The following is a 72,089-nucleotide window of genomic DNA, read 5'->3' as shown; positions in this document are numbered from 1 at the left end:
GGAAACAAAGACAATTTATATTTTCCCATGACACACACACTGTACACATACCCACCAGTCCCCTCTGAACTGCATCATCTGCCCACACCAGACATTGGACTGTAGCCCAGAGGCTGCAACTGTATTAACATGGCCATGTGGGAGTGATGTTAGGGTAAGGAGAAAGCCTTCACCCTGGTCTGTTCAACCAGCTACTTTGTCTCTGTTCACTGTTGCCAACAAACACAGCAAGAGCTCATGTTCATTTTTCACAACAAAATGAAAAAAGACCACACAGAAACCAATTGCACATTGTTGACTGTATATTTTAAACACAATACCTCCCATAACCCATGAGCAGGACTAGAGACACTTGAACCTGGGTATCCACCTGGGTTCAGGAGTTCCTCAAAGTTGAGGGTGACTTTAACATATCTTTGACCACATTCCTCTTTCCTCATGAGCTATCCAGTTGTTTTCCAGAAGCCCTTTGAAGCCAACCAATAGTCACTCTTCAAATAATTTCTTCCATGCCAAAGATTTTGAGGGAGATGAAATGCTCCACTATGCTGCTTACTTTGCTCTCAGTTTGGCGGTGGTTAGGTTGTCCAAATTAGGCTTATTATCGGAGTTACTTTCTGTAATTAGAAAACCGGGTGGATGATGGTTATAAGAGTGAAGCAAACCGTGAAGCATCACAATCACACCATTACATATGTATACCTTCACTCTTACAGTTTCTTTTTGGCCAGCTTTGGCTTTAACTGCGGTATCAGTATTTTCCCCAAACGCAGTGTATTTTTTCTAGAGCTAACAGACCAATTAGGCAAAATCCTACACCAGCTCAATCCATTGATTAGACTCCATGCCTTGTTTGCATGGTGCTGATCTGTAAAATCAAGTTCTTTACGGCTCAGATGGAATAGAAGCCACAGGCCGCCTTGACTCTGTTGACAGAGGAGATTTCACATCTATTCATTCATTTTCACCTGTTTCCTTCAGCCAGTTTGTTTACTTTGACATTCTTGGACAAAAACTCTGCACCTGATGGTCTTATTCGCAACCATTAAGCCTCTCACCATCTGTCTTTCTGACTAACTCCATTTCTCTCCCTTTTCACACTGTTTGCGAATACTACAATGAAGCCGCAAGTCTTCGTCTAGACTGTCAATGAGAAATGTGCTTTTGGGGCTTTATATAACAAAAAAGTGAAGTGGCCTGACCTGCATATTGGTGTTCTCCACTGTCAACATCTGCAGAGCTCCCAGCGCTGCGTGAGCGCTGGGAGCTGCAACAGCATCCTGATTGGTGGATTTTGTATTGAATCCAAGCACTGTGGATAGAAGTCCACAAATGTCTACAGTGCAATCATTGCATTGTACCATAAGCCATCCATCTACTGCATTATTCATAGGTACAACACAGGGACTCGTTGCTGTAATAAGCCAGGGTGACACGAATCCTCACCTCTGCCAGCAAAAAACTGGAAATTTGACAGAAATTCAGATCAGTGAAGCTGAAGAATACAGCTTGCAACAGTCACGTTGAATGTAAACAGATGTGCATCTTCTTCAGAGCGGAGTATTTTCCCCTTGAGAAAACTTTAGAGCTTCATTTTTTACACTTTGACACTGTCAACATGATTAGATGTCCTTCATTTCCAACCACAACAGTGGTGTGGCTCAGGAGATTGCAGTACTAGTCTACTCGTTGATCCACTGCTTTGGACCTAAACGTATTTCAAAAACGGTTTGAGGTTTTGTACAAACATCCGTTCTGATCAGCAGTACGAGCTGCTACAAAACAAAGATGAGGTAGGGGAAGAAATAGATGCTGGCCCCGTGGGGGCATGATAATTAAAGGTCAGAGTTTGTAAATCATGTTTGACAAACATCACCACGACCACATGGCTTTATATGAATATTCCTTCACAAATCTAAAATGGACCTTCCTAATGAGGTCAAATTGAATAAAGTTCAAATTAAAAAACTCAACATAATAAAGACTCCAAAACAAGAGAGGAAAACAATCTCTTTGACTGTTGTGAAGCTGTATAAACGGTCAGGTTGAGTTTCTTGGAAGAGTGAATATTTAATGTAGGCTGATTTATAAGAGAGGAAATTACTGTTTGTTTGTGCTAATCTCTAGATTAACAGTGATGACATACTGTTTTATATTTTCACTGAACAAGTTCTGTTAAAGCAGCTCAGGTTTATGTGTGGGGCCATAAACTATGTCATAGAAAATAATAACATTATGATGGCACTAAAGGGAAATGACAAATTCCCAAGTTTCATAATCGGGCCAGCATGAATATTTTAAAGATGTGTTAAGATATTTTAGTTATCGGCTGTCCAAACAACTGTGCAGCTTGTGTAGAAAAAAGGCAAAAATGTGGAAAAAAGGCAATAATACAGCAATGAACAGTTTCTAACACGTTTGAATGAACCATGAGAGAATAATGAAAGTATTCTATGGCTACATAGTTGTTGCTGTGAGCCATCAACTCATCTATCTCTTAATCAACATCTCCTTTCTTCTGTTACTCTCGTTTTACATGCATCAGTGTGTTTTGGCAACCCGGCACCCGTCTCTGTGTCTCTCCTCTCTTTTTCCAATCCTCTTTCTGCTCCATGGTAAACTTTATTCCACTGCATGCTATTCAGAACACGCAGGCTGTCCCCTCTCAGCATCATATCGCTCTTCATGGAGCTCGATCCCTGGTGCTGCAGAGATACTGCCCACTCATTCAGCTGCCAGCCAGCACGGCACCTACATTCACCTCACAACAACACGACAAGGTTATTGTCACCTGTGTCATCCCCACGCAGGAAGGTTTCTCGGAGGACTGAGGCAATAGCATATACAACAACAACAACAACAACAACAGGCAATTTGGAGCTTTTCTAATTTCTAAATGTGTAGCTTTTACGAAATACCACAATTTTCAAAGCTGTCATGTCCTCTTTAAAACTCTGTCCTTTAGTAACACCAGAACAAATCTCCTGAGGATTTACTTGCTGAAATATGTACACAAAAGGAGATCCCCCAAGTGGCAACTTGACACCTTGCTGTGATCTGACCTCTGCTCTATTCCCTTGTTTCTCATGTTATGCACGGTTCACAGTAATAATATATAGCTTTGTCTAAGCCCCACGGCTATAACTAAAACAAGTTTGTCTTAATTAAGTGAAACTGACTGCTTTTGTTCCCTTAGGGAGTCAGTGTAAACACTAACTCACATATGCAATCGGTAAGCTTCACACAACTTGTGTGTATCCCAATGCATTAAGCATACACGAATGTGAATTCAAGAGCACATACACAGTTCATGACTCCTACACGTTTGTGAGTCATGGGACTGAGCTTAATGTCTATCCTCACACACATAAAGAAGACAGGCAAGTAATCACTCAGGGACCAATCATGCACATTGGGGAGTTTAACACGCTCACTAGCTTTATATAAGCACATGTGATGCATGCCGTACAAGCACACACACATAACATCTATAGCTAAGCATTCACACAAATAAGCCACATTTTCCTCTCAATTTCCCTCTATTTCAAATGATTATGAAGGTAAAATCAGGGGCACTGATATGTGTGAGTTTGTGTGATATTCGTGCGTGGCTTGGCGGGACATGAGAGGTCAAGAGACGCCTCCTCACTCGTTAACGAATAATCATAAACTCCCCGGGAGCCGAATGGGCTTATAGCACAATCACTGATATCCTCTTGCAAACAAGCCTTCGATATGATAGCTAATGTGCAATTTACCAGTATATCCAATACGGTTAACCTAGAATAACACTCATTGTCCCATTAGCAACCCAGTGCTAAGCAGCTTAAACACCTGATGACATTTTGTTGAATGCCAGACATCATTCAGTACAAATAATCTTTACCTAAAAGATTAGACTAATTTCCCACTGAAGTAATACTTTGAATTCAGAGTTTAAATATCTAAAGTACAATGCAGCATTGTAGTCCTACACTGGGTACTTGTAATTTGACATTGGTGCAAATGAAACACGGAGGAGTGAAAAATACTATTTTGTCTTGAACAAGTCTTGTGACCCCAGGCCAAGCACTGAAATTGTCACAGGTCAGAGTCCAAAAGGAAACTCCTCAGAAATAACATCTGGAAAAGACCATCTTATTTTCTGTAACTCAAAGACTGTCAGTGAGGGTAAATGGGAGAAGACAGAAAAAAAGAAAGGCTCAGTCAATGCTAAAAAGAGTGTATCGGGCTGGGCTTGCTTCCCATAGATGCCATTGGATTGGTATCTTGGGAGTTTGGAGGCACATGAGACTCTTTGTTGTGTTCTCTGAACCCTACCCGAGCAGTTTTTTTGTAGGGGGCCCATTGCTGTCCTGCTGGAGCAGCCTGATACAGTGGGGAAGCAATTCACTCCAGGGAGTTACTCACGTTTCTCACTTTACCTGGCAGTGGTTTCAATGTTGTAGCTGATAGGTTTGTATATACATCTGTGGATATACTGAATGACTTTTCTAGCTCATGTTAACCCAGGACCACTATTAGACCTGTTATACAATCTGACAAATAATGCACTGAAAGTAAGGAGATAATGAGGTGCAGCTGTGCAGTCAGGTGATCAGCAAGAGCAGAAAAACTTGATTATGACATCTAGTGGACAGGTAAGGCATAGCAGAATCTGATTAATCATAGTACTGTACTGCACAAGTGTCACTGTGTCCAATCTCGAATTTAATAGATTGGAGCCACTGAAGTGCACATTTCTAGACTGGTAGCAGTTTCACCAGGCCACCCAGTTTCACAAGGGGAGAAATGTAGCTTGCTTGTTACCAAATTTACAGGTAATATTTTGGATACTAAGTTGTGTTTTGAACTACTATGTGTTTAATGATATATCAGGACTACAAAGTCACCAGATCTCAAACCATTTGAGTTTGGACCAATGTGTTCACAACATTTTTCACTGTGATCAAAACAAGAAATGAGGCATTATCTTTTGGCAAAATGGTATTCCATCCCTCAAGTTAAGTTGATAAGATTCTCAAAATCAGTCACAACGGTTAGACGCAGGTTGAGATGAGCTATGGTTAGTGGATTTCTGGAGTTCAAGCAGGCTGTCGAACTGGACCATCATCCGTGTCCCAGTATTCATGCACGGGAGGGGAATCAAGTGATTGAGTGAAGTTTGTCTGACGCCATAACACTGTGGGCTGTTTGAGAAATCCTTCAAAATGTTCTGCCTCTTCTTGGGAGATCATCGCACAGAATTGTACAGACAAATCCACTGCACAGACACTGTTTTTTACTTTTTTTTTAGTTACTTCAATTTTGTCAGACAAAATGCTTTGAGCACTGTGAGTTCACACATAGTACAGGCTGCTTTTCAGTCGCAGTTTGTGACGCGTTTAGCTGTCTGACTAAAGAAAAGAGAACAATATGTGAAGGAGAGCTACTTTATTGGGAATTTGGCTGTATTGATATATGCTTGTACTTGACTGTTTTAACAAAATAGATGCAAAAAGACGGGACGAAGGAGAGATTTGATCCCTAATCACATGATCTAGATGTGCTAGTTTGGCTGAGAGAAGCTGGAATTGTACAATTTTGATGGAACTCAGCATTTCAAATGTCCAGTTTTGTTTGGATTAACAATACTTCTGTTTACTTGATGTATGCCAAGGTACATTGAAGCAGTTAACATCTCTTGAAACACTGTATAGTTGTATTTTCTATAATAAGTATGTTTTTTACAGACAAAGATCTACAATGTTTGAAATGAGCAATGAGCAACGTTTAAACAGTCATGGATTACTATTCTGTTCTAGTTGTTGTGACAAACTGAACATTTATATCTTTTATTTTTAGTGCATTTACAGAAATCTTCAAAAACCTGCTTTGCTTTGCTTTTGCTGAAGCCTGTGTGTTAACTGACCAAACCAAATGTGGGAAAACGGAAAGGGTGTGAGAACCTTGTGTCGGCACTGCAATTATTTAACCGCAAATGGTACATTAAAATTCAAAGTTCTGTTGTAGAGTCAGTTTTCATTAAAATAAGTCAAGCAGAACACTTTAATACCGAACGCACCATGCAATAAAAAGGAGAGAGCAAAGATTGTTTTTTTGCCCTTTTGCATTCAAGCGGCGTTAGCACAAGAAGATGAAAGATCGATACAAAGTACTCGGCTCTCCACGGTCTCTTCCTCCACCCAGCATTCCTTTTGAGTCTGAAAGACCGATGTTGTGCCTAAACCCAAAGAAAGATAAACCTGTCTGATACTTTCTCACAGGCAACACCTGAAAACCGCCCCTTCATATACTTGCAGTTTTCCTGAAGGCAGTTAAGGAGTTCTGTTCATGTTGGAATTCTCTGCATAACTCTTAAATACCAGATATCCATCATCTAAAGGTTTATCTCGGGGAACATAAGCGGCAGTTATTTCTGAATATGAATTTCCTCTCAGAGAGCTTGTAAAGTGCACAGTAATAAATCTTGTAATCTACGGCCTGATAAATGTGAAGTCTGGGTCAGAGTTTAAGTTCTTTTGTTACTCAGTACGTTATTAACCTTTCAACGGAGGTATTTTGATTGACAATAGAGTTTTGTTTTTGATAATAGAAGCTAGATCAAAACCCATTCTTTGAATAGCAAGGCTGTGACGTGAAAGATTTTCTTCTCGGAAAAATCAAGAGTGAGACGAAGCTTGAGATGACATAACTTTGAGCGTAAAATGCTTGTGTAACTAACTCTATCTTCCTCTTTTTTCACACATCGCACAAGTGGTTCCACACAATAAATTCCACATGTGACCCTGCCAATACAGTGAAGTGATCCTCAAATCTAAACGCTATTTTGTAAAGAAAGGAAAAAAGTCATAAGCAAGGAGAGATGATGGCAAATAGAGGCAGTTGAAGGGGGTCAAAAGTCATGAAAATAAACATTCTCCTTGTTTGTACTAGTTTGTGTTGTTCTCTCTGCGGGACTATTTCCTTAGGGTGCCATCAGCTAATGTTTCATTACTCCTGTATTTGTCCACTGCCTTTAGCTTGATGCCACAGTGGAATTGTGACTCTCCATTACGTACGAGGGGCCACTATCCCGCACAGCTGTTCTCTCTTCAGCAGTCGCCTTCAATCAGCTTCTTGCTTTGAGTTATTACTTCCTGTTGTCCTTAGGAGATTTCCTACTCTGTCTTTGAAACACCATCTCCACGGGTGATTGGAAGAGCTGACCGCGAGAGTTAGCAAAAAAAAAAAAAGTTTAGAGTCAAGGAATGAGATAAAAAGCAGGTCAGGGTGGAAAATAAACTGACTCCTTCCTGAGCTCAGCTGGTTGTGGACAGGTTGCAGGCCTGTGTGTGACCCAGGGGATTTTCTGCCCCTCAGGGGGGCGACAGGTGGCCACCACACTCAAGTAATCCTTCTGTGATTTTACTAGCATTAACCCCCCTATCAGACGTCCATAGGCATGATTAAAAACGTGTGTATGGAACAGACGCCTGACAACAAATTCTCTGCTGGGTGATTGTCCTGTGGAGTGTGAGTCAGGCGTCATTAAAGCTGCATTCAGCTCACTGTCGAAGCGGCTGAGGTCAGGACCATGACAGCTTTCCTCCGGCCTTTTCCCACATCTTCCTTCACTTCCTGTCAGCTCAGCTGGGCTTTCATCATCCTTTTCATTATTTCACAGTCTTTCTCAAAGATAAAAAAAAAATGCAAAAACAATTGAAAATGTTCTTTTGTCAGCCCGTTATTAGCTTTTTTAAAATTTAAAACAAAAACTTCACACTAATTTACAACTATGTCTAAAAAAATGTCTTCATTAGCTCTATAGAACCCAGTGTAATACAAAGACTATCATGCAAGAGATTGCTGGTTTGCTAGTGGGCACTTTCACTTGCAAATGGTGAGGTAGTGTTGATGCACCATGATTTAATGTCTACATGTTACAAAATACATAGTTTGACAGTTACAAAAATCTGCATACTTACATATTTGACTATACATAGGTTTGAGTTTCCATCATGTCATATGAATACTGCCCGTCAAAAAGAACATCTCTTAATTTACGATAAAGAAATGTGACGCTATTGCGCACTGGACATGTGGGCAAACATATCTACAACATATTTTCTAATGAGACTCTGCTTTTCTATAACATGTAATCAAAGACCGAATTAAATCTAAATCATATCTATTTGAAAATATACAATGAGACAAATGCAAGTAAAACAATATATCAGATTCAACTGAGAAACTATTCCTTTTGACTAAAGACTGGAGGAGAAGATGGCAACTTGTTCCCATGTTGTTATATATGAACAACAAGCCCTTTCAGGAGTATTTTGTTTGTCATTTGCATCCATTTTATGCTTCGTGCTTACATGTTATGTTGTTGAAATGACCTGCCATAAGGTTAGGGTAAAAGTACAGGGCAGTATTATCTTTTCACGGTACAATTCATGAGAAGACATTTGACTTGACTTGGTTTTTATCAATACTGTATTTCATGAGACCATGTTCAAGATGAAGACGATGTGGCCAACTAAGAAATGAGTGAATTTCAAAGATCCTCAGAGCCTCAGTCAGCACTGCATTAAAAACTGACATTATTCTGTGGTGGGAATCCCTGTGTAGATGTAATGTTATTTAAGAAGCAAGGCACCATCCATCTTGTTCTCAGATCAGAGTTAATTTGCTAATTTGACATGAGCCTATATTAAAAAACGATAATGATAAATAGAATTTCTTAGTTAGCATGTTGTATCTGTATTGTTTCGAGTTAATTATTGTCATGGCCTCACATAATATCATTTGTTTACACGTTTATTTCACTATGCAGTGCTCCTGAATGAATTTGACCAAATAGCAAATTCTGTAATCATTTATTTATTGGCTCCTGTAGGGCAACGCATAAACCGCAATGATAACAATGGCATATTATTATTCCATGGATTTGATTCAGTGTTGGAAAACAGTTTCTTATTTACACAGCAGTTATGAAGCAACATTATTTTTCTTTCGCAGTCGTGTTCCTGATCGTGTGATGAATCTAAAGACCAATATTTACTCGCCTACTTGCTCTGTTATTGTATTGTCTCCTTGGGGAAATATCTGACTCTTTAGCAGCTATGAGCACTCGTCTGTGTTCACCAGCGTGTCGCGCTTGTAATATTGTCTGCTGTTATAAATCTTAGAAAGCAAAATGAGTTAAGAAATGCTGACTTGAGTCACACGAATTCTCTGTGAGTTAATCCCTTGCTCATTATAGTAAAAAATATTGTTCAGAACAGATTTAAAACTGACAGATTTGCTCTTGTTTCTTTCATTTCTTTAATGTCCAAAAAAAGAAAAAAGCTTTTCTCAGCTGTGGCTTAAACAAACTAAAAAACATCTCCGGGATGAGCAGAGCTGTGGAGCTGCACAAGCATACTAATAGGTTCCAGTTGATTGCAACAAGACAGTTACACATTTCTTGGATTGCTGTATGCTAAATGCTTTTAGAACAAAGGAGAACTCTCATAACGCTTGGAAACTTGTGATAGAGCTTGTCATTGTTGTGGAGGAAAATATTTCTATTCCTAACATGAGCCTTCTTTGCAGTTGTATAGCACATAAATCTGGGCCCAGAGCAAATGTAGCATGTGGTCCCCTGTGCTGTTTTCATCCGTGCACTGACACGTGTATAAGTAACAGAAACAACAAGAAAACACACATAGCCTATAAAAAAATAAATAATAATTTTAGTTTCAGTCTCTGTGACTGTTCTTTGGGCTTAAGGTATAACTATTTAATATATAAATGAGTTACTATACGACTGAATTATTATGATGGCCAAACACATTATACACCGATATTAACAACCTGTTACTCCCAACACATTACACAGGCCTTAATGATGCTTGGTCGGAGACAAATGGGTCAGTTTTCGACGTGTCGGATGCCTAAGCATAATTTTTGGACATGTGGGGTTTTCCAGTCTAGTAATCGGACACCCTTTATCATAACATCGAATTACAGTTCTTTCTTGAGTGCAAACATTGCATGGTCATTCTGCTGCTTGGCACAGAACCAGAGCGAAGATAACGGCCGTTGATCATTTAAAAACAAAGCGTTTGCAGATGTGGAAAGATAAGGAATCTACGAGGAATAATCCTCCAAATGGCTGAAAAAGAAAAGGTTATTGTGACAGTAGACTAATTCTATAAACTTGGCTGTTGTTGGTATTTTTATTATTATTATATTAGGACTGGTATTATTCACATATTTTGTCTGCTAACGTGCACCATTTAACATAGAAACCCAGTTCAAATGACAAAAGATTTGCTCGTTCATGTGATGACAGCTATGACTTCAGTTGATAATTATGGAAACATTGTAATGTTATCAGAATAATCATCAAGTCATTGAAAAAAATAATTAGCATAGACATGAATGTGCGTTGGCATATAATCTAATAGTTGGTTGTTCTTTCTTTTCCATCTGAATGGCGATTTCATCCCTATCAATGCCTACTCGGTGCACTCAGTCAGGTAACAGTTATTTGGGCGAGATGTGTTAAATGTCCTTAACTGAAAATAAACCGAGAAACGAGCGAAGTTGAAAAATAAATGTACTAAAAAATTCCCAAAGCGCCCATTTATTCTATGGGCATCATTTTCCCTTCTCTTTCACAGTGTAACTCTCAAAGCCAGCAGACTTATAGTGAGTTTGGAGCAAACATGAAGTTAAGGGCAGTGTTATTAATTAAAGCAAATGAAACGATGCAAATTTTTCTTCACAGATTTTACACCCTTCAAAGCAAGCGGACCTGAACATCCGTCCACATGAGTTAAAATTGTCGTCAACTCCTATCAGTTTTGGGATTCTTCTGACGTCATCTGAATGAATGACTGTGATCTAAAAAATAATAGGTTGCATTCTAATAATCAACAGCTTTTCTCATCTCTGTGCCATTCACACACACTTTGATAGGTTTACCGTAAACTTTTTTAACAGTTAACAAGAGGCAAGGGACAGACAAAATTTGCATAGTTTAGTTTAAAAGGGGATCCTTGATCCTCTAACACAGAGTTCTTTGACTCTGGTCCTCGGACAACACAGCCCAGCATATTTAGATCTACCCTGCCTCATCATTAATGGGTCATCAACAGGCATGTGCAGAACTCGAGGACAAGCTGTTGAGGACAGCCATTTCATCTGAGTCACGTGTATTGGAGCAGGACAACATAAAGATTATACAGGCCAGTGGCCCCCGAGGACCGTAATCGAGGAATACTGCTTTAATAAAATCCGGTAATGTTATACTTGGTTCCCCTCCTGAGCAGTGGTGACGTAATTTAATGGCAAAATATGCCTATTTCCTGTTTTTAGATCAAAATTCTTATGGCTCGCATGTCATAGGTGTCCTTTAATGGTATATGCGACAGTGCTTGAAAACGGCAAACACATCAGAGAGCGCCAAAGGTGAGTGTGTTTGTATGTGTGTTAACACCTAAATATAGAAATAAATGAAAGGAGAAAAGCAGTATGGTCCAGCAGCACTTATCATCATCCCACTTATCTGTCTTACCACAGGAACATGGGAGATATTAGAGCGTACTCAGATTAAAATCTTCTGGCTGAGATGGTGAGAGACATCCAAAATAAATCAATTTTTCTGCTTTATGTGGTTTTATAGGCTTCAGTTAATGTGGACTCAGCTGCAAAATTTAATCCTTGAATCTTCTGATCTACATGTTGTGGTGAAAAAATATTTAAAAACAGACCAAAGCGGAAAGACATTTAAAAATTTCATAGTTACGCTAATGGCTCTGATTTACCTGCCATTGAAATGTGACAGCGTTGTTTCAGTGGAGCCGATGTGTCCCTCAGAAATAATAGCTCGGATGGCCTTGAAAATTTCCAATTCTGACTGGGACAATGCTGAAAATCAAAATCAGGATTTTTTGGGGCCCAGTGGTGCCTGTGGTGCTTCTGATTTAAACCTGGGTGACCTTAGACACTACGTGATATCAAATGTGAGAAAAAACACCTCCGGGTGATAATTGACACGTTTTAAATTGGAAAAACTGATAAACTCAGCGGTCAAAAATAGTTTCTTTAAACTGGGGGTGTTATCTACAATCAACCTTTTTCTTATCTTGAATTATTTTGATAGGCAACGTAATGCAATACTCTGTATGTTGGTGTTTTCCAGGCTTCTCTTCCAAGGCTGTAGTTGGTCCAGAAGGCTGCAGCTCCTCTGTAAACACAAACATGTAAGCTGCAGCATGAACACATCTCCCTGGTACTTGCTTCCCATCAGTATGTTTTAGGATTGATATTGATATTGTTTTATTGTTGACTTTTAAGGCACTAAATGGGCTAGCTCCTTTTTATCTTTCGGATTTCTTTCAACCATATGTGCCCACTAGATCATTCAGATATACTGATCAATTGCTTTTAGTTGTTCCGAGAACAAGACCGGCTTACAGAGGAGACCAGGACAATGGAACCAACTGCCCCTGCATGTTCAACAGGCCTCAACACTTAATGTTTTTAAATCTTAGCGTAAAACACACTTTCATTTCTTGGTTTTAATTCCATATTGGAGTTTAGTTCTCTTTATGTATTGCCACCTATTTTGTTGCTTTAATTTATTACTTCGAACTTTTGTGTTCTAAGTTTTTGCCTTCTATTTCCATTTGCTGTTTAACGTGCAGCCCTTTGGTCAATGGCCTGTTGTTTGTAAATGTGCTTTATGAATAAATTTTACTTTTTGACATTTTTACGCTGGGATTTGCAACAAAGTAATAAAAAAGAATAAATTAGATAAGAAACATAACTAAGCACCCCAGTCGGTGTCAGATCTTTTGTTGGCACTCTTCCTTACCCACACAGGAAACTTGCTAAGTTGTGAAAAAACATAGCAGTACATTGCTGATGTTGGAAAGGAAGGGGATCTTCTGCCTTCTGAATAGCCAAGGCTGAACATTCTAAGTACTTGTGCATACCTTATCGAAGTAAGTGTAATCTTAATCCTAATTATGCATGAATGTGTTTCCATTATTTCCTGGCAGCTTCTTGCTGGCACATACATTTCCATGACACATTAAATGCATTGAAATAGCATCTTCCTCTATACCATTACCAGTGCAATGTGACTTGAACTTGGGCCTGTAGATGCATTGTGTCGCTGCATCGAACAGATCAGTGTGTGGATGCAAAACAGTTTTCTCTAGCTAAACTCAGACAAAACTGAAATCATTGTCTGTGGCCCACAGAAACAAAGAGAAAGTGTTATCAGTCACCTTGAGACTCTCTCTCTAAAACCTAATAATCAAGTTAGAAATCTCGGGGTAATATTGGACTCAGACCTGAACTTTAACAGCCACATTAAATCTGTAACATCAGCAGCTTTTTACCATCTAAGAAACATTGCCAGAATCAAAGGAATAGTGTCTAAACCAGACTTAGAAAGACTGATCAATGCGTTTGTCTCCAGCAGGTTAGACTACTGTAACGGCCTGCTCACTGGGCTCTCTAAACGGGCTATAAGACAGCTGCAGTACATCCAGAATGTGGCTGCTCGAGTCCTGACTAGAACCAGGAAATACGACCATATTAGTCCAGTGCTCAGGTCTCTGCACTGGCTTCCTGTCGCTCAGAGAATAGACTTTAAAACAGCTCTGCTTGTGTACAAGTCTCTTCATGGTCAAGCGCCAAAGTACATCTCTGACATGTTAGAGCCATATGAACCAACTCGGGCTCTGAGAACCTCAGGGAGGGGTCTCCTGCTGGTGCCCAGAGTCAGGACTAAACAAGGTGAGGCTGCGTTTCAGTTTTATGCCCCTAAAATCTGGAACAGTCTTCCAGAAGATGTGAGACAGGCCTCAACTCTGACAATGTTCAAATCCAGACTGAAAACAGTTCTATTTAGCTGTGCATATGACACCTGAAAGTATTTTATCTGCACTCTTCACTTTTAATCGAATTAATTAATGATTTTTTTTTTTTTTTTGGAATGATTTTATTGCCCTCTGGTGATTTCATGTAGCTGTAAAGTACTTTGAATTGTCTTGTGTACGAATTGTGCTCTACAAATAAAATTGCCTTGCCTTCGATCAATATTGTCTCATTGTAAACCAACACCTAAACAGATTATAAAAACAGTTAAACAGTTCTCAGTGTTTTATGACATGCCGATGTTGTCACTGCGCTCCTTTTGGCTGAAAAGAGAACTCTATGTTGAAATCCTGGTTGCGGTTCATTGTATCACAAAGAAATATTTTTCAAGCAAATATACAGCTGCCATTGCCTGGGAGCCAGACGTATGTGAGAAGCCATGTTTTATTCTCTCTATAATAAGTCGCCCCCCCCCTGCTGTTCAAACAGATCTCCATCCTCTTGTGCCAGGACAGCTATTTATCTAACATTTGATGCACTGACTTTAGGACCTTCGTCAAGGAATTATGTTAATAAACATGCAAGATGCTCCTTTTACTTTAATGGGCAACCTTCCTTGGAGGGTTCTTTTGGGCCTTTATTAGAAAAACAATATGGTTTATTTTCTCTTGAAGAAGAATTCACTGTTTATGTTTGACCATTTCGTCAGTGTCATATCACAGGTTTGATGACTTTAAGTTTGCCCTGTGTTCTGAGGCATCCGAGTCTGTGGGTGTTGATAAAGAACTGCGAAAACTGAAAGATGAAGACCAACTCAAAATTTCACTTTAAAGAAGGATGATAAAAACAGAGAGAAAGAGTTTTGTCAGTTTCTCCTTGAAAAACGACCTTTTTTCTACTATTTTTGCAGCTCACATAATTCCATAGCTCAGGTGTCCTCGCTGCACCTTTAGGGATCACAAGTTCAGAGAGATGAAAGCTCTGTGTTTTATCTGTCTTTTCAGACTCAGATGTTTTACTCAAAGTGTTAAAGCTGAAAACATGTTGTCATTTATCAGTCCAAATGAGGCATTTTAATTCATTCATCTTGTTAGATTGAATTGTACACACTGTTTTTATTTGTTTTGATATTCCATTTTCTTCTGTTTTAAAGGAGACATAAGCCCTTTTTCACAAGTTGACACAATTTTGATAAAATGTGAGTGATGTACTTTAGTCAAAATACTTCAGAGATGGAGAAAGACATTCCATTTTAAACCCTCTGTTCAGAATAGCTTTTTTTTTAGGAGGTGGAGTGAGTCACTCCATTCTAACCCTGTCTTCATTTCATCACCAAATGAGAGAGCATGTAGTACCTAACCTGAGAGCTCACACTACTTTTACCAAACTGATGAAAAAATACTTCACTGGAAATTGCTCATGTCATGACCAGCTTCTCACTGACCTATGAGAGGTACTTGGACCGTCTAACCCCGCACACATCCAAGTTTATTACCATGATGCTAACGCCCATTAACCCCTAACTTATCCTTTGCCCTGCTCCCAAACCCTAACCCTCGCCCGATAAACTGGATGTGTGCAGAGTTGGAGGATCCAACTTTGAGTTGCAGACATCCTTGCGCATTTCCTTCATCCATTCGTCTTTTAAGTCAGTTGTTGAACCAGGTAGGCAAACACTGGAATGCTAAAGTAAAACGATGGCCAGCCCGCAGGTAAAAAACACTTGTCAAAATGTGTTGTACACTCTTCATCACATATTGACACGGGCTTCCCAGTTTTCAGTTTTATAGAGAGTAATACGAAGGAATTATATAAATGGGGGATGTTTCAACGTGTTTTACAACATTTTACATTGGTAATAGCAGGTTATGGTGTCTTATAGGCTATGCCTATTGACGCTGAATTCAATATCAAATAGGAACTTAAATTTCTAACTTCCAATGAGAGAAAACTTCAACAAGCAGTTGGATTTGCCAGTTAGGACCTCAGCTAAGGCTTATCGACTACATCTTCTTTCATTTAAAGTCAAGTAAAGAGTTGCTCACCAAGTAGGTATAGAAATCTTTCATTTTCTATTCTTATTCTGATCAAACATTTCTCAAAGCACTGATAAAGCATTATTGGCTTTTTTGGTTATTTATTTAACTGCTATTGAGAATTTGCTTTTAATAGCAACACAAAAAACTAAATCTGTACAACTAACTGAATGATCTAAACAGTTCGGACATCCACCTTATTCCTATCAAGCATACAAAATGACTATTTTTTCATAACCCATTCAAATAAGGTGAGAAATATTTCTTATTTTCATTCTTCAATCATAAGGCTTTATGTGGGGATTCTTTCAGCTGTGAATTTGATTTGTTAAAAAGTAGTTAAAGCAGCAGGGCTTGTGTTTAGAAATAAAGAAATATACAGAACACAACCTTATTTTGTAAGTTCTCTGTTGGAAAAAAAAACAAAAAAATGCAAATCTTCAGCACCAAAGCTCGCCCACTCAGTTCCAGCTTGTGTAACAGAGCACTGAAGCCTTGTTTGTTCGCAAACTTTTCACAAGTAGACAATGAAATGTCTGATTTGGTCAGCAGATTCTCTTCTTGCTCAGTCTGTCAACAGGTGTTGAAGACCTGCGTGAGCAAAGTAAGAGCCCAGTAATCCCACTGTCATCCCTAAATTGCTACTGCACTTTGTCTGATTTACCTTGACACTTCAAGTCACATGTTGCTTGTGTAACAAGGTGATATAGTGTATTACAAAAAAGCCTGGAGACGGCGAATGGCAGTCCCACCTCAAAGTGACACCAGCTGATTTACACTAATGACAAACAGGCTCTCGTTCTCCAGATACCCAAGTGGATAAACGAGAGTTTTGGCCTTGCTTGCCGTCAACCCTTATCTTGTTAGAGACAATTGGAAAAAGCAATTACCTGCACCACATGTTGCAGTGGGTGATAAAGTAATGGAGCAGACGACAAGTAGACACTGCTTCTTTCATCTCTCAGTCCGTCTCCTCTGTGCTTCACCCATCTTGAAACGTTTATAACTGTCTCCTTTCTGATAGTTCTGGCTACAAATAGGCTTGCTCCTGTTGCCAACCCTAAACGGCTCTAACTCTGGACTCCTCTTCAAACCCTTATATAAGAAGCTTGAAATAAAACTTTTTTTCTTCATCAACCTGCACTAAGGAATGGTTCAGCACTGTCAAGTTTGGTCTGCAGCTCTGATGGAGCCTTTAGATGAGAGTTTGGGAGGTTGAGGGCCACTTCATTTGATCTAGTCTTGAACTTTGTTTGCAGACAGGGATAAATGAACGCCTCAGAGTGGATGGAAGCAGAGGCTGCAAGGATTCAACTCAACAAAACACATTCATTGAAGAAACACTATCGGCACAAAAATGAAAGAAAAAAAAAAGTCCCTACCTGGATGTAGCTAGGGGAGAAGGTCTCTGTTTGAAAAAGTACAGAAGTGATTAGCATGTTTCAGCTTTAGTTTCAGTAAGTAGCTTCTCATTCCTGAAACATCTATGACGGAAAACACGTTCAGCCTTGTTATATTGCTGAACCTAGACCCGACCAGATAAATTAGGGCTGCTGACCACCTGAACATATTGAATGACCAGATTTATAATAGATTTTCTTAGTCCCTGATGGCACATGCGTGTTCCAAGATGACAATGTCAGGATGCATTGAAGTGGATCAGGGAGTCTGAGACATCATTTTCCCACATGGATTGGCCACCTCAGAGTCCAGACCATGACCCCTTTGAGTGTCTTTGGAGTGTGCTAGAAAAAACTGGCAGCGATATTACATTCTCATTATCATTACAATATTAACACAACACTGGATGGAAATGAACAATGCCACAGTAAGTACAGCTAAAGATTATCCAACAAAGTGTGTGACTGTGTGTGATTTATTTGTTTTTTTGGCCAGTGTATATATATGAGGGCGTTTGAATGCTGAACAGTGAGATCTACATTTTGTCTTGTGAGACGAATACCTTTCTGACACCAAATCTAAATGAAGACGACAAATTGTGACATGGCGAGGGCTCTGGATTTACACGTGTGTGTCTGAGGAAGTGCGTCTGAAGAGATTACACATTCCTGCTGCAACGGAGCAGCTGATTAGAAAGACAATTGAATCGGGGAGTGTGATTCAACAAGGGACGGAGTCACATCTCTTGTCAGATACTAATCAGCATCAGTATTGGTAAGAAAATTACAAATGAGTGTTCTTGTAGCATTCCCACCTTGGTTAATGAAACATGAATTGGTGACTGTGCCCTCCAGAGAAATCAGGTTAGTAAATGTGACAGATGACACTTCAGGAAGTTACAGACAGGTAAACATCACTTCTCTCCAGCTAAACATGAACTTGGAAACATTCATTTCTCTTTTCTCTTGTGAGTGCCGAGTGACTCGGCCCAGACTTTGTAATTTGTTGCAAGAGTTTGTGATACCCTTTGAGATTAAGTTTCCTGTCTCACATCAGTCCAGCGTCTCTTTGACTTTCTCTCTCTGCTCACATGTAAAAAAGTGGTGCACATCAAGACGCGAGGAAACATGCGACCACCTTTGGATCTGTTTTCTTTGACCAAACTTTAACAATGACCTCATGAATTTGTGTATTTTTCACAAAAAGTTTCCTTGCGGGCATGACACCTCTCGGATGGGGTGATTATCTTTGGCGTGGCGCCTGTGAGCTGTAGGAGTGCTTTGAAGACATTCCTACGAGGATATAAATAGTATATTTTTCTCCAGCACCCCCATGTAGACAATAGGCTGATATGGATGTGGTCAGCCCTCCTCTTACTTTCCAGCATTTTCCCAGAGAAGCACAAGCCTTTACATGTAGGCCTTATGATATATTTGGCAGTCTGTGTTCCTATGGAAAAAAAACAGTGCTGTCAAGTTTAAATATAGTCGTGCATTTTACTACAACACGCCCTTTCTGTGAACTTAGCAACATTCTCAACATAAATTGGCAAATATTTTTTCCAGCATAACATGAAGATTTGTCCTGACATGAATTATTTTGACAGCTTTTCAATTAGGGAGATAGGGAATTGTTCTCATAATAATTTATGAGACTTTTCCTGTGATAATACAGCTTTATAAAGCAGAGGATCACAGTCTGGGGCTTGGCTCCTTGATATTAGGTTCTCATTTTAAACCATGTAGAGCCTATCCTGGAATATGAGTCCAGCTTTACCTCCAACATCTGTTTCTGGAGATGTTATTGATGGCGAGGAGGAAACAATATGTCCTAAGTGTATGTCTTTGACCCAGTCAGAAACATTTAATCTGTCAAAGAAAAGAAAGAAAAACAGGACGACAATGAGAGAGATACGCTTGTTCCATGATGATGAAACAGGATTTTATGGGAGAGTTGTGACCTCACACCTTTTAAATATTTACTGACTAAATATTGAGCTGCTGTGAGGAAATGAAATGTGGAAATTTATCCATTTCATTTTGCACTTGCAAGGTCTGAGTCTAGCCATTGTTTTAATGTGAAGCAGAGTGAGGGTGTGAGATCAAACTCTTACATAAGTTTTACGGTTCACTAAGAAGGAATGGCTGAGAGGCTTGCAGCAAGCAAAGAGCCATGTACGTTTATGAAATACCTGCAATACTAGCATTATGTCAACCTGCAACATTCTGCACCTGGCAGTAAGCCTGCTGTTCTTTTTTCTCCATGAAACACATTCTCAGGCTTGCCTGCTTATCACGTGGCTCATATGTTAAAGATGGTGGAGTTTAATCTTTTATTTATCTCAACACAAAGCACTCACTGTGAACCGGCTGCCAGCACTGGAGTCCAGTTTTGTGCTACTTTAACTCTAAAACTGCTTTTTCTTCCTGCATGCTGTGGGATTGGTCCAAAGCAAGTTTTTTTTTTTTTTGTTTAGACATGCAGGTCTGCAAGATGTGCACCTAAAACGCCTCATATCTGAGGTGGCATAAATAGATTGGCCACATTTTAGGTTTCCAAATCAAATGGACTGAAAATATGTTCTGGTTTCGTTTTACTCCACTATATAGGTTTTATTCACAGACATTTAGATGTATACACAACACTGGGTTATTTTTCCACATTATAATCATTACATTAAAATGACGGGGAGGCACAACTCTGAGCCAGGGAAATACAATACATTTCCAATCCCCCACTGATGAATGAGTGAGGAAAAAAAAAAAAAACCTTTATGTTCGCTTTGAAGTTCCGCATATGATTTTCTTGAAGGCTTTCCTGAAATCCCTGTTGAAAATAGTGTAAATGATGGGGTTAACGGAACTGTTGCAGTAGCCAATCCAAAAAAAAAGGTTGAAAAGTGCACCAGGGATATAGCAGCTGTCTCTGCAGATTGCATGGAGGCTGTAAGTAAAGAAGAAGGGGAACCAGCAGAGCACAAACACCCCCATCACCACTGCCAGTACGAAGGTGAAACGTTTCTCTCGCATCTGTGCTACTTTAGTTTTGTTGGCCGCGGCCAGCTTTTGTCGCCCGGCTGGGTTCCTCTGCTCCGGGCAGGGCTGTAACGCCCGGGCTGAAGCCCAGGAGAGGCGGCAGTTCTGTGGCGGGCAGCAGTCAGATCCCTCCACTTTCCTGCGCTTGGTGAAGCGATGGTGGCGGGGTTTCGTATCCGAGGAATAGCAGCTCTCCTCCAGGTCAATGTCATCCAGCTCACCCTGCCTTTGCTGCTGGCTGCCGGTGCTTTGGCTGCTCGGGCTCTCCGCCTCGAACCGGTCCTTCCTGACAAAACACGTCTCTGACTGAGACGGCTGCCTCTCCAAGCCGTTCTTGGCCACGAACACGGTGGAGGAGCGCTGCTTGGCCACTTTATAGATTTTACAGTACACAAGAATCATGATGAGACCCGGGGCGAAGAATGATACCAGGCAGGATGACAGTATGTACCAGGTCTCATCGTTCAGCAGGCATTCTCGTTCATCGTGTTTGGTCATGAGTAGAGGAGGAAAGGAGATGATAGCAGATATTATCCACACCACAGCAATCATGGACTTGATGCGCTTTGGTGTTCGCTTCAGGTTGTAGCTCACCGCCTTTGTTACTGACCAGTAGCGGTCCAAACTGATAGCGCACAGGTGCACAATGGATGAGGTGCAAAACAACACATCCAGGGCCAGATAGAAGGCGCACCAAGTGCTTCCGAAGTACCAATAACCCATTACCTCATTCACGAGAGAGAAGGGGATGACCAGCGTGGCCACCAGAATGTCTGCCGATGCCAGAGAGACCAAGAAAAGGTTCTGGGGCGCACGAAGAGCCCGGCTTGTCAGCACAGCGACAATCACTAACACATTACCGACAATAGTTACAGAAATGATCACTATTACCACCAGGATGATGAGTACAGTGGCTGCCTCCGTGTGCGGCAATGCCAGTGGTGCGTCGGTGTTGTTTTCATCATTGGAAACGTTTTCCACCAGCAGATTTAATTGGGTTGAATCCATTCTGCCTTAAAATGGTCCTTTTGTATCATCTTTGGTATTTTGCACCCTCTTCCTTTCCAAAAGACAGCGCAGAGCTGTGGTGCTAAAGCATGGCGACAGGTTGTGCGTAACACTCCAGCTCAGAACAAACGAAGTGCAGCCTTCATGGCGCACCGAGGCAGCAAACAATGATCTCCTGAAATAGCAATTCCTTCGTAAAAAGTCCTTCAGAAAGTACTGGCACATACAAATATAGTCCCGAATGTACCACAAACGTAATAAGAGCCTGTCCACAGGGCTCCACAAACGAAGTCGCTCCTGCGATGTCACATTGCCATGCGTAATGCTGCTTTTGCCTTTTGGTAAACTGCTTCTCTTTGGAGACAAACAGGGAACGCAAGACGCGCGTGGTATGAATGTCCAAACGGGCGTGAGGTGATATCACTGCAAAGACCAACCCCTCTGTACACTCAGGGAGAGGGAGAGGGAGATGGTGGGTCCTTGTTTAGGCAGTTGGATTTCAGATTTCTTTAAAACTGGAGGTGTTTCTCTTCGAACCAAGCCTCTCTGATTTAATTCGTTTGATTTCGTTCTCTCATTTGTTTTTTTGAATGTTTGACTTTTCTCAACAGATTGTGCTTCGCGCAGAAAAACGCCTGCAGTCTGAATTGGAGAGCAAAATGTTCCATATTAACTTTATAATATCAAATATAAGATTTATTCCTGCCATTGTTATATCTGCCTTCTTGACATTGCAGTTTATCAGTCAATCAAACTACATTCTTAGATGACACGTTATGACAAGTTTATACTAGCATACATAGACTATATCGTTGATATCTAATTAAATAATTGTTTTTTGCACATTATGGAGTTATTAACACTTACACATCATAAATCAAATAATGTTAATTAGTTACTAAATAAACTGATGTGCAGTCAAACTGGCTGGATTTCACAAAACTTCAAGATTCAAAATCCAGAAGTAGTTTGTAAAAACCTAAGTACACTTTTACAGCCGTCATAGGAAGTAAGAGGGTAAGTTGCAGCCAGGTGCTGCTAACCAAATGCACTTCAAGTGTATGTACTGCACATATGCACGTGTTTGCTCTTGTTATATTTAACTGATTAAGTTTGGAAAGTGGAAGACAAGAGTGTTATTTAGACAGCTATGTTCTTTCTCTCATAAACAGTCGCCTGTAATACTTTGCATGGGGAAAAAAACTAAACAAAAAACAAACCATTTCACTAATGAGACAAATCATTTTGCTGTTGCGTTGGCTAGATTTTGCCAACATCTGTAAAGAGAAAATAAAGGAATTGTTGCATAATTTCTGTTTTTACCTCTGTTAAGATTAAGTGTGCTGAAATGTCCTGTTGTACAGTGCAAATCCACTGAAATCATACATTATTAGTATATAATGTATGCTAATAAAGGATTTAATTATCATCAGAACAGCTGCTAAGACATTTAGGCTTGGTGCATTTGTTCTATGCTTTGGAATAAAATTCTTGATATTACTGCTCTACTTTAATAATCAGAAAGAGCAATACAGAAATGTTCATGCATCTTCCGTCGGAGATGCATAACAATATACTCATTTGTAACAGTTATAATCACATGTAATATATTTAAACCCTCCAGGTTATAAAGTCATGTAAAACAAAGGCTGTTTTTCTGACCGTGCAGACTGTGTTTTGAGTCAGGGGGCACTTGTTTCCAGGGGCAGTGTTTGTCCCGCATTTATGCAGCAGGTAGATCCTTAAGGGAGTGTCTACATACCACTGATATGTAGTGACAGTAACCCTGCAGATGACCTTTACCGTCTTTTCATGGTAGTTCTATGAGTGAGAGCATAAAAAGAGAAAGGAGAGAGGAAACCTCAACACCATGTTTGAATCCTCCTCCACTTCTTCCGCCAAATCCACTGCATCTCCTTTTGTGGCTGTCAGTATTCTTCTTGAGCCTCCATCGAGGCCGGCTCTACACAGAGACAAGAGGGGGCATTGCCCCCTCAAATAAATGTCTTACCCCATCAAATAAAATAAAAAATTGGATGTTTTTAATACACATTAATACACAATACACATTTTAATATAACCACAAAATGAATCTATTACAAGTTGACAAAAGGGACTGCAGTTACAGAAAAAGGATGAGATGCAGCTCTCTCTCATCTCTGTCTCTCCCTCCCTCCTTTTAAGAAGTGTAGTGCTGCTCCTGCCTGCACTAATATTAGTAGCAATGATGCTGCTGCTAGTACATCAGAGACAGCAGCTAGCTTCACCTTTACCATCAGCAAGCACTGCTTCTGTACCTCCCCAACAAGTGCTGCCCCAAAGCAGCCTGCTCAGCTCCCCAGTGACTTCAGTGGCAATGCACCATGTCAGCCAATACTGGGTAGCTAAAAAAACAAGCAGAAAAAAAATAAAGAAAAAAAATATAAAATGTTCTCTATCTGTTATGTTTTATAAATTAGTGTGAGAAGGTTTTTTTTTAAATTATTATTTACACCCTTCAGTTTTGTAAATACTGACTATAGTGTGTGAAGTCTTATTCTTGGTTCAAATTTATTTGAGAACTAGGCCATCCAGTTAAGATAAAGGTTATGTTGTTGGTCGTTAAAATCTGGATGAAGGATATTTCATTTTATTTTTAATTTGTATTTTTAGTTCCCTGGCCTCCACACACTGTAACTCACTCTCAAGGATGAACACAAATGCAAAAATATCCACAATATAGTAGAGTAGTAGAGTGTAGTTTATTGTCCCCAGGGGGAAATTTGTCTTGGGCTTCCAACAATCACAATATGATAGTTACAGCTTCAGCCCAGTCCAACAGATTTCCAGCAGATGTTATAAGTATATATATGTATGTATATAGATTTTTTTATAATCTAGAATTACAGAAGCTGTTGGGCAGAGTCTGCTCCCTGCCCTTCTTTAATTAATCTAATTCCCCAACAGGGGAAGGAATGTGCATCTTTTTGTATCATTGGCATTTTGTATCCCAGTAAATATCCCCTGGCTATATGTCTGGCTTCCTGACCAAGCTTCATACATCTTATATAAATAAACTTCATGAGCAAAGAGATGCATGTTTCTCAGCAACAGGTAATACACTCACCTTCACAGTGATTAGAACAGAATAATTCCAGATTACAGTGTATGAATAATGCAAGAGCAAGTGTGCCAACAAACAAGGCCAGGGCTCCCTCAGGGGGGTAGACCATGACAAATGTGCATTGAAATTTCATTGAAAAAAAACTGAAGTGTAGACCACTCGATCACTGAACAGAAGCCTTCTTTGCTTTCAATACTGTGCCCTCCTAATTGGTAGCCCCACGGGGCTGACAAAGTTCAGAGAAACCTCCTGCCGTGCACTTTTAGATCCATATCCATCAGTGCCCCTCAATGAACACGGCACCTTAATGATTGTCAAGCTTTTTCGACAGGTTTAAAACATAGTACATACGTTCATGTGAAAAAGAAGGCGCAAATTCTTTCAATTCTAAGGTTTTACATCTCAGACCACAATAAAAAGTCATTTGGTCCTCACAAGGTTATAAAATTTGGTTAATACGACCTCCGAACAACAACAAAAGACATATTACACTATGCTATAATTTATCTGACAAAAAGACAAAATGTAGAAGCGATTTGCAAAGTGCAGCCTGCGATTCAACAGCTTATGAACCTCCTTCGGCAGCAATAACTTTAAGCAGTCGTTTTCTGCATGATATTTTCTGTCTCTCAAATTGTTGTGGAGGAACTCTTTTCAAGAAGTTCATTCAGGTTCACAGATTTATGTTCATGCACAGCTCTATTAAGGTCTTGCCACAGCATTTCAATCAGGCTAAAGTCTGGACTTTGGGTCATTCCAACACTTTGAGTCTTTTCTTTTTCATTCCTTCTGTTGTAGATTGACTGTTGCTCTTGGGCTCATTGTCCTCTTACATGATCCAATTTCAATGAAAACTTTAGCTGTCGGTCTTACGTTTGACTCTGGAATACTTCGGTATACGGAGGAGTTCATTGGCTTAATGACTGCAAGGCACCAAGGTCCTGTGGCTGCTAAACAAGCCCAAGTCATCAGCCCTCCACCACCGTGCTTGACAGTTGATCTGAAGTTTTTTTGCTTATATATGGTGTTTGGTTTGCAACAAATGTGGTGCATTATGTGTGGATTATGACCAGAGATCTTTATTTTGGTCTCACTCTGCAAAGGACATTGTTGCAGAAGTCTTGTGGTTTCTTCTGATTCAACTTTGAAAACCTGAGCTGTGCTGCTGTGTTTTTTTTCTTTGTGGAAAGAAAAGGCTTTCTTCTATCACGTTTCCAAACAAGCCATACTTATTCAGTCTTTTTCTAAATGCGCTGTCATGAACATTTGACATTCATCATGCCAACTGAGGCCTGTAGAGTCTGAGATGTTGCTTTTTCTTTATTTATCTTACTTTCAATTTCTCAGAGCTTTGGATGGTCTGACCTTGGGGTAAACTTGTTTCCATGGTGGAAAACAGACTGGCAACGGTTCTTAATGTTTTCCACTTGTGAATCATCTCTCTCACTGTAGAATGATGGACTCCAGATTGCTGGAGATAGAAATGATCTTATAACCTTTCCCAGATTGATGGGCAGCAACAAAATGCTTGTCTATAGCCACTGCTGACGTCTTTATTTTTGGCACTGTGTTAAAAGACACCATAAAACGTCACACCTGCAAACCGAGGCATTTGGGTAGCACCATCCGGCTGCTATTTACTCTCCAAAGTCCTATGTAGACAGTAAGAATTTACTTTTCACACATGGATTGTGCATTATGGTTTAGATTTTGCTCTATAAATAATAATATAGTGTAAGCTGCCGCTCGATGTTTTTCATGTCTGGCTGAAATTACTTAATTTTAGGTTCTGTAAGGACCAGATGATTTGTTCTAATGTCCTGTCAACTGAAATTTTAGAAAATGATTTAATAATAGAAAATGATCATTTCACATCACTGTGTATTGTGCACCCAATCTGAAAAAATAGAAACATTTTGAAAAAAAGCATGCAGGCAAAGACATACAAATTGAAATGTTTCACATGCAAGCATTCTCTTCAATATGAATTTCTCAACACAACAAGCTGCCCCCACCTTATTGATCTAACAACTGCAAACTCATATTATCATCTAAGGGGATCTATGAAAAATAATTATGAACGTGTCCCTTTTGTTCCATTCTTGGTAATACAATACCTAACATCCTGTCACTCCAGCTTCCTGTTATGTTGAAGTCATTATACTAAATGAAGGACACAAGTCAATGAGTTTAGCGAAAGGTTTTCTCACACATCAAGAAATCCCACAAATGAAATAACTTAACGACCAGTCGTCCCAACATTTCCTGACTGAGAGTAAAGCCATCTTCCAGCAGAAGAAGCTAATGAGCTATTTGGTATTCTACGTGTTGGATATCTTCATGGCACATGTGACCCCTGAGTGACGCAGATGCCAGATTCATTTACTATCACATTTCAGAATATTAGCAGCTCTCTGAAGCCACAGACGTGTTGGGAGCAACGCAAACATTCACAGAGTCGCTCAAATTGCTCCTAACACTTCAGTTCATAAATCATTATACATGCATTGCTATTTGACAGCATGTCCCACAGCCAGCAGGTAGTGCTTTGAGTGATGTGGGTTTAGGGGTAATCGCTGCCCCCAGAAATTATTCATTAGCTGGGCAATGATTATTAGCATGCACATTGAACACCATTTCACTGTCGGCAGCGCACACACTTCCTCTCACTTTCTGAGGTAATTGCTGAGGTACTTGTGTTGGTGTGTGAACAGTCTTGCAGGAAACTAACAAGAAAGGTTGCCACTTCTGATTAGCCTCCATGGGTGGAAGGGTTGTTAAAATATGTTATTTGGCTGCTGACATATGATTCTACAGATAACTCTGTTTACTGGCAATACAACGCTTTGTAGACAGTCTGAACTCCGTGCATACACTTTGAAGGTCCACTGGACCCCCTTACAGCATCCATCGTCACATAGGTATGAATAATTTAACAATTGTAGCATCTTTCATCTTGATAAAGAAGTGCTTGTTCAAATCCATTGAACACATGTTCACTGTGAGGTTTTGAAACAACAGTCACGAAGTCATCTTTCTTCTCCCTGGTGTCTCTTCCACATCATCACATAGAGGCACTTTGTTTTAAAAGGCTGTATCTTATGCCAAATCATGATCTTTCACAGCCCTAACCAAGATACTGAAAACATAAAGCCAGACGCATAAAGCTGTGCAAACTCATGAATAAAACAGAGTGCTGAAAATGCACATATTCCTTGAGCCGTGCATATGCTTGATTCTCCCAAAGAGTGGCAATCCCTCATGACTTCCATGCTTATCTTTAGCCTAAATGTTTCTCCGTTAATTAATCTTTTGTATGCAAACATGCTCTTTGCACCAGAAGTCATTTCACAAGGAAATGAAAACAAAAGCACATATTGGAGAAGTACACAAAATTAAATCTGTTTTATTTTGTGGTCTGGAATCGGGTTCAAAGCTAAAATCCCTGCATGGAAAAAGTGACGGATCCTCTCAACTCTACACACTCCCAGCAAACTAGCCTGGTAGAGGTTACAAAAAATTGTTGGACTACAAATGCATGAGAAAAGTGCTGTTCTTAAAAAAATTCTGTTCTTCAAAATAGTTTGAAGTATATAGGAAACAGATATCCTCACCAGATATTCTTCCTTTTTAAATACAAGTTCACGTGGGGGGGTATGGTTTTGTGCATCTACATTGTTCACATAATATGTGCTTTATGATGTCCAACACTTTAACATGGGTCCTCCAGATGAAGGACAACAAACTAATGTCTCCACAACAGTGAAATTAGACATAATATGAAACAACAACATATTACCGCGACAATACATACATAGATATGTATATCCTATTTAGATTACATTTCAAACCATAATACAGCAGCAAAAAGCTACTTTATGTATGAAAATATATTGGTGCACTGAATCACCAGAGTGGGCAAACTCTCTTGTTTTGTGTGTTTTTGTAGTTCCTATTTATAAGCTCTTACGGTTCAAAGCTGCTCTAGCCGCCTCTGTTGGAGTGAGCACATTTCTAGACTTACCTGACTTACTTGATTTTTGAGTAGCAACTAATTTCCAATTTAAGATTCAATTTAAGACATTTTTAATTGCAATGGAACTATTCAGTAGTCATTTATTTACATAGAATTTCTTGTAAGACTGCAGTAGTTGAAGTTATCGGCTCTGGCTTGGCATCGATGGAAACAAAACACCTGAGTGCACACTCTAATATCTAATGCAAAACCGGTGGTTGGGGCAACAAGAGTAGGTGCAGCCCAGTTTTTATTTAAAGAAACCCACATTCACTCTGACACCCTCAAAAACAATCGATTGATTTTTATCTTTTATAAGAGAGCTGGCATCTCACTCTCAGTCCCACAGTGTGAGGAGGACATACAGTACGTGGTCAAAAATAAAATATTAATGTGTCTTTTTAGCTCAGAGAGTCAAGCTTATCAAAATCTGTAGTTCAGTGCAGCCTGGAATACACAGTGGAATGTTGCTGTGTTTCCATGCTCTCCTCCTCGAAAGGTAGACGCAGCCAGTTCCGCATAAGTTGCTTGGTTTTAGCGGGTGTACCTGCGTTTAAGAATCCATTTAAACATTCTACTTTTTGTGCACACCCTACTTTACACAGCTTCCCGACATTTCAACACCAATGTTGGCTAAAACTGTAAATTTTTTTACTGGAATGTATTCAAAATGCAGTGTGTTTTGGGGCTTTTTTTTGTTTTGAGAGCTTTTTTTTTATAGCTTAGCTCCAAAACTCTGCTCGTGACAATGCACTCATCCGTAGATAAAACAGAGACGTCCTTCGAGGGCACCTTATAAAGAGGCGACTGATGGCCGTGTTTCTCCTAACTGCCTCAATCCTCTTACCCTCCTGTTTTCTTCTGAGAAGGCTGCTTGGCTGGATGTGAGCAAAACCCACTGCTGCGTTATGTAACATTCCAGGAATAAATGGTCTGTGGTAGTGTGTAAGAACCTCATCTCAGGTTTCAGGTGATTGGTTTTAGTAAACACTTTTCCTCAGGGAATTCAGCCTGCATATCAACAAAATTAATCCCATCCCTGTGTGGTTACATAAATACTTTGTGTGAGCCTGTATTTGCATGTGTGATTAAAGGCTTCTCGACTAAAATTGATGTGTAAACTTGTAAGAGAAAGTATAGAAGTCAGTGGGAAAGACTCTTTTTGTGTATGTGACAGCTTCATTGTGATTCACATGTTCTTTTCTTTTAGTGATCACACTTGCCCCACTTTTCTCAAGAATTGCTTCTTCTGTTTGTAGACTTGGCAGGTCAGAAGAAATACACGACTAACGACCTTTGTTGTGTCGCAAACAAACAAGACTTTCCACTGATTCTTTTTTCACAGCTTTGAACAAAACCTCACTGGAATGTTAAACTGTGACCAAATGACTAAAACCTGGAAGGTCACACACATGTATCTCGGCACATTCCTGACAGGGGTTTTACCTCAAATCAGGAGAGGTCTCGTGTTAGGATGCTGTTTTAATAAGAAAGTGGCTCAAGCTAAAAGGGCAATAGATATAACAGCATCTGTATAAAACAGGCCATCAAAAACAGCAGGTTCATCCTAATAAATGGAAATACATGTGCAACCATGACATCATCTCTGTGAACCATTACTCTAACAGCGAATATGTTCAAACCAGGAACTCAACAGCTTGTTTTATAAGCTGCTCTCTGAAAAACAGTGAGGTATAAAGGGCTTCGTCTTTGATAAATAATTGTAAGGGTTGTCGGTTAGGACCGTAGAAAAGAGGCTTTCCGCTAAAACACTTCAGTGAATTATCTACATTCTAGCCGACTCAAAGAGGCTCGTGTTCAAAGTGTTCGGTGCGATCTGGTTAACCGTATTGTGGGCCTTTGGTCTCAGTTTAAAAAGAAAGAGAACAGAGGGGGAATAAAGAGTACAAATAGAGTACTGGAACCCGAAGCAAATCAAGACTTATTTTGTCTTCAGTTGTAGGATCACGTCACCGTATAAAAAAGGAATGGCAAAGTCCTTACATCAAATATCTCAGAGAGCTTTCAAATCCACCCATTTGCTTAATTTTGAATATGCTACAAGAGAGAAGCAACGACACAGAACTCACAAGACGACTCACAGGATTTCTTTTTCATGGTTGTGAGTGGCAGTCGTTGCTTCAACATGCTCAGTAATTTTCTGATATTAAACGGATTAAGCCCTTACTCTGAGTGAAACACCAAAAAACAGCATCTTCTGATCACTTCAACCTGAATAAGGTTATATGCGGAGTAAGCAATAATGGAATTAAGCTATGCATTTACAAATACATTCTAACATTATGTATACATGTTAATAGCAGTGCAACACCCTCCCAGAGTTTCTGATTTATGATGTGGATACCTCTGGTATCTCCAGCTCCAGCAGCAGTCAGAACACAACAGGAAGGCTGCGGGTAAAAAGAAGAAGCATTTTTTTTCACTTGAGTGAAATTTTCTTTATGAAACTCATGTCAACACCATAATCAGACCATGGATTTTTTATAAAAACCTTATTTTGCTTGGTTGAAATTGTTCTTATCTCTAAGGAAAGATGTATGCCTCTAAGCCAGTAGTGAACTTTGGATGAGCATCATAAACAACGGAAGAGGAATTATCAATCAAAGGTGTGAGGAATGAATTACCAGAGAGAACACGGTGAGCCTGGTCGTGTTTTGTCAAGCCATTTCTCTTTCATATCAGGTGCAGTTTTGCCTTTCTGACCCACCTCTTCACCGTATGTTGCCTGGCTTCTGTCTCCTCTGCCTCACTCTCAATCTGTCTTCCAAAAGTTTTCTCTCTCTCTCTCTCTGTTGGTTCGTGGATATTTCTGACTAAACCCTCACATGTGCCAACATTACGTAAGAGGAAATCACAAGTAAGGAGTCGATATCTTTTTAATTTTTGTTATAAATGATGTTCATAGATGACTGAGCGCTCTGCATTGTCTGTGAATCGAACAGAAGGACACTGTCAGGGACAATCTTATCATCCTTTTTCCATGAATGAGGCTCCAGATGTGAAAGTATAGCCAACACGTGGGCAGTGAAACCAGGAGGTTTTGTGAAACTCGAGCATTTTCGCACTTGTAGGAAAAAGAGTGAGAAAGTTGTCCGATCTCCTCACATTAGGTGACTTTGAATTAGATCTTTGTGGCCCATGTCCTCCAGTGACAGCTGTGAAAATGAAGTCATTTCTCTCTAAACAATTATTTTTTAGTCTTAATCTTCTGCCTCTGCTCTGTACACGTCAGCTTTTTTAAAGTGTACTGTTACTATTCAAGCTTTTCCTCTAAATCCTGCTGTCAGCCCAAGTCCCCGTTAGATTCCTGATTTTGAATTTGACCTTGGCTTCTTTCCCTCTTAATTTAGTGTCCTCCAATGAAGTGCAACTACATTTTCTACAGAGAATACGTATCAGATGTGAATATTTACTGTACACAAAGCTTCCAACATATTTATTCCTTTTTTTATTTTCCACATTTGTTAATAAAGACTGACTTTTCTTTTCTTAAATCTAAATTGTACAACACAAGCGTCGTGCCCATTGAACTGTTATGTGAAAGAGGTTGCATTGCCGCATGCCTGGAGGTGTTTACAAAATGGTGGATGACACTGATAAAGCTCCCAGCAGTTCATAGCTGTCCGGTGCAGGATTCTGGTATGACACTCATCAGCCTCTGGCGCCACAGATTGCAGAGTGAGTCATTGGGCTCTAGTTCACGATCAGCCTCTTCTGTCTCTGGACCTGGCATGCTCTGCCATTCAAATCAGCCTTGTTAGGGATACTGCGCTCCTACATATACATAGGGGGAAAAAAACAGGTTACTGACACGCTCCTGTATTTGTGTGGCAGGCATGGCGTGAATAGTTTAAGAGCACCATGCAAGCAGCAACACAGAAATACGAGTAGTGAGCTCTCGGATACTTTTCAGACTGCATCATTGCCCTCTGACTGCATAAAACAGCTTTCTCATCCTTTCATGTACGGTGACAGCTGACACTTGTTGGACCTGAAGCTGCTGGTTTACTCCACCTCTTTTTCCTCTACCTGCAGATCTCTCTATCGATCACATGTTGCCATTCTGCCCTCTGGCAATGAACCCTGATCGACATGCTCACAAGACTCACTGCAAACCATAGGAATGCACAGTCCACCAGCATTCATGTGCAAAATTGACGCTGGAAATCAGAGTCGTTATGATTACTCAAAGTTCAAAGGAAAATGACAAAAAACTTTCTCTGACAAAAAATTATTCCTGACTCTTTTTAGGGGTCTAATTGATGTGCTACATAAAAACCAGACACACTGAACTAACATTCAGTTCATACTGCCTTTCTAAATCTGTGCACTGTTTAACCCTTACGTACAAAACACACAAAATCCCAAACTTAATATTTCATTAAATACATTTTCTGAGAAGTGATTTTTTTCTTTTTCTTAAAGTCACGTTGTTGTGTTTTGCCTCACCCCTGGGCCACCATCACACAGTTCATCATATTTGTAGAATAAGCAAAAGCTGTTAGAAAGTGTGTAGCACATGACTCAAATAACTGAGGCTGGAAGTAGTCAGATAAAAAAAAAAGCTACATTTTGATAGGGAAAACCAAAATGTGCTGCTGTGACCAAGACTAAGCAAGTGCAGCAAAAAAACAGCGTGAGCATATGTAAACCTGTGTTTTATGTGCCTGCGTCGTAATAAGCCGATTCAACGTGTTGAATTGTTGCCAGCGAGAGACATCCCTCATACTGCCTGTTAACATTGTAAATCATTTGTGTATATAATTAAAGATTATACTTTGAATTGAAATGAAAGAGCTGTGTTTCAGTCTTACGCAATTTACAGATCTCTACAAGCATTTCTAAAGCCAGCTGGCCTCATATTAAACATCAGTGCGTCCTAATGCGAGTACCTCCTAATGAGCACAGATGTGCTTTTGTTCACCCTTTAAAAAAGCAGACTGCATGCTCTGTTGCTGATGAAGTATTCCATCTTTAATTTGTGTCCATATATGGGCAGTATAATATTTGGAGGCTTTTCTTCAATTACCCATGTCTCCATAACTCTCAGGCTCTGTCTAACGTAGGTTGGACAACCATTTCCAACTGAGTTAGATTTAGATTTAATCAAAAAGGATTCGGCATGACCACTGCGGCATGTTACTTATACATTATTACGAAAAAAAAAACTTGTGTTTTACCGGAAAGGTGAAGTAAACAACCCCTGGCAAGAATATGGAATAAGCACTTTTGGAGGATGTTTGCTCAGCTGTTTTATTTTGTCAAAAGAAAACAAATCACAAACAGGATACAAACAGTTTTAATTCTGAAATGGTTGGCGAACATTCTGCCCCCCCCCCCGCATTTGAGAAGTGTGCAAAATTTCAGTGTACACCTTTGTATTCAGTGTAGAGATAATGACTGGTCCTTTAGCTGACATATGCCCCATATAGGTTTCATTGGACCTGCAGCAAACAAAAGTCCCCGCATCCTCTCCTTTCCAAATGCAGACCAGTGATTCATCGCTGAAAATCCCTTTCATCCAGTCACCCACAGCCCATGACTGCTTTTCTTTAGCCCACTGCAACTTTATTTTCTTCTGTTTAGTTGTTGCTAGTGTAAATTTGGCTTATCCGGAAACATATCTCGCTTCCTTCAACTACTTCCTTATAGTTCCGTCACAAACATTGACTCCCGTTTCTGTCAAATTGCTTTTCATTCTTTTCCTTTTGCCTGCCGCTACGACGTCTTCCTTTGTCGACCTGCATGTTTCCCTTTTTATTTGTACTCGTGCCAAATTATAGACACAGATGACTGAAATCTTTTTTTCCCACAATCTGCACTGAATTACCTACATGACACGAGTTATATAATCCTTTCTATAGCTCCAACTGACAGTTCTCCCGTTGGGCTCATGTTTTTTGTCAGCCAGGTGCAGCAGCTCTTTAAGGTCAAGAACTCTCTTTTATCATCCGATTAGCTTCCATATTTGGACTTGGGTGGGTATCTTTTAATAGTATTGCAAATTACAAAGGGAGTTCATCATCTCCCCACTCAATCCAATGAAAATAAATAGATAAATGAATAAAATTCCATTGATTGCAACAATATAATCTTATTTTTGTTGAGGCTTAATTTTCGAAAACAGAATATTCAGCTTGGCCCTTGTTGATGTTTTCTCCCCACAAAATAAAACAGCTGAATGAACATCCACCAGGAGTGGTGATATCATAGCTTTTTGCCAGGAGTCGTTTTCAAACTGGAAAATGTGTGCTTGCAGCATTGACATGGTTAAAAGGTAAGGACGATTTCCAAGAAGCCAACAAGGCACAGACATAAACATAGCTTTTACGTATTGAATACCCTAATAAAGTCCTTGTTGAACAGATGTCAGGAGGTTGTGTGTGTCTGCCTACGATGACTCATCCAGCATGATATTCCTCACTGCGTGTAATGGTTGGAGACATTTTAAGGTTAATAACCCTTTTCATCCAATTACATGACACTGCAGGATAAAAAAAATGGTGGTTTTTTTCACTTCTTTGAAAAATAAGCACCCACACCACCACCCAAAAAAATAGGAAAATTCATGGAAAACGTGTCGTAGCATAAGCACTGAAAAGAACCTGATTCAAGATGCCGGTTTGATAGGAATTATTAATGCAGATTTAAATGAAAAGCCTGAAAAAAAAAAAAAAAACAAGCTTGTAAGCTGACAACAATTGAGCAACACTGTGTTTTTACCGTTACAACATAGCTGTGTTGGAGGCATTGCTATGTTATTGGAGGCATTGCTTCCTCATGTTCAGTGGGCTCAGTGAGCGTTAGGGATGTGTAGGCGAAGTCTAAGTGAAGCTAGATAAGCTTAAGGGCGGCACCATTTGAGAATGTGGCTCATCTTAAAATGGGGAAACCCTTTGCACAGCAATGAAAAAGGAATGAAAAAGCATTTGTATACATGGGCTCAACTGGTTGATTAGAGAATCGAAGACCAAATAAAAACTAAACGAGCTGAGATCACGTTTTATTCTGAACTGGAGGCCTCTTCAGTGGATATTTCAACAACCAATACATGTGTTTGACTGGTGCAAATATTTAAATGTGGCCAATGCATTACATTACATTACAGTCATTTTGCAGACGCTTTTATCCAAAGCGACTTACAATAAGTGTGTTCAACATCGGTAGGCAAAAGATCAGGTCACAAGAAATCATAAGTGCACTTCCTTCCAAAACCAAACAGATAAGAGCATAACTAGTGCTAGAGTAAGTGCAATAAGTTAGATACCTAGACAAATGGGAAAAAAAAGACAATTTATAAAAATAATAAGTGCATAGGAAGCTGGAAGGCAAGTACGCACAGGCGCCTTTGTCAAATTTCAAATTCTTTTTCACAACATGAGCGCACTCCAGTGGTAATAAGCGAGACTACACATATCTTGAATATCTTGGACTAATTAATCTGACATCGAGTACTGCAGCACATATTTCCCATGCAAATTACTTATTGGACAACTCCAACCGTCTGTCCTGAGTGTGAAATAATTGGACTCGTTTCATTTTGTGCCCGCAAAAAGACAACTGGATTACCGTCCCTTTTTAAGACGACTTAGTGTTAAACTGCAGGCATCATTCAACTGTTAAATAACTGGACACAAAATGCGGCTAAATGTTCCTCGGTAAAGAAATATCCAGCAATTCTCCTTTTTCAGAGAGGACGGTCCCTTTGAAAAGAGGAAGAGATTGCTACTTTTATTGCTGAATGACCACCAACGTGTCTGTTGTGTCAGAACAAACTAATTCCTCTTTCAATCGTTTCAAACATATTGTGGTTGTTATCAGGTATCTTGCCTTATTATGATAAGAAAAGCAAGAGGTCACTAACAGTGACAATGACCAAAATGAACCAGTATGACCTCTATAGACTATCAACAAACCAAAGCAGTAACAACTAAGCCAAAAATGTTGTTATATACATCTTTTTTTTTTTCTACTGTGCTATGACCCGGTTTCCAAATGAGTTGGCCCCAATGTTCTTAATGGCTGACAGGTGTAGCCTTCAGGCAGGCCGGTCTAAACACTCAGGCTCTTTTGCTGGGGAGCTTTACTGTTGCAGTATGAGTAGAAATGTGGTTGATTACTGTCTTGTTGAAAAATGCCCCACATTAACAAAAAAAAAAGCTTCTAAATTGGAGCACTAAGAATCTGTAGATATCATACAGCATTACTGCACGCTTTGGTAAATGTGAGTTACTCATTCCATGTGCACTTATACACCCACAAACCATCGCACATGCTGGATCTCTAACTGCGCCCTGACAACACGTCGAGTGTCAAAACGGCCAAAGCACCTGGGATGTCAGACCAGACGCTTCCAGCTATGGCAGCGGATTTCAACTTATGGTAAATGAAGTTCTCTTATATTTATCTTTGCAAGACAGAGCGAAGACGAAGCAGAATTAGATGAGGTGATTCATTTTGCCTTACTCATGTCATGATTTTTTTATATTATGTTCTTCATGTTGTTTTTATGTTGTCGATTTTAATCCTGGTGACTTGACTCGGAAAAGATGAAAAATGACCAGCAGCACACAACTGAATGTGATAGAGGTCATAGAAAGAAAAAAAAAAACATTAGAAGAGGGTATCTTTGCTCTAGTGGAACAGGTATACTCCACATATATATACATATACATATATATTAGGGCTGGGCAACGATTAAAATGTTTTATCTAATTAATCACATGATTTCCCAGACTAATCGCAATTAATCGCATTTGTACGCAATGTAGTTTTTATGTAGAAGCCTCGCTCCACTGTCTGTTTCCTTGAATGACTTGCTGCTATCAGTTGTTGTTTTTTGCCTTTAAAGGGGAACTCCGGGGCATTTGAAGCGCATTTCCATTGCTAGAGGTTGTCAAATACTGACAGTAGGACACATACCGGTGCAAATCGGCGCTCCCTGTGCGGCGATTGCGCTGTTTGCGCAGCCTGTCATGCTAACCAAATACGTGGTGGCTAAGGGGCAAGTGCTAAACCTTCCACGTAAATCAACAACTTGCACACTGCAGAAACGTCACACCACTTTATAAACCATCCGACAATAAAGTCACAAGCCTTACCATCAAAACCATATGCATGGTTCTCACATTACTGGCATGGGGACGTTACAAAACAACTTTATAAACAGCATGTAACTCACCGGTTGTTTGTATGCTCGCGCATGTGAAAGCCCAAAAGAGTCAATGGAGGATACTCCCATACAAAACAATTATCTTCTCTAGAAAAACTGCGTTCAAGTATTTAAAACATTACAACAATACATGCCCAGTAATATTGTTGTAATGTTTTAAATACTTGAACGCAGTTTTTCTAGAGAAGATAATTGTTTTGTATATGGGAGTATCGTCCATTGACTGTTTTGGGCTTTCACATGCCTACCGACAAGAGGTAAGTGACATGCTGTTTATAAAGTTGTTTTGTAACGTCCCCATGCCAGTAATGTGAGAACCATGCATATGGTTTTGATGGTAAGGCTTGTGACTTTATTGTCGGATGGTTTATAAAGTGGTGTGACGTTTCTGCAGTGTGCAAGTTGTTGTTTTACGTGGAAGGTTTAGCGCTTGCCCCTTAGCCACCACGTATTAGCCTCGCATGACAGGCTGCGCAAACAGCACTATCTCCACACAGGGAGCGCCAATTTGCACCGGTATGTGTCCTACCGTCAGTATTTGACAACCTCTAGCAATGGAAATGCGCTTCAAATGCCCCGGAGTTCCCCTTTAAGTGATATTTTAGACTGGAACTACTACGGTGATAAGACAATTCAACTTGGCAGTGTTTACAGATGACTTTGGTTTTGTCGACTCCGCCGTCTGGAAGAACTTTAAAATGAAAATGGCCGAGTAAAAGTTCCGTACCCTTCTCCATGTTTGGTAGATCCGCCAAAACTTTCTTTTGCGGTTCCGCAGCAGACGGCAACAGGCTTTTACAAAATAAAAGCCTGTGAGCAACAGACTTTTACAATAATAAAATAAATTTAAAAAAAATAATACAGCGCGATAAAATATTTTTTGGCGTTAAATAATTAACGAGTTAACGCGATCATAACGTGTTAACTCGCCCAGCCCTAATATATATATCTAACATATATATATATATATTCTCATGAACTCATGATCATGCATGAAAATAATGCGACAGTGGTTAGAGTGGGTCGTCCAAGAAGGTTGGCGGTTCGATTCCTACTCTCTCCGCTCAAAAAGATTGGGGGACTGACAGCTGGAGGGGTGGCAGTCCACCTCCTTGTCGCAGCCGATGTGCCCCTGAGCAAGGCACCGTGCTGTGTTTTGGCTGCCCACTACTCCAGTGTATGGCATGTGTCTCCATGAGTGTGTGACCCCGTTGTAAAAATTGGCATGTGCATGCATGTGTATGGCAATTTCGTGTGACTACATGATAATAAAATAATCTTAATCTTAAAAGCGTTCATTTGGTTGTAGGCTATGCGTGGAGATTAATGACATTCCCATCCAGCAGGTGGAGACAGTAGAGTTGTACGGTAGGTGTTGCGATCCGCCATACAACAGAAGAACAGATGGCAAGAAAAACCAGGAAGTTTCAACAGAAACCAACCTCTTCACACCACTGAAATGTTGTTGTTTTTATTTTGCGCCTGTTGCTCAGAGAGATTCCCTCTCTCCGTCGGCTTTTGAGTGGCGCGGACACGACCAGCTCCAGGATCACCCACCCGATCAGGAGGATGTAGCTTGGGATTTCAACGAGTAAATCCCACATGTGGAGTCGCTCAACAGAGAAGTTACCTGGTGTTTTTAAAGGACCATTATGGAGAGTTTCCCATTCTCGGCAGGTCGTCTTTACTCAGGACTGTGGCGACTGTCGCGGCTTAAGGTGATCCTGATGTGAGCGGCCCGACCTCCCGCAGAGGAAAAAGCAGCTGCAGGGGTTTCTGTCGTGTAGGGGCCGTCGAATGAGTGAGAAGACATGGATGGAATGATCACCCTCAGCTCAGACGACTCTGACGTGGAGTTCGTCGGCTCCTTCAGCGAGTTCACCACAAAGACTGACCCTTTGCCGCTGTCGGAAGTGCGGGTCGACATTGAGGCCGTGAACGTCAACATTCCCCCGGTAAGGCGACAGTGTGTCGGTGCTCGATTAGTCACCTGAGCGAAGGAACGCAAGTGGCACAAATGTGGCTTTGTTTCAGCACTTAAATTTTTTTTTTTTTAAAGCTTCACCAGTGTGTTAACGATGCTGTAAACTGAAGTATTTGGAATGTGGTACACTTTTGATCATTTCACTTCAGAGCACCAACAGCAGTTTTCTGAGAGGTACTTCAAAAATATATATGTGATTTATGTTACCATGGCTACTCTCTGTACCTTGTTCTGTGGCTCGTGCTTTTTTACAAGGTGGCAGTTACCATGTGAATCTGATTTTGACTGATGGGCGGAAGGAGAAGTAGTTCCTCTCAACTGACAATTATTTAAACCAGGTTCTGGTGGTATTTACTTTACGTACAGTTTTTCTTGATGATAATTTACACTTTTACCCACAGTACTGAGTTTAGAAATCGATATTTCAATTTCAGTGTCCACTCAAGAAGATAACAGTCTGTCCTGTTTGAGTAGATGATGCTGTGTGACCTGTCGGCTCAGACCGTTGACTCGTGCGGACGGTAACGCCGCCCTTTACAGACAATCCTTACGCTGTACCAAAGTGCTTATTAATTAATTCAATTAATGTGTTCACGTAAAGGTTTTGTTGTTACTTTCTTTGGGTAATGTTGACACAACCAGTTTGTTTTTGGACAAACTATCTTGTGTTATTATTTGAATTTTAAAAAGCTACGTTGTTTGCATCCCATTTCCTGGGTTAACAAATATTTTTTTACAATATCTTGGGAGTTACCAATGATACGGACACGAAGCCCAAGCAAGAAAACTTACCTTACTGGCCATTTAATCAAAGGTAAACAGGGTTTATTTATAATCAACCAACAATTAACTGTCAGAGAAGTATGTTGTGACTTTATGTGGCGTGTACTATTAGCAGTCGTAACAGTCCAACAAAGTCTAACACCGAGTGCTCGAACCAATAAACCACAAAGTACAATTGTCATTATTTGATGATGGAAACTGTAGATTAAGTGCAATCAGATTGTCTGTACACTGTGCTCACAGGGTCCCAGAAACAGCCCTTTTTAAACTGATAATACTGATCAGCTAACATTAAGCAATTAGATTCAGAGGGATCAGATCAGAGCAATGTATGAACACAAATACTGGAGGGTGGGTTTAATCAATAGCTGAGAAAAAACGATTTCCTTACTTTTATTGACTATTTTTCTGTGAGCAATCTTGACGTTTTTTTTTTTTCTGTCTCTTTTGCTCCTTTTTCCAGCGTTTCATTGATCTCACAGATCCAAGATGGGCTTTTCCGGAGCTCAAGCTGCGTAAAACGCCGGTAATAGACTTGACGGAAAACGGTTCAAAGGAGACAGAACTGGAGACAGAGAATTTGCCATCGGAGAGCAGCTTTCCTTCAGAAAAAGTCTGTAAGGATGCAGAAAAGGTCTGCGGTATACTAAATTCAAAGCAAAGCTGTTTGAATTCCCCCACGCAACACGTGGAGCAAAACCACACAGCACATCCCTGTCACGACACTCCGGCTGTGAAATTGACACGATTGCCTTTTCTTGAAACTCATGTCACTGAGCTGAAAACATCGGGGTTTTCTGTCCATTTAACCAAAGAGCCGTCAGAAATGTCACTGTATTTTAGACACCTTGATAATAAAAGGGAAGCCCAAGAATGTATAGGTAATTTAAGGACAACTACTGCACTAAATGTTTCTCACATGGGACCTTCGGTCGACGAAGGTCCCCCAGAGGTGGAGAAATCTGCAATTGACCAGCAAGAAAGCGATGAGGAACCTGCAAATGCACAGCTGCGGGAGAACGGATCTCAGCACCTTCAAGCTCCTGCAGACTTTCCTACCTCGGAGGAAGGAAGCTCTTCTGCAACCTCAAACAAGCACAGCACTTGTGAAAAGGAGCCAGATGGCTTTCACTCATCCAACCACCTTCTCTCTCCAACTTTCACGTCGTCATTTCCAGATAAAACCCAAAGGGAAGTCCCCTGCTCCAACCGGGAACAAATGGACCAAGCAGAATCGAGACGAAGCTGTCCCTCTGATCAGTCGTCCCTCCACTCTCCTACGACCAGACTGAGCTCTTCTGAACAGTACGAGCCTGTTAATATGCCCGAATGGGAGATGGAGACGGAGACTTACAGGGGGGACATGGGAATGGACAGTCCATCATCTTTGCTTTGGCAAGGAGAAAGTGATGGGGAAGAGAGCAGATTTGGCATGGACTTCAGAGCGGTCAGTAGAGAGGACCGGCAGTTTGTGTGCCCAGACGCACTTGGGAAAGTAATGTCTGGACCAGCTCAAGCCCTGGTGAGAGACTCCATAGTTACATATTCTTCTGCAATACTATGCCGGCCTGAATGCACTACGTTTCCTTTTCATTTTAAATGAACATGTATTTAATGTATTGTATGTAATGTAATGCATTTATTTCTTAGATTAGTGAAGGTATTGAAAGTTTTGGAGCTCCAGAGGTGCTCTGCCGCCAAAGCCTGAGCCTGGTTTACAGCACCATAGAAGAGAACTACCCAGAAGGCACTTTGCAGTTGTTGTCTGACCTGCTGCAGCCTGGTTACTATCCACCCAAAGATATCACCACTCACCTACTCTGTGGCATTCTGCTTGATCCGGTTTGTCCCCATCATCTCTGTTTGCAGGCTTTTAACCTGCTGATGAGGACTCAGAGGTAATGGGATCACAGGAACGAAAAGCATTGCCTTGTCATTCGCTGTCTGTCCTTTAACTTGTGTCTTTTATCTCCCCCTCTCCTTGTCAGTCTTTGAATTCAAACATCGAAGTTGCTTTCTCATTGCAGACACCACATAGCTAGTAAACGCACAGTTTCGTGGGATTGGGAGTTACTAACCTCAGTCATGTCAAATCAGGTAGTGCACATCATATACAATAAGTGTGTGTTATATAGCAGTATACACTCCAATGAATAATACCATAGATATTAGATTAGTGACTGCCTATGATTGTACAATAGGAGGTGAATAATGGTCTATTTTTTTCGTACCATCATTATTGAAAAATATCCATATCATATATAAACTGACATTTGCCTTTCTGTTGCCCTCCTGCATCATTAGGACCGCACAAAGAAGCATCGATGTGAGGCTGTGCGCATGTTCCTGGAATACATTGTGCAGACTTTAGAGGATGACTTCCAGGCAAAGTGTTCTTCATCCGGTGGCCATCACTCCATCGCGAAGGCAACATTGTCATGTGATCAGCAGTTTTCCCGGGTCAGGTGAGTTTGACAACCACAGGCCTGCATTATAAGGAAAGGTAACCTGAAGTGCCAAGTTTATGAAGAAACTAAAGTTGTAACCACGTAGCATCTCATATACTTGCAATTGCAAATGAAATTTTTAGAAAACCTGTCAACTAGACGTAAGGCTGCGTATGGACATCTGTTAACAAAAAAATGTGTTAACAAAAGAAATAGAAATATATTATTTCAATCATGATTTCAAAAACGTTTTTGGGGGAGTCTTGGAGGCTGTGTCCTCTTGGCTAAAGAGGATGGAACAGCTGACTGGTTATCCACAACATGGTCAAAGGTAAACCTCCTGCTAACTTGGAACATGTGTGAAGACTAAAAGAGCAAGAAAGTGGCCATGCAGGTGTCCGTACACTGAAAGCATCTCTGATGCATTATCAGACTGTAAGTACAAGCTGTAAAGTGATGAGCCGGGGAAATCGAATTTCAAGCAAGGCTGAAGAAACACACTCCTTTTCCAGCATTTTTTTTTTTTTTTTTAATAAAATGGGTTGTTGTCGTGAAGTTCAATCAGATATACCAAAAGGAAGGAAATCCTATTGCATATCATTGCAGTCTGTGTTTTTATCTTTAGGTTTTACAACAATCTAGCCCTCAAAGTGACTGCATCAGTGGCATCTTATGCAAAGTGCAATGGTCATTTGTTTTCTTGTAACATGTACTGGATGTTTGCAATGGACTGGATTTGGTTTTTTTTTCTCCCCAAAATAACTTGTAATGCTTTTTAAAAAGTGTCGCCACTTTCGTTTTTTACAGGGACGTCATCAAGTGGCTGTTTTCTGCCATCATGAAATCGACAGAGCATGGACAGAGTAAAGAAACCACCAGAGAGAAAGATGAACATATGAGGTGAATGATGAACAAATCATAAAATCCTGTGTCACACATGCACTAATTTCCCATTAACCTGGTGGCAACTGGATATGTCTGTGTCGTGCCTGTACTACCCTGCTTGTGCTTTTCCATAAGGTTCTGAGACAGCAATCAGACTTAGTCAGATCTAGTTATATGTATCACTTTCAAAAAGGCACAAGTGTGAACTGTGGCAGTCACATCAATGCGCAGGCACATGCAGCAACAGTGAAATGATAAGACGTATCATCTGCACACAAGAAACATATATCGCAGCATTAGATAAATAACCGTGGTGTTTGAACTTTGTCCTCCTTGGTTTCCATCTACAACAATTAGCTGCAGCACCAAGTGTTTTTGCTTTCAGCATCTGAGATAAACAAATGAAAGAACGGTTTCTGCTCTGTCTGACCGTATATCAACATTCCGGCTGCTCTCTACCAACGCCATTTTCTCTGTGTTGGCTGGATGAGACTTCTTTGTTATGATGAAACTAAAAGATCCTGCTGGATATTGTGTGTTCGTGTAGCCTCTCTTCAGACAACCTGTTGTGAAATTGGGAGTTTAATCAGAATCAGATCAGAATGCCTTTATTGTCATCATACGTGGTATAACGAAATTCAAAGCCACCAAAAACAGTGCAAAGAGTGCAAATATAAAAAATATAAAATATAAAAATATATAAGTAATGTAAAAAAAAGGGAGGATGTAAGGTGCACAGTTTTTTACGGTACTAAAATAAATAGAATCAAATATGGTGTTAGTGGTAACATATAAAATAAAATAAAATAAGGTGTTAGTAGGTTCAAGTATGTGGATGTGGATGTATTGCACACAACAGAGTCTGGTCATAATTTGAATATTGCACAAGAATTGGGATTGTCCAAGGGATGATCAGTGAGTGTCAGAGTTTAGACTGGTTATGGCTTTGGGGGAAAAGCTGTTTTTAAGTCTGCTTGTCCTAGTCCTGATGCACGTGTAGCGCCGCCCTGAGGGCAACAGGTCAAACAGGGCATGTAAGGCATGTAAGCATGTAGAAAAGGGGTATTTTCAGCTGCTTCCATCCACTGCTGCCGATTCCCACAATTGCTGCATGCTCATGTGTGTTATTCGGGCAACATGACGTGTTGTTGCTTAAAAACCGGCTCTGCAATGATTATGACATGCACCGTGTCTGTTACCATCACTTTTACAGGCTTATCTGAGTGAAGTGTGGGGAACCTGAACAGAAAAGTGACCAATGTGTGAATGGCATAGCCTGGCTTTAGCATATAGATGTTACATATCCTATGGGTGCACAGGGCTATATTTGCTAGCTTGAACGTAGGATAACAGATCCTATGATCCTACGAACAGATCGATATGTTAACCACTTTATTCAGGACAGTTTTATGCCTTTCTTCTGTCAATTTAAGTTTTTGTCCCCTGCAGAATTGTGACCAACTTCCAAAGGATGCTGTCTCTTGCCCTTAAGGTGGACCGTTCTCCGGCCCTAAACTCTGCCAAGCTGTCCCAGGAACTCTTCCATGCGCTTCTCAGCCACCTGCCGCTACGCGCACACAGGTGAAGAGGAGAGATAAGATGGCCGACTGAGTATATTTAACATATATTCACTGATATGATAAGACAATGACTTGCATTTGTTATTGCATTGTACATTTCAGTTGCAAATATCTGTAGAAAGGACTGTAAATGATTATTTTTTTTTATTCAGTTTGATAAGTAATCCTCCACTATATTGCAAAGAAATCCAATATCCTCCTTAAATTGACATAAACCTCTCAAAATATGTAATATTGGTAAATATTCATTAATGGGTTATATTGATATTACTTAGTTACATTTTTCCAGCTTTTAAAGAAATTGATCCATTTAAAAACTTCAGGATTTTGTTAGTATACTACCTTCAAGCATGCCAAAAATCCCAAATACCTTTAATTTCTTCAACAATCATACATTATGCTTTGATATTTTGGGAGAATGGGCTTGAAGTGGATTGTATCATCTGAAATAATGTAAATGCACATGATTAAAAATGGAACAGAAGGGCTAAACTTGTGCAATTACCCCAGTGCCGCAGTACTTCTTGTCCCCGTTTTCAGACTTCTTAATCTGTTCTTGATATGCAGGATGTTACTGCTGGAGAGCCTAGAGAGCAAGCTGCTTAGATGTAAGCTGTTGGAACATCTGCTGGACTACGCGTGCCCACAGAAAATCACTCTGCCCATGTCGCTCAGCCTGCTGCTGCACTTCCTGAAGAACTGCGCTCTGGCTCCAGACCCTACGGTGAATATCAGGCTTGAGCAATTTTGTCTGCGTTTTTTAATTCTTCGTCACACGTTGAAGAGTATTAAGATGTAAATGTCATTTTAGCTTTAAAGCGACACTATGCAACTTTCAGTAATACGGGGTTTGTTTACCATGCAATACACACCCCAAAGCTGTAGGGGGAGCTCCGTAGAAAATAAGGCGACAGTCTAGCCATATTATATATTACTACTCTAGAAGCTAACCACATTCAATTTAGCCGTCGACAGCTAATGGAGAGAGGTGTGTCTTATCAGGCTCCCTGGCTCGGCTCAGAGCCCTTTAGACCTGCCGTGAAGCAGTAGTTCTCGCTCTCGTGTGTCGCGAGACTTCCAGAGGTAAACAAAGCACGCGGCGCCACAGGCAAAGTTGCAAGCGCTGTTTCGGGCTAGGGCCACCAGATGGAGATGGAAATGTCACCATTTTCATCAGAACGGGTCAGCCAAGCTATCTGATGATTGCCAAGCAATTTTATGAGCATGAAAAAGTTGCATAGTGTCGCTTTAATGGAAGAGAATCTATTATCCTCTTTGAGCAGAATTAACGTTGTTTCGGGGGACATGTTACAAAATTAGAGAAAAACAGGCGCATGTCAGTTTACCTGATCCGTGGGCGTGTTCTCCAGGATGGCCCAGAAAGGTGGCAGAAGTGGGAGGAGTTGATCCATCTCCTCTGGATGTTGCTGCTCAGCTACAACAAAGCGATGAAAGGTGAGCCGGTCGTCAATACGTCTACACTGCCAAACAGTACTTGCAGCTATGATAGTGAAATGTTAAACAACCAAATGAACGCTTGTTTCAAAATTGTAATCGACTGTTTTGTTACTTAGAACATTTTTATAAGAAAAAAAAGAAAAGCTATCTGTACTGAGACGGATCACCGACGAACATTTTCGTATTGCTGTTATAATGTTTTGGATAATATTTACCAAATAGACAAGCTCACAGGTTCTCTTTGTCAGGAGGCTGGTTGCGCTTAAAGGGATAGTTCGCCTCTTTTGACATGAAGCCGTATGACATCCCATATTAGCAATATCATTTATTAAATTTGACTTACCCCCTGCTGCGTCCTGTGAGCAGAGTTCCAGCCTCGTTTTGGCATTGATGAAGGTAGTCCGGCTAGTTGGCTGGGCACACAAAAATGAAGTGTTTTGCTTCTCAAAATAATATGTGTTCAAAAGAGTAATACATTTGCATCACAAAATCGTCCATCCAGAAAAAGTCAGACCTCACAATCACTTGGCACCATTTTCTCTCTACCTTCGTATCACTGCGTGCTGTGTGGACCGTGCAGACCGAAGTGCAGACCGAGCAGTAAACACTGTAACAGGTGCGGCTGTGGGCAGGTGGCTGTACGCATTGATACGAAGGTAGAGAGAAAATGGTGCCAAGCGATTGTGAGGTCTGACTTTTTCTGGATGGACGATTTTGTGATGCAAATGTATTACTCTTTTGAACACATATTATTTTGAGAAGCAAAACACTTCATTTTTGTGTGCCCAGCCAACTAGCCGGACTACCTTCGTCAACACCAAAATGAGGCTGGAACTCTGCTCACATTACGCAGCAGGGGGTAAGTCAAATTTAATAAATGATATTGCTAATATGGGATGTCATACAGCTTCATGTCAAAAGAGGCGAACTATCCCTTTAAACCCTCAGACCAAAATGTGATGTAATTCCATATATTCTGGGGTCTGGAACTGTCTGATCTGAATCTTAATTGTGCCACAGGTGGATAAAACTGAGGTTTATTTACGTCAAAAAGATAAAGCAACAGATGGACTCTTTTGACGACTTGGTTATTTTCCTCTCCTCTGTGTTTATCGTTTTTCTCACGTTTTCTTGCCATTTTCCCCGAGTTCCTGTTTTTCCCTCGTTTTTGGTCACTCCTCTGCATTTATGCCTCTATTCCCTCCACCAAGCCGTCAATATTTATTCAATCACAGCCTGTTTCACTGTTAGCCAGGTTATGGAAAAATGAACAAGTTAATTCCTTGAATCCTGAAGGCGTAGCTCGTGAAAACCCTTTCAGTTTTGCTTTGATCCGATTTGCTTCATGTAAAGGAACAAACAGGAACAGGCATTGGCCGAGCATTTTTCGAAATAAAATAAAAACATACAAGATTTGGTACAATTTGAATTGTTCCAAACAAGATTGGTGCATTTTCAACACAGCTGTTAAAAAAATTACTTCATTTGACTGATCTAACTCCCAGTATATAATCTGTTATCCACAGGCTATCTGTGCAGCTCTAACAGTGAGCAAAGAAGCAGGACTGGCACATTAGTCTACAGACCAGATGACATGATATCAAAGCCTGCTGTTCGAGAAGCTGTGGAGGCCTTCCTGTCCAGATCCCGGGCAGACCTCGGCCAAGCCTTACCTCTTCATGTGGAAGAGTCCCTAACTTATTTGCAGGATCACCTCCTAGATGTCTGTCAATGTTGACAGTGTCTCTCCCTTTTATTTTTGATAAAGATTAACTTTGAGGTGATGTAATTTATATACATTTTTTTCTCTTTGATTTGTATTTTGACATGTATTTCTCATGTATTTTAATTAAAAACAAAGGCAGAGCCTATGAGTTAAATGTCTAATGACCTCAAATTATATGTGAGGTATTTTGAGACAATAAATTTCGATTTTCATTCGAGTGTGTTGTCTCTTTTGCCAGAAAAGACATATGTGTTTTCCATTCAGCCTGTTGTTCTTCCTCCACACGTTAAACCATGACATCATTGCCATGACACGATACGCACTTGTTTGATAAACAAGCATTCTGCTAGATGTGCATTTTTCACGGCAATCCTCAGTAAATCCAATATGGTATCCATCCATCTCAAAACGGTCCACTATTCATTTGTCGAGGGTTTTATTTACTGTGGTTCAACAGCTGGTCGGACCTTGTAGACGCTGACCAATAGGATTCGGCGGCGCTGTTATCGACAGAGAAAAAAAAATCCTTACAGTCGCCATGATACAGCAGCGGAAACGGGGAAGAAGAAGCTAGAAAACAAAAGAGAACACGCAGTCGTCCTCGCGATTTGGTATGCTCTTGCAGGTAAAATGAAATTATCTCTATTAAACCCAATGTATTTCAATTCATGTCATTATACCGCGTCTTACATGTAAAAAGCACTGCCGTCATTTCACCGAGTGTGACATATTTCAATAGGAAGTCGGTCAGCTTCAGATAATTGGGATCTTTTAGCTAGCAGGCTAACCCCAGCTAAGCTAAATAGCTCGGAATTGCTGGCGAGTCTAGCATCGTGGGGCTTTGTGTGTGCTCGGCTGCCCGCTGTTTATCTCCCTTATCGTGGTTCCTGCTTTAGAAAGCTAGCTAACGACAGCTAAGTAATGCGTTGTTTCGTGGCCTAGTGTTTATGCGCAATTCAGTGCTTTGCCATTATGTAAACAACAAGTGTACAGTGTCTTTTTGTTTTAATACAAATTAGCATTTTCGTATTGACCTGTTCGGGTAAGGCGTCAAAGCCAGTTAAACGACCAGCGTCACTAGCTTCATTTGTTTATCTTGCTTTTTTAGCAAACGAGCTAGTTAGTGATCCAGCTTTGTTAAGTGCACTTCGTTAGCTGCCAATTTAGGTTAAGCTAGGCTAATCAGTTAGCGGCATAGAGGAGGATGATCGACGAGCCTAGCTTTGTTTATTTCTGATTTTCAAGTGCCGGTTGCTATTTTTGCGCAAATTTAACGTGACAGTAGTTGCAGACGGCCCACTTCTCCAAGTTTGGCCTATAGATTCTCGTACCACAGGGATTTGTTTCTACGTTATTAACTTATGTAACAACAATGAAATCACGGTCTGTACAGTTAAATGTTCTGCTCTATTAACTGTCGCGGTTAAGGTATGGTCTGCACCACGTTTAGATTAAAACGTATCACCTCTGAGTGATAACGATTAGCTTTCTTTTTTCTTTTATCTAAAGATAATTTGGTGCTTTTGTTAGAATTTTTAGTGAAGTTAGCTGATGCACTAGATGCACCCCTGACAACATCAGCTTAAGACGTAGTTTCAGGCCACACTTACGAAACGGAATAACGGCAGGCCTTTTTGTAACGTGGTGCTACTTAAAGTTTTAATGAAAGTGATCTCTGCAGTGTTATAGGAATGCCCAAGGAAAAATATGACCCGCCGGATCCCAGGCGGATGTACACAATTATGTCCAGCGAGGAGGCAGCAAATGGGAAGAAGTCATACTGGGCTGAGCTGGAAATCAGTGGTGAGTTATGGTCAGGGAGCCTCTGCCGTGACAGGTAAAGCTGTTGTATTGAATTTGAACGGTTCACAAATGAATCACTTGTTGCTGGGGGGAAAAATCCCACAGGGCGGTATTTATTTTTTCACATTTTTAAAGAATATTTCTCAAAGCCCAAAATATATGTATTCATGAGACCCTTGGAGTTAGTTGTTATGTAGCTGGTTCCATTGCTCCAAACATAAAAGTAGGTAAGCATCTGGAACAGATGGTGAGAAATTAGGCAGCTTAACATGCTGGTTAAATCACCGTGATAACGGTGTAATCGTGTTGATATTCAATGTTTGATGGAGTAAATCTTTCGTTCTTCTTCTGATTTACAAATGATTCTAAACAATTCTTGTTTTAGTACAAAATAGTTTTAATTTCAGAATCTATTAATGTTCATTGTATGCAAAGGAGTAAGGTTGAAAGCAGAGTAGTATGTATGCTTTTCAACTTTTAAAATAATTGATATAGATAAATAGCTTTTTTTTTATTTATTTTTTTTTTAGCCTTTTTGTTTGGGCAAAATACAGCTTTTTTGTTTGAGTTTGGTATGGTGGGGAGTTAGTCGGCCGCTGGACTTTCATCTCGTTCATCTTCTTTAAGCTTTTGGAGATATAGGTCGATGTGAGGTTTCAAAATAATTGACTTTTATTGTTTTTTTTCAACTTTGCATAATAGATGATTCTGGTCTGGCTCGCTCTTCTCCGTGACGATGTGGAAGTGCGGTCAAAGCCTCTTTGAAGCCTAGATGTTTGTTTTTCAAAGTAATCAAACTGCTAACCCTGAGCTAGGTTTAGCAGCAAATAGCTTTCATGCTGCTGCCCTGACACTGTAAATGTACAGTGTAGTGCAGGAGAATTCAATTTTGGCGAACAGATTATCATAACATTATCATAATCAAGCAGTAGCAACAACCTGTGTCGTTTAAAAAATAAATAAAAATTGGTGTCAGAAGACCCTAAGTTTTAAGAAAGAATGTGAAAGTGGATAGATTAATCGTGTAGTTCAGCCATGGAAAACATGTGCCTCAGATGGTTTGCTTTTGCTTGACATTGCACTTTCTGATTGTGTTTTCTGTCTATTTGGTGTATTTGGCGTTTTTAATGCAACATTAACCGTGGGAAAGGGTTTTATTTCCACTGAGGTCGGACCGTGGAACTGATGCCCTCCGTGTCTCTTTCTCACTGTTTCTGCAGGTCGAGTAAAGAGTCTCAGCACCGCCCTGTGGTCTCTCACCCACCTCACTGCCCTGCACCTCGGTGACAACTCACTGTCACGCATCCCGCCAGACATTGCCAAACTACACAACCTGGTGTACCTGGATCTCTCATCCAATAAGATCAGGAGCCTGCCGTCAGAGCTCGGCAACATGGTGTCTCTCAGGTCAGTGACTTCAGGTTATACAACGTAATTAGAGCACAGCTGAAGTAAGTTTCTGCAACAGGTCACTTGAAAATATCCTAGATCAATGTAGATTGTCCTCCCTTTTCTTCTGTTTTAAAAACTTAATTTGTCCGACTCTTTCGACTTGATATTAAAGGGATCATTCTGAATTTGTCAGGTTTTGATTCCAGCAATGATTCGAAGAGTTTGGTGACATATGTTCTTGAAAGGAGATAAGATATGTTGGTTTCTCAGGGAGGCTGCTTTCTAATGATCCAATTCTCACTCGCTCTCCGCAGGGAATTGCTTTTAAATAACAACCAGTTGCGGGTTCTGCCATTTGAATTGGGAAAACTCTTTCAGTTACAAACACTGGGGTTAAAAGGTAAGCAGATTTTTTTTCATTCTAGCCTTAGAATAGTATTTTATTAGTGATGATTCAGGTTTCTGACCTTTTTTTTTTTTTTTTTTAAACCAGGAAACCCACTTGCACAAGAAATTATGAGCCTCTACCAGGAACCCGATGGCACACGGAGACTGCTTAGCTACTTGTTAGACAATCTGGCAGGGGCTATCAAGCGCAGTGAGTTCCTCTTCTGCAATTGTGAGGCTGGAACGGGAATCGTAAATTGCAGTGATACTGCTTTTATTTGATTTCTCTTATTTTTTTCCCAAAAATTTCAACTTTATACACTATTCTGAAGTCACTGTTATGTGCCATACCTGACATTTAACATTCATAACAAACAATTTTCCTTGTGCTTAGTACCAACAGAGCAGCCCCCGGCCCGGTCATGGATCGCACTCCAGGAACCGGAGCGAACGCATCCCTCAGGTGAGGATGAAAAACGCAAACCGTGAGGTTTAATGTGAGGCTTTTCCAATCTGAGGCGGCAAGTTGGTGCAGTGATGATCAGTTTTGTTAAACTGGCTCGACATGGGTCCCTGATAACAGCGCCTGAAACTAAGCTACTTTTTTCTTTCTTTCTTTCTTTCTGTGTTTCTCTTTCTTCTTTTGCTCTTTCTTTCTTTCTCTTTTCTTTTTCCATTCTTTCTTCACAGTGGTATCAATAACAGCAGGAAATGTTACATGAGCAGTAACCTAACACAGTTCCGATGCTGCTGGCATTGATTCACAAGCAGTAAAACAAGGCTAACATGTTAACATACGACCACAGGTGCATGAATGTGAAGTCATTAATATATTCAGTTTTGGGTATTTGATTGAAATGTAAAAGCCATAATAATTGAGACATTTGATCGTCACATTTAACAAAGCAGGGTTACTGCAGCTTTCTGCCTTTGGGCTGCTGTGCTGAATGCATTGCCAGATGGGCAGGATTCACGTGGCAGCACTTTAAACGATTGAAAGTGAGTTATAGGTCAACCAGGTCAAACCAGTTAGTAATTTGACAAAACTCACATGGTAGTGAGTAGGGATGTGCATTTCAAGTGAGATTATTATTTGAAATCACAAGGTAATTATACCACCTTTTAAAAAAAGATCTTCAGCATTTTTTCCAAGACGAACAGACGTGTTTGATGGCTGCAGACTTGTGCTTTGCATGTTTCCTCTTGTCAGAGCACCATTAGCATCCGAGCTCACTGTGCCAGATATGTGGTACCAGAGCCTGGCATTAGTGAAGCACTCTTCTGTTCTTGTTTACATGGCAGATGGCTGTGTGCATTACCGCCACCTCGTGGTGGTAGAGACACACTACCAAATTAGATTTGAAGCTTAAATGCCTCCCAGTTTAATCTTTTAAAACTATCTGCATTTTAATTGTCTCTTCTTGCTCCCCTTAGCATTGTTCTCTGTGATGTGCTACAATGTGCTGTGCGATAAGTATGCCACACGACAGCTATATGGCTACTGTCCATCATGGGCTCTAAACTGGGAGTACAGGAAGAAATCTATCATGCAGGAGATTATGGGCTGCAACGCAGACATCATCAGTTTGCAGGTGAGAAATACAAACGCAAGTATTTAGGTTTTGGTAGTTGTTTGTACGGATTCGAAGAAGGTAGATCCAACGAGATTGTAAAGGTTACCATTTGTGGACAGTTTGAATATTTTGGACATGCATTAAAACGTTGCACCAAACTCTCATTAACTGGGTGCGTAATCCAAAAACACTGCATCAAGTGCTCCCTTTGTGAAAGATTATGTCAAGATTTGAGGCGTTTCTCATTTTGAGGGATTGGTCAGAAATAGATTAGATTTCCTACTACGGAGCGATCAGCATTGCAGTTTGTTAATTATTGGCCTGAACAACCATCACTGCCTGTCCACAGCTTTATTAGATTAGTTAATTGCCACTAGTACATCAGCAGTAAAAAGTCTACATACTTCCTTATTCCCTACTTATGCGCAGATATAGCTTGAACAAAATTTGATGTGTTTTAGTTGAGAGATACGGCAGCTTTATTGCTTGTTGGTTGATTTGTACTTGATTTCATGATAGCTTTGCTCTGTTTTGACACAGCTGATGGCTTTCATATAGGTCCCAACCTAATTTCAAACATAAAGCACATTATTACAGCGAACTGTAACCATTGCTGCTCTAATTATGTTTATACAGGGCAGCTTTGAAAGATTTGTGCTGTTGTAGCAAGTGTTTAACACTGCCCGCCCATAGATCATGCCATTTGCATGTTGTAGCTTACAGTGGTAATTTTAATGGGAGCTACGGACGCCAGAAATGTTGAAAGGTTTCACCCATGTTGCAAGAGTTTGTTGATGTTTTTGCATATCTCCAAAGGGGCCAGTATGCAAGCCGCATGAATGTTTTCATTCAAATCGCTTCGAGCGACACCTTAAACATGTTCCACAAGTTTGTGCCGGTGTTTAGTGAAGGTTGGACGCGGGGAACATTATTCAGATCAACTATTCAGTCGTATTTTGTCTCAGCCAAAAGGAGTGGTTTGAAAACTAGTCGGATATGTGCTTTCTTGGGAAGAAAACTGGCGTAATTAGGAAAAAAACGCGTGCATTTTTTAGGAAATGTCAGTTCGTGAATTTGTTGATTACAGGAAGTGGAGACAGAGCAGTACTTCAATTTCTTCTTGCCTGAGCTGAAAGAGCAAGGATACGACGGGTTCTTCAGTCCAAAGTCACGAGCTCGAACCATGTCGGAGTCAGATCGTAAACACGTGGATGGGTGTGCAGTTTTCTACAAGACGGACAAGTAAGTGTTTGTGATCCGATTTCATCATGGCCTATAATGTGTTGCTTTTAAAAGACTCTCTTGTTATTTGATCATCTTAAAATAGTCTTGAACAGTCCACGTAATTAAACATAGGCTGTGAAAAATTCCATTTGATTCTTATATTGTGTAATGTGATGGTGTCCTGTGAGCATTGGAACTGCCAGAGCTGCCCCACCTCATTGGTTTTACAACCCCACAAGGGAGAAAGTGGTGGTTTTTAGTGTTGCCTTCCTAATAGAATTCATTGGAATCGCCATTATAAAGCATTTGTGACCTTTGGATTGTGTTGCAAAATTGCTCAAACTGGATAGTAACTGAGGGAAGGGAGACTGGCATGTAGAGAAAGAACAGGCCCAACTACCCAGTCCATAATGGACAAAGGGGCAACAGCGAGCAGATGTCGGCAGTAAAGCCGGCCACAAGTCCTTTTCCTACTATTAATTTATCAAATTAGTTTTTTTTTCTCGCGTGAATAAACAAGACGCCAAAATCATAGAATCGGCAGAATCAACTTTTATCATGCCCAGTTGTAGCTGAACTTAAGAACCATTAGAGCAGTTACAATTAGGGCTGTCGCGATAACCGCAAAATGCAATCACCGCGGTGCTGAGAGGACCTCCGCGGTGCGTGTCCAGGCCACCGCCACCACCGCACGCCCCCTTGCACGCGCAGAACAACTCGAGAAAGAGTTTTTAAGACTGCACAGTAGATACAAAGCGACTGAAAGAACTGATACTTTTTTTAAGCCAACACAGTAATAATGATACATTGTATATTCCCCGCAAGGCAGGAGAAACACATTAACACAGCTTGGTGCCGCGTTTCTGTCGTCATCTTTGCATATAGGCACCGCACACGCACACACGTCTGCATGCCACTCGTTGTGGTCTCATTCTCCCTCAGCAGCTGATATTACAAGAATATGCCTACTCAGTGGCGTAACAATAGAAGTTAAAATAAAATGGAGTGACCTACCTTTATCTCGGCTTTACTCCTCTGCCTAGTCCGGACACTTTATGGCTTTGAATCTTCCCTTAATATCCATGTTTAACGTTGTAAATGCGACCGTCTAATATCAACAATAAACTAGCTTCCACAGAACCACAGCTTGGTGTGCACATTTGCTGTTGGTCTGTAGGCCTATTTAAAAAAAAAACATTTAAAAAATGTGCCGTGCCAGAAATAAGCTCTAACAACTTCGCGGAAACAGTTAAAGTTCAGCTTGGGTTGGTTGGTCGGCGGGCAGTCTGTTTAAAAAAAAAACTGTATCCCGGACACGTGAGCTCAACTGCTGCACTGATCTGCTTCGTTTTTCTCCGTCATTACTAAACGAAACGTGCGCAGGTCTGCAACAATGTTGATATTTGCCATGTGGCACTGGCAACAATGTTGCAGAACTGGGGTATGCGCTGCTTGATCTCCGCTATGTTGGTCTGTGAGCGAGTAAATGACAGGCAAAGTGAAATGTCAGAATCGCTGGGAAAAAAAGCCGGATTATGCGCTCGATTTTCATCTAACATTGCGTGTCGTGGAAAGTAGCCTAATGAACAAAAATGCGAGGAGTCACCGCGGTGGGAATTCCCTCACCGCGACAGCCCTAGTTACAATCATTTTGAACCTGCACCAAAGTTAAGGTCAGGTCTTCCTAATTACCCTGCAGATATCCTGGTTGTGATCAAGCATGATATAAATCAAACACTCTTTTTTTTGTTTGTTTGTTTTTTCCCTGACATCACAGATGTGTTTTAAGTAGGGATGTCCCGATCGTTTTTTTTTGCTTCCGAGTCATTTGATTTTGAGTATCTACCGAGTCCCGATACGATACTTCTACAGTACCTTAAAACAATGAAGAACGGCGAAGAAAAAGATCCAGGACGTCCCTGATTTTTATTTATTTATTTATTTATTTTTTTTGTTTTGTTTTTCCCTAGTTTTAAGCCAAATTTTTGTCTTGTCATTCTCTCCAGGTTCAGCGCAGTGCAGAAACACACTGTGGAGTTCAACCAGCTGGCAATGGCTAACTCCGAGGGCTCAGAGGCTATGCTGAACAGGGTGATGACAAAGGACAACATTGGCGTAGCTGTACTGCTAGAGGTCCGCAAAGAAATGATGGAGATGTCCTGTAAGTCGACATATTCAATCTTTGGATTGGGCCTTTGAGTTGGGTGTTTGACATTTCTAGATTCCTTACATTTGTTTGTCTCTAAATTGGCTGGTGCTGCGAGTCCTAAATTGACTTTTGGAACGCCTGATGGGTATTTTATCTGGCTTGGATAGTCTTAATGCTGCTCCCTGATCCTTTTAATCCTCTCTTTTCAGCTGGTAAGTCGCTCCATGGCATGGAGAAGCAGCTTCTCCTTGTAGCCAATGCCCACATGCACTGGGACCCAGAATACTCTGATGTCAAGCTGGTCCAGACCATGATGTTCCTGTCCGAAGTGAAGAGCATTGTGGACAAGGCAACACGCAGCCTCAAGTTGTCGTCCGTCTCTGGTGAGACTAATGCCATTCCACTGGTGCTGTGCGCTGACCTCAACTCCTTGCCTGACTCTGGTAAGTAAGCAAGAGGTTGTTTGGTTTGTTTCCTCGTCTATTTCCCTGCATATCTTTGCATGTTAAGTTACCCTAGAATGAGCAAGAAGTTAATAGAAAGATAAGGGAAAACAACTAGCCGCAGTCGGAATTTTTGACAGGGGAATTAAGCCAGTCGTGGCATTTGCTGTGTTATAGATTGTGTTGAACATAGAAATCAATTTTAGTGTCCATGAATTAAACCATCCAGTTAGGAGGGAGAAAATGTTGAACCATTTCAAGAAATTGCTGTTTCATTGCTGTTATTATACAGGCTCCCCAAGGCCAGAAAACCAGATTAACAAATATTGATGAATAGTAAAAAAAAAAATTCTCTCTGGGGCAGTTGGGAAGAACAGTAAAAGGAGCCGTGTTGTGAGGATTCGGTCATTTCTGTTTAAAAAATGTGTTGCTTTTAAAGGTTTACAAAATGTAAATGTTCCAGTTATGAGAAAGCTGTGATATTAATGAAAGTAGGTTGTGCTCAATGAAACGGGTTGTCCCATATTAAATGAAGGGTAATTGATGATTAAGAGTTTTTTTTTTTTTTTTTTTTTTTCCTCTCTTAATAATTTAAAGATGTATAACCGGGCCAGAAAAAAGACTTTCCAAGAGAATGGAAACCATAGTTGCTCTTTAATCATAGTGTTTTTCATCAGAAGGTGTCATCCCCATTCCTGTCATTACTGGTATAGGGAAGCGTTTTTATCTTCTTAAAAACAGGGCTTAGCCTCCTGTCAATCATGTCTGATGAGCCGATAATACATTAAAAGAAAATTTGGAAAATCCTAACGGTGAGATGTTGCTGTCAGTTATAAAAGGGTCCGAAGAATGTATTAACATGTTGGAGAGAGAGAGAGAGAGAGATTGGAGCTAAAAAAAATACCAATAATTATACATTGAGCTCTAATAAAATGGGCCAGATACTGGACAAATTCATACCAGGGAAGTGAATGGCATGCAATGATTCCCAGTTTAGGAACACTACAAAATAGAGAGTGTTTGGTGTTCCTCTCATTTCATGTTCGATCACCAGAGATGTTTTTGAACGTGGCCCTCACAGTTTGACTGCGTCAGCTGCCAAGTACAAACGCCTGCTGTTGTTTAAAACCTTTCTTAACTAGAAGTTCAGACGTGTATTGGACGAGATATTTCTAATGACACTATGATGCACCTGCTGTGCAAAATCAACCCAGCTCTCAGCTGGACTGCAACTTAAAACTGGCTCTAGCACCAGCCCCGAACAAGCTTTGGAATGGCTTTGGTCAAAAAGCGGTGTTAATTACAGCGAAAATAGACTTTGGTTTGGTTTCATGGGGTCAAGGGTAACCTGACAATATTCGATCCTGAAAAATACGTCGTCTTGTGTGTCACTGTTGTTTAGGTGTAGTGGAGTACCTGAGTACAGGCGGAGTGGACTGCACCCACAAGGACTTCAAGGAGCTACGTTATAGTGACTGCCTGACCAAATTCAACTGCAACGGCAAGAACAGCACGTCCAATGGCAGGATCACCCACGGCTTCAAGCTGAAGACCGCCTATGAGAACGGCCTGATGCCTTACACCAATTACACCTTCGACTTCAAGGTAATGTCGCAAACTGTGACGTCACACGCGTGCAGTATTTCTATATGATTCTTTAAGATTTAGTCTTGGACAAAGGTCCGAACATGTTGAATAAATGTCCAAAGTAGTAATTGCGTTATATATTTGCAGTCTGTGAAAGATCGGCCCGTTCCTGCACAAAACTCTCCTCTTCTTTCTTTAGGGTGTCATCGACTATATTTTCTACTCCAAGCCTCACCTGAACGTGCTGGGTATCTTGGGCCCTCTGGATCCCCACTGGCTTGTGGAGAACAATGTCAGCGGCTGCCCACATCCCCACATCCCCTCTGACCACTTCTCCCTCTACGCTCAGCTGGAGTTGCTCCTGCCCAATGTGCCCTCCCAGGTCAACGGGCTTCACCTGCCTGCCCGCAGGTAGTGAGACCCTGCCATACCACCAGGGGGAGCTGCGACCACAGCTTTTCCCTGTCAAACCCTGCTCCCTCCCACTACCAGCTCTTCCCTCCGCAACACTGGAGGAGGGAGACACAGAAAGAAAAAAAACAACAACCCACAACCTGTAAAATATTCATACAGTGAGGTCTGGCTGACAGGGATTTTTCGTATAATGTTATAGATATTCTATATTTTTCTTTTTTCTTTCTGTTTTTCTTTTTACGTTCTTTTTTTAACTGCTTGATTCAGTCCTGTTTGTGTATCATATTTTGTGTTTTGGACTCCCTTTCCTCATCCGATTCAACACCCCCACCTACTTTGCTTCTGTCTTTAAAACTAAAGGGGATGGTAGCTCATTCAGATTGGTCTCATTGGGCACTGTTTGGTTTAAGAGCAATGGGGAAACTTAAAAGTGGCTGGGTGTGTGTGTGGGGGGGGCATTTACCTGAAAAGCCCCCGAGCTGATGGTCTGCTCGTCTGTCTGTCCTGTATAAATCTAAAACCAGCAAAGACGGCAGACTTGTCAGTCTCAGAACTCCATCATTGGCTTCTGCTCGTTATCCCCTGTACTTTTGGTCGAAGGCGAAACTTTCTCAGTCTTTCTAGGATATTACAGATCGCGGTAGGGTCGAAGCAGCTTTTTGCTGGTAGATAAGTCTCCCCGGAGGTGGATACAGCGCAGCTCGTTTGAGTTGAGATTTACTACTGTCATTCTGTGGTGCTGAGGCCTTTTTGTGTGGTCATGGCCTCCTGTGGTGCTACATGATAGTCTACACCTCTGACCCCTCCCCCCTGCTCTGGTGCATTAGCGACCAAAACCCACAGATGCCTAGAGAACCGGAACCGAACCTACATTTTGCCTAGTTCACATCGGCAGATTATGTAGTGTGAAAGATCTGAGAAACTGAGAGCGGCTACCATCCTATTTACAGACCGTTTCACCCCAGCTTGTATCGATGTTAGGCTAGTTTTGTGCTTGGGAGCTCATGTATCACCTTTTTTCAGCAAGGAGCAAGGGATTCAGGCTTATTGGCAAAGCAATGGGGGCCTATCACAAACCTTTTCTTAGCTGTGATTGCTATTAGACAGACAGACAGAGAGAGAGATGGAGAGTAATGGCTGACACACCGGGATAAAACCAGCATTTCTCTCACTGTCAGGAGTTGCCACCCAACTCCACACATGCAAGCTTACACACACACACACATAAACACGCGTTCAGAGGTAATTTGCAGGCAGATGTGTAGCACTGCCTCCTCGGCCAGTAGTGACTTTCCCCAGCCATAAGTTCCATACGCAAAAGCAGTGGTTTTTTTTCACAAGTGTTTGTACAGAAAAAGAAATCCAGACTCAGTCTTTACATGATTGTATATGAACCACAAAAGAACTGTTTTCTGGCGTTTTTTGTACGAAGAGTAAATTATGATCAGATTTGAAAATAAGATTGTATTGTAAACTATGGCTAAATTTTTATCCAGTTAATGTTGAGATGAATTGATATTACCAGCTTGTACAAAAGACGTAAGAAGAGGTTGTTCGAGGCGTTCGCTGTCACCACTCAGCACTCCCCGGAGATTGACTGTAATTAATGTATCAGTATCGTTTCTTTTCTTTTTGTTTTTTTGCTCTCGCCCTTCTCTCTGCGGTTGGTTTGATTTGCTGGCATATTGCTGCGATGTACATAGACATTGAGTAAACTGCCTGTTGCTTCTTGCCCATCAACAAAGCCATTGATCCACACTGCTGCCATCTGTTCTGACAAAAGGACATGCAAGGATGAGTCACATCTGTTCATCTGTGTAGCTCAATGAAAAAGTGGCGTGTGATTGACACAACTTACATAAATCCCACTCGTACATTGTGCTTCACTGTAGCAGTTGACGTCTTGCACTACTTCCACGCGGCGAACGCCCGAACAGCCTCTTCTCCTTTTATTTTTAAATACTGTTGAGACATTTGTGAAGATTTTATGTCCTTTTTTGGGGTTTTTGTTAATGTTGATTCTCCTTTTTTTTTTATTATTATTATTATTATGAGATGTGACAATGTTATGATGATGTGTATATTCTTCCTATTCATTGAGCTCTCCAGTAATCAGGTATGCTTTCTCCACTGACCCTGTCTTATCTTTATGAATTCACTTTCAGACTGTGTTCCTCCCTTGTCATCCTATAGCACAGCTCCATCCCCAGGGCCGCCCAGAAATGCCTAGCCCTAAGCCTCCTTCCTGGCCACGAATTTTAAATCTTCCTTCGCCTGTCCACACCCCCAGCCCTTCACCTCATAAACCGCCCAATCTCCGACTCTACCTAGCTGCTTAAGCTGTGTCTTTTTAAGCCCTTTTCCTTCCCCAACCACTTTGTATAGATTTTCTACCCATGTCACTGCAGTTATAGTGCCATTTGTGGAGCGCCCTACCTCTGCATTGAAAAGGGTGGAAGGCCCACTTTTCTTTGCTTTTGGATGAACAAGGGATGAGGGCCAGTGAGCTTAGCTGTTCCTTCCTGAAGACCAGGCCAGCTCATTGCTATGAATCGGATCGTTGACATCCCAAACGAGTGAGTTGACCCTGTCTGCAGTGACGTACTTATTTCGGCTGTCGAGCTTTTACACAGACGAATGAGCACCAAACCCTAAACCCCCCCCCCCCCACCCACCCACAAACATAAACACAAACACTCGGTCCAGTCGAATTAGAAGTAAAGGTTTAATTACTTTATATGTTAAAACAACATTTTTAAAACGAGAGGGAAGCAGGTAAATAGGAAGTATAAACTTAGTCCTCAGATCAAGAAATCATGTTTCCTCTCTCTTTTTTCGCCCCCCTCTAAAAATTTTTAATCCCCATCCAAAAACCAATGTGTCCAGTTTAATTTTTTTTCCCTTCCTGGATGGCATTAGTATTGTAGTAGATTTAAAGGGTAGCTTCTCTTTTTTTGTTTTTTTGTAAAGTGTGAATAAAAGATGTATCTCATGTTTCCTTTCTAAAAAGATGTTGAATTGTGTTGTTGATGTGTAAAATCATGAATTCTATGATGGTGTTACGTTTGCTGCATTGTTTTTACCCTTCCTCCACATTTCTCCTCCCGTTGACCCCCCCCCCCCCCATCACAAACCAAATCCTCTGTAGAAATCCTGATGATACGTGGTCCTGATGGGTTAAAGTCGGGTGCTTCACAGAATGAAGCTATGAATTCTTACCGGTGGGGAAACCGCAGGCTTCATTGGTATCTGTTGAAACTCAGCACAGGGATGTTCTGCTGTTGTTTTATTTTAAAAAAAATCTTTCAGCTTTATTTTGGTCGTTGCATGACACTGGCTGGAGAGTGCTAGTGCCCCGTAGGTTAGGGCAGCAGTGCTGTCTTACCAGTGGCTGCAGTTTCAGTACTAGAAAACTTTTGACTGGTGTAAAACGTGTTTGTACGACAAAGCTAACGATGGGCCGTTAGACTGGTCCTTTTTTTTTTTTTTTTGCATACTACTAGTCCCATCTCATTCTGTTCTCGTGTATTACGGTGGTTAAATCTGTTAAACTAGCCTGTTGATAGTAACTGCTATATGTTTTTACACTCCTCTCTTCCCCCTTTTCCTCTGCATATCCATCTAATCGGAGCTGAATTATGGCACACTCTGAGCCTCGGTGAATGATTTCGTTGTAGGTTTTTTTTTTTTCTTTGTTGCTCAACTGCATTGTTGTTGTTTAGTTTTGTTTTTTTTGGCTGGCTCGTTAGGCATCGTGACCCCCACCCCACCCAGGCTGCATCTCTTTGTAATGGTGCACACCAAAGCTGCTTGTAGTTCAATTCTCTGTTGTACACCAACCAGTCACACCCTTTGTAAAAAAAAAAAAAAAAAAAAAAAACCCTCGTCTTCATGAAAAGTAGGGCTGTAAGGAAAGCAAAGGTACTTTTGTCCTTTTCCTTGAACCGCATTGACACCCATCGTCATACTTTTTCACCGTGGTTAAGTTGGTTTCTCGACCCATCAGCTAAACTTGGCAATAATGACCAGAAACATTCACTTTCAAATTTTCATTATTTTTTGTAGTTTATCTGAAAAGATGTAGCCGTTTCATCCCCTCCCTCCTCTCCTCTCCTCTCCTCTCCTCTCTCTGGCGGTTGTTTATTGTATTTAATTCATTTTCGTCTCCATCCCTCGCTCTTCTGTTTTGTTGCCCAGAACGTAGTTTTACATTTCCCACTTTCTTTTTATCATCCATTTTGTATAATTGCCCATCCTCTTCTCCCTGCCGAATTTAGTGGTAGTTGTTCGATGATCAGGATTGTCTATCTGTAGTCAGCTGAGTACATATATTGATCTGTGTCACTGTGTTTATGCACTGGACCAACTATTGTTTACCATTCATGAAATACCAGCAAAAAAAAAAAAAGAAAAAGGAAAAAAAAAAAAACAAGAATAATGACGTAACACTTGCACAACGTTGTAGAATGTCCATTAACCCAGATGAGAAATCAAGGCAGCTGTTTTCAAATCAACACATACTGTTTTAAAATGAAACTGAATGGTAAACAATGCTTTCTGTTGTACCCCTTAGCCGTCCTCTTGATTCTCTTTGGAATAGTTTTATTCTTTTATTTTTCTTTTTGACTACAGGTTCTGCTTGTTTCCTTTACACCTACCTATGTATTTTCCTACTTCTGGTTGAAAATAAATTCTGTATTATCTGTTTCAAGCTGTGTCACCTCTTTATTCTTTTCAATGGATATTGAAAATAAATTCTATATCTGTTCTCCTTGTCATGCCTGCTTTTTCCACCCTTGTTTTGTTAACTCCTTGCGTCCCCGGGGCTTCTCTCTTCATCAGTAGACGCATTATGTTTAGATTGCAGGAGTATTTTTGTGTATTTTCCTGTTCTTAATTCTCACTGAAGTGAATTTATCGGATAACGTGGACGTAGCAAGCGATGCTTAGAAAGACCAATCTTGTGAGGCTTGTGCGTCTGCCATGTGAAACGAAAGCGTGGAATTTTTAAGGCTGGTCGGGAGCGTTGTGCAGCAGTTGTTGGAGCTGCAAGTGTGTCAAACAGCTGCTGGAGGCTGGATTCTGAGGCCCAAGAGTATGCAGGTTTTTGTTTCAACCAAACCTTGAATCGGCTTCATTAAAATGTGTGAATATTGGTAGCTGTTGGCTTGAAATTAAAAGCCGCACATTCCTAGTTCTCTATGACACAGTTTTCTAAACAGCAGGGTTTAAAAGATTATCTAGGCTGAAGCCAGTGTACTTTACAAGTACACCCGTCCTCTGAAGTAAGACCCAGAACATTATCCATACCGAGGGCGCTGCTCTGTAGCAGAGCCCAGTCTTTGATTTATTTATTTTGTTTCCCCCCTTTTAGAATGACAAACAAGAACACATTGTCCCATCGGAGGTGGCTTCAGTTTAACGTTAACATTAAATGGCTTTAACCGACTGGGGATGACAGCTTGTGTATTATCCTGGATGAACACATGGTGGAGCCACAGGATCACTGTTGGACAATCGCAGAGCTCTGGTCTGAGCGGGCTTTCCAGAGCCTGGAAGGGTCTGAGACAGCTTCAACTCTTTACCGATTACTCACCAGTTCAAATGAACAAACTGCAAAATGGTGGATCCTGAAAGTTTTGCATTTAAATGACAACATTCTCGTATAAACTGTGGTCATAAACTGAATGATATGACAGTTTAGGATGATTTATTCTGTAAAAACAAGCCTAAATTAACCCCAGAAGTGAGTGTGCAGGGTTGTTCGTCTTGTTTGTCTCTGGGATGGCCTGCTGACACTGTCCAGGGTGCACTACACCTTTCAACCAGTTGTCGCTGGGATAGGCTGCTGCCCCCCCCCCCCCCGTAGTTAAGATTACTTGAGGTTTAATTACTCATAATAGCTTTGAGGTTTATGTTATTGGTTACATGCACTGCCTCACTATAGTTCCTTTTTAGTCTTATTGACCACTCAAGGTGGTGTTTTTCCATTCATTCAACATTTATCTGAGTCTTTAATCTTATTTTCAGCCTATGCAGTACTTTTGTTTACTGTGTGTTTTTTTTTATTCCCCCTTTATCATATACTCACTTACTAAGCAATTAACTCATCTGAGGCTAGGTGGGTTTGCTAAAGGACACTTTGACAAGGATCAAACCACCAACCTTCCGATCAGCGGATGACTCCTCCTCCTCCTCCTGAGCCATGGCCACCACTAAAGTATACAGTATGCTGTATACAACATTGTTTTCCCCAGTCTTATTGATTCAATTCTTCAGAGTTTGCAACTTTTAGAGCTTCAACTCTCATTTGCTCACGTTGTGGTCTTATATGAAGGCTGACGAAGGCTTGGATTACATACTGAGTAATTACTTTTTATCAATCAAGATGTAGGATGAAAATAAATACAAACTCACTGGATAAAGCTTCCGAGATGAGAGGGGGTTCTATTCCTCTCTGTTTCATATCATTGGAAAAAAAAAATAGCTGCAAATTCTCGTCTAATGTTCAGACAAAACAAACTGTTAAAATGTCACAGTGAGCTCTAAGAAACTCTGCAGCTCTGCAGCTCTGGAGACAAATAAACCTCCTGATCTCGATCTGTATGCGACACTCCCCTGCTGATTTTTTTTTCTTTATTTATTTATTTTTCTTCATTCCCTCCGATCCATATCAGCACTTGGTGTCCCGGTCTAGTCCTCTTAAAATGCGCTGTTGGTCCTGCGCAGATGTTATAGAAAAGTGATGGAACTCTGCTCTCATTGGTTGTTACTAATTGAGCACAGCTGCAGCTCATCTGCCTCGTTGCAGTACTGTTGATGAAGCTGTGTGGGTTTTGGTTACTTATCGCGTTCAAACTATGGATGCGTCCAACTGGAATCATGCTCCTTACTGCTCCCACATTCTTGCACAGAATTCCTGGCAGCCCTGAACTATAAGGCAAATTTAAAAACAAAAACAAATTAATACACCAAAAATGTACTCTAAATGCAAATATTTGTCGCCTTGATGGCTTATAAATGTTTGGCGTAAGCCTCAAGAAGACTGCAACCTTAGGAGTCTTTTCTGCATTTAGCTGATTTCAGTTCTCTCCGGTGGTTTTCGGGGGATTCAGGTCAGCACTCCTTACAGGTCCTTTAACTCAAATCTAGCTTCCTGACACCAAAGCATTTTACTTTAAAATGCATCAGTAATCTTCACATTCCATCATTACTTTACACCGAGTGCCTCCAATTTGAGAGGCAGCAAAGTAGCCCCACAGCATTACAGGATCTCTGCCATGTAAATAAATTGATGAAGTGCATTCCCAGAGAGCTTTACTTTGTTTTCTGTGTTAATAGAGAGTTATTTTAGGTTTATCTATGAAAGCGTTGCAAACATTAGTTATGCTCTGTTGTGCCTTACTTTTAAAGTGGTTCATTGAACGATCGCATATATTTTTCTTTGTAATCATTTTGAACTTTTTTTTTTCTTTCAGTAAATACTGTCGGTGCTTACAATTCAGGGCTGCCAAGATTTCTGACAACCACTGTATACACATCAGCCAAGATAGCTGTGTTAAGCTTTGCAGGATTCCAGCCTGACAGATGTATTTGTGATACACATCACTTTGGGCACACAATGGTGCGATTCCCCCTGCATTTAGGTAGTGCCACACCCATCATGAACGAAAGTGTCGCTGTCAGAATGATAACAGCAAATGGATCATGGAAAATGAGAAGTGTCAAATTCTCCCTTCATTCGGCAAAGTGTATGAAATATACAGAACTCCGATTTAAAAAAAAAAAAAAAAAAAAAAAAAAATCTATATCACACACAATATTGCAAGGAAACAGAGGTGTAACTGGGAGGGGAAGCAAAAGTAGTAGCACATGCATAACGGTTTTGCTTTCACAAGTGCAAGCACGCACATGACACATGAATGCTGTCCAACTGCTCTTTAATCGGTGTGGTAGCTGCTTTCCTTAATTTCCTTAAAACTGTGGGGCCAATATTGGGAAAGAGCAGTTTGCAAGAGTCGCTTATGTGTTGCAGCTGCGTCCATGAAATTAGTTGCCTACCAGTTAACAGACCTGCAGGGAAGCGAGCCACCATCTCTCCTTCATAATGGCACTGCACGTTGATGGAGTGCTTGCAGAGGAAACCTGAGATACTCCCCCACAAATGCAAGCAGACCTTTAACAGATGCCCACAGGAGAGACAGCAGCACAAAATGATAATGTGACTGTGTGAAGTTCTGCGGAACAATGTATCAGTTGTACTGTGTTCAGCTTATAGCTCTTTCGTTGGAACTTGCACTCGACAATCCACATGGTTTCCCATCATTGCTTTTAAATATACTGTGATAGTAAATACAATTCTCGCCTGACTGCGCTCACAAAGGAACAAGGGGCTTTAAGAACATGCCGATTTAATTCTGTGGAATTAATCTGTTTAAAATGAGAGTTCAGAAGTTGGAAGACAACATCAAGAGCTTTCCAAGAGGCAAATTTCCCTGTAAGGTCGTGATCTCTTTCTCATTTTATGTGGAATAAATTTTTAACAGCTGGCCAAATGTGTTCTTGTGGATGAAGTTTGTTCACAATCAGAAGAACACTCAGATTCCGCTTTACTTGACCCCAATGTTGATGGGCTGTTTGTCTTGTGCTGACGTGGCGGCAAAGGCTGTAAAGTTTGCAGATGTAGTCTCTTGCTATCTCTCCTTTTGTTTCTTTCCTTGCATCTTCTTTGTTATCCTCTCCTCAGAAAATCCAACTAGCGCATGTGTGTGTGTTTGCCTGCACGACTACTAGGCCAGTTGCCTGTGTGATGTTCAGCCAACTCCTCCTGACATGCTCTCAGAATACTGCTTTGTGGATTTAAGTTGTAAAGATTCAGAAACGAGCACATAAAATATAGCTAAGCATGTCTGGCAGGATCTGCCAGAACCAGACACACTGCCAACACATATGGGCCTGCGCCCAGATTGGAAAGTTCCTGATGATTTTCATTCAGGGGAGATAACCTCGGAATGATCCTGACCTTCACTGAACAGCGACAGAGGGGACTGATGCAATCTGGAGCAAATCTGACCCAAAACTTTTACTATGGAGAGAGCGACACCTGAGCATTTGCTTCTCTGTAAACAGCACATGCTTGCGTCTCTCTGTGTGTGTTTTATTACCCTGTTAAATGTTTGGGGTGGAGCTTTGTCTTATTACAGAGGAAGGTGAGACCTGCGAATTACAAGCAGCAGCTTTGGCTGCAGATTTGCACTGCAAAACTAAATGAGTTGATTTAACTTAAAGGTTTCCCTGCTGCTTAAATTAAATATTTTTTTTAGCATTATCTTAACGTCAATGATTAGTTCAAAGTCTTTAGTCTAAGTTTTGGTTATGCAATAAATTTAAATACTTAAAACACGATAATCAGACTTAAGATATAAGGTTCAACCTAAATACACACAGTCACATTAGCTATGCTTTAATATCCAGAATGTAAAGTTGATGTAATGGTGTGGTGAGTTCTGGATAATTGGGGGGCAATTGTTTTCTTTACCATGTACCGTACTACTGCAGGGCTAACCTTTAAAATCAAGTCTCACTCAATTTTTACTTGTCCTCACCAGAGAAAGAAATAAGGAAAGAAAGGAGGGAAAGACTAGAAAGCATTTTTATTCTTTATGTCACAACGAAAACCAATTCTCAATAGCTCCTTTCACACTGAGACCCGCTACCTTAGCGGGTCCAAATTGCCACTTCGTCCCGCGTCGAGCAATGTGAACGCTTGGCGTGTTAGGTGACCCGTGTCGCCTGAAGCCGAGTTCCGAGGGCGTTGCCTAGTGGCAGAGCGTCACACGAAACACAGAAAATGCTGGGCGTGTACAATGACGTAGGCACAAGCCATGCGTCGGAGGTAGGGTTAAATACACCTGTCTGCATCAAATTTTTCAAACCAACGATGGCGGGACACCTTGAGAACTCGTTTTTGCAATTGTATATGCAGTTCATGGAGATGTTACTTTACGGGGTGTGGATGGTTACAACGTGGGATGCCGCCGAAGAACATATGCGGAGAATACAAGAGCACTATAATCTCCAAGTTGAGGAAATCGCCCTCTGCCACTCCTGCCGTTGTGGTCATTAACAGCATGGAACTTTTTCCTCATGGCCTTTAGTTTGTTGGTCACCTGCGTCTTGCTGTGTGGGAAACCGCGCTCTCCCATCTTTCTCGCCAGCCCTTCCAGCAGAGGTCCATCCTTCACCGTCCCCGACATGTGGCGGTAAATAACGTCCTCTGCTCGGAGGCTGAGGAGCTCGCGGACCTCCTTTTTCTCCCCAGTTGGCCATCTTCAAAAATGTCTCGAACTTGAAGTGAAACTTGTCCTCACCTGTCGCTGTTGTTCTGAATCAACTGTCCATTCTGTCTTTTAAACTTCTCACGTCACGCCACGCCCAACATGCATCAATTGCTTTCACATCAAACTCGGCTCGGCACAAAGACTAGGGTCCGACACGGGTCGAATGGCGAGTCGAGTTGACACGCCAGCCCGGGTCGTCAGTGTGATAGGAACAGCGGACACGCTAAATTCGCAAATTAAACGCGGGTTATTCCTCGGTGTGAAAGGGGCTAATGACTGTATCATGAACACATGGCTGCATATCTTTGAATGTTGAGTAACCTAAAAGGGAGTTGGGTTCTGCATGGATCAGATATCAGCACAGCACCGTCTTATCAGATCTTATGAGCTTCTTGGTGTTTGTAACTTTTAAATGAAAGAATTTAGTGTATTAGGTGCATTTCCTCAGCTCAAAAAGAGTTTACAATGTGCGGGAATTGTAACGAACGAAGGTGAAAGAGGGTGTACCTCACAAGATGGTGCTCTCATCCCAAAACAGAGCCACACCTCCAATCCACTACGAGTATATACTCATATACCCAAGTTATCGTGTTAGGTTCACAGATGGCTGGAGCCTGTCTTAGGTGAGAGGCAAGATACACTCTGGATAAGTTGCTTCACAGAGCTTACACACAGAGATGCACAATGCTCCTAGATAAAGTCGGAGCCTTTCATGCATAGCTGGAACATACAAAGTTAGCACAGAAGTTTGAGACAGGTGACCACTTAACCACCATGCCAGCCCACCAAGCCATTTTCTCCACTAAAAGGCAAAAACCGACAAGTTAGATGTTTGTTAGATGGGAGGGTGAACGTATTTGAAAAAACGTGTTTCCATATCCCGTTACATGCATCAGCTCTTTCGTTTTAAAAAGGCAAAAACCACATCATGTGTGCATGAGAATAGTTTGTAAAATGGTAGAAGCCCTTAAAAATCTGATGGCGTCCATCAGCCCGACTTCATGTAAGGCTTCAAAATAATTCTAAAAAGTTCATGATAAGAGGTCAGTCGATTGTGTTAGAGTTTTTTCATTATATCCGCCTGATGTTTTACAGTGTGTGCGTGCATGTGGATGGGTGGGTGTTTGTGTGTGTCTTAAGGCATTTTCCTAAAAGAGCAGGGTGGCCAGGTGGCTTCTCAACCAGATGTGAAATGTCTGCTGTTGTCAGTGTACAGTGGCGTTAAACTCACCAGACTAGAAAACTGAATATCTCCCAGAATGAAGCTCTTACTGCTTCTTCTTGTTAAACACTCACTTGTGAATAATATCACAATGGAAAATAATCTAAATGTGCCAGTTCCTTTGCTTTGACTCTCTCAGAGGCTGCTTCCCATTGCAGTTTTATTGTCAGAATCTTGACATAGGCCAATAAAAACAACATAAAACGTATGTGCCCAGCAGACATTCAGCTTGAGCACGCTTCCTGTTGATCAGCTTTGCTGCACTCTATTTGTGAAGTGAATGTTTTCAGCCTGTTGGCTCCAATGTTGATAACAGCATTCCATTGAATTTGATCATTTGAGTACAACAATTGAGGCTACTCATGTTTGAAATTATTGAAACAAAACCCTTGTTTCATTACAAAATTTGTAGGTTCGTGTTGGCTGGGAAAAGTATTGCAACCTTTATCTACGTGACTAATATAATAGTACGTATGGAAATGCTTAAGTAGTTCTAAACTTGCGGGGCAGGCGACAGAAGAAGTGGAGCAGACATACAGACCTAATTAAGATGGAGGATGGCACCAACCAACAGGCACACCTGCTTGCAAATGCACACATGAACAACCACTTCAGCAGCAACAGCCCAGCCACCAACATATATTATCCACAGAGAGCACAGGAAAACAAGGCCGTTCATCTGTGAAACCATGCCAGGAATTCATGGCAAGTAAAAAGAAAAGAAATGAGTACATGCTCTGACTTTTCTCTAAACAATGCAATGTGTTTCCTCAGTTTATTTGTGTTTGAGGTGCAAGAGGTCAAGTGTAAAAAGTTCTGCCCGCTTGTCATTGTGTTCACAGACTGTATTGTGGTGACATTCTAATCATTCATGTAAAATATGTTGGATTTCTTCAAGTGTTAAAACTTGTTGTGACTTTTCCCAACTTTAGATACATGGAAGCAACAAAGTTAGTAAAGTAACTTATCCAATGACCTCCTCAACTCTTTTGGATCAGATTTCCTCTTGCCTTTCCACAGTGTCCATATTTTACAAG

At 40.8% G+C, this 72,089-nt stretch overlaps 3 protein-coding genes across 4 annotated transcripts; 2 read left to right on the top strand and 1 right to left on the bottom strand.

The window, feature by feature from the left end:
* Positions 1-19,886: 19,886 nt before the first annotated feature.
* On the bottom strand, positions 19,887-21,734 carry adra2db (adrenergic, alpha-2D-, receptor b). The gene has a single exon (XM_075480627.1). The coding sequence runs from the start codon at positions 21,341-21,343 to the stop codon at positions 20,072-20,074; it is 1,272 nt and encodes a 423-aa protein (XP_075336742.1). The 5' UTR covers positions 21,344-21,734; the 3' UTR covers positions 19,887-20,071.
* Positions 21,735-39,062: 17,328 nt separating this feature from the next.
* Positions 39,063-48,704, top strand: simc1 (SUMO interacting motifs containing 1). The gene is made up of 10 exons (XM_075481264.1): positions 39,063-39,609; positions 40,885-41,943; positions 42,072-42,319; positions 42,449-42,518; positions 42,726-42,886; positions 43,676-43,768; positions 45,203-45,334; positions 45,901-46,057; positions 46,704-46,788; positions 48,318-48,704. Exons 1-10 carry the CDS (start codon positions 39,466-39,468, stop codon positions 48,527-48,529), a joined length of 2,361 nt encoding a protein of 786 aa, XP_075337379.1. The 5' UTR covers positions 39,063-39,465; the 3' UTR covers positions 48,530-48,704.
* A 168-nt stretch (positions 48,705-48,872) lies between these two features.
* On the top strand, positions 48,873-62,158 carry cnot6a (CCR4-NOT transcription complex, subunit 6a). Of its 2 annotated transcripts, none has more exons than XM_075481263.1 (12): positions 48,873-49,142; positions 50,199-50,320; positions 51,541-51,727; positions 52,027-52,112; positions 52,206-52,310; positions 52,494-52,562; positions 53,534-53,691; positions 54,761-54,915; positions 56,904-57,058; positions 57,256-57,489; positions 58,892-59,094; positions 59,276-62,158. In XM_075481263.1, exons 2-12 carry the CDS (start codon positions 50,209-50,211, stop codon positions 59,489-59,491), a joined length of 1,680 nt encoding a protein of 559 aa, XP_075337378.1. In that variant the 5' UTR covers positions 48,873-49,142; positions 50,199-50,208; the 3' UTR covers positions 59,492-62,158. The 2 variants fall into 2 exon arrangements, with proteins under 2 accessions (XP_075337378.1, XP_075337377.1); XM_075481262.1 differs by having other exon boundaries at positions 52,206-52,331.
* The last annotated feature ends 9,931 nt before the right edge of the window (positions 62,159-72,089 follow it).

Source organism: Odontesthes bonariensis, chromosome 13 (genome assembly GCF_027942865.1).
Source record: "Odontesthes bonariensis isolate fOdoBon6 chromosome 13, fOdoBon6.hap1, whole genome shotgun sequence".
Classification (NCBI taxonomy): domain Eukaryota; kingdom Metazoa; phylum Chordata; class Actinopteri; order Atheriniformes; family Atherinopsidae; genus Odontesthes; species Odontesthes bonariensis.
Note: the sequence above shows the minus strand (reverse complement) of the source record. Positions and strands in the feature narration are given on the sequence as shown.

What these genes read in the sequence shown, in the direction of transcription:
- adra2db (XM_075480627.1), bottom strand. Translation starts at nt 21,343, where the DNA reads ATGGATTCAACCCAATTAAATCTGCTGGTGGAAAACGTTTCCAATGAT.
- simc1 (XM_075481264.1), top strand. Translation starts at nt 39,466, where the DNA reads ATGGATGGAATGATCACCCTCAGCTCAGACGACTCTGACGTGGAGTTC. An exon ending in CTGCTGATGAGGACTCAGAG is followed by an intron (nt 42,320 to 42,448) that starts GTAATGGGATCA and finishes TTCTCATTGCAG; the next exon opens with ACACCACATAGCTAGTAAAC. An exon ending in CTACAACAAAGCGATGAAAG is followed by an intron (nt 46,789 to 48,317) that starts GTGAGCCGGTCG and finishes TGTTATCCACAG; the next exon opens with GCTATCTGTGCAGCTCTAAC.
- cnot6a (XM_075481262.1), top strand. Translation starts at nt 50,209, where the DNA reads ATGCCCAAGGAAAAATATGACCCGCCGGATCCCAGGCGGATGTACACA. An exon ending in ACAAACACTGGGGTTAAAAG is followed by an intron (nt 52,113 to 52,205) that starts GTAAGCAGATTT and finishes TTTTTAAACCAG; the next exon opens with GAAACCCACTTGCACAAGAA. An exon ending in CAGACATCATCAGTTTGCAG is followed by an intron (nt 53,692 to 54,760) that starts GTGAGAAATACA and finishes TGTTGATTACAG; the next exon opens with GAAGTGGAGACAGAGCAGTA.